Source organism: Populus nigra, chromosome 5 (assembly GCF_951802175.1).
Source record: "Populus nigra chromosome 5, ddPopNigr1.1, whole genome shotgun sequence".
Lineage (NCBI taxonomy): Eukaryota > Viridiplantae > Streptophyta > Magnoliopsida > Malpighiales > Salicaceae > Populus > Populus nigra.
The window spans coordinates 15140291-15210702 of NC_084856.1; the positions used below are offsets into that span (position 1 = coordinate 15140291).

General features: G+C 33.0%; 6 protein-coding genes and 2 non-coding genes across 9 annotated transcripts; 7 read left to right on the forward strand and 1 right to left on the reverse strand.

Annotated features, from left to right (window-relative positions):
• Window positions 1-7084: 7084 nt before the first annotated feature.
• On the forward strand, window positions 7085-11326 carry LOC133693129 (probable methyltransferase PMT27). Its single transcript, XM_062114262.1, has 8 exons — window positions 7085-8706; window positions 8784-8933; window positions 9333-9603; window positions 9728-9838; window positions 9912-10086; window positions 10185-10457; window positions 10575-10769; window positions 10878-11326. Exons 1-8 carry the CDS (start codon window positions 7249-7251, stop codon window positions 11092-11094), a joined length of 2850 nt encoding a protein of 949 aa, XP_061970246.1. The 5' UTR covers window positions 7085-7248; the 3' UTR covers window positions 11095-11326.
• A 5569-nt stretch (window positions 11327-16895) lies between these two features.
• LOC133693235 (agamous-like MADS-box protein TM6) lies at window positions 16896-18912 on the forward strand. Its single transcript, XM_062114414.1, has 7 exons — window positions 16896-17269; window positions 17403-17469; window positions 17542-17603; window positions 17773-17872; window positions 18202-18243; window positions 18328-18372; window positions 18488-18912. Exons 1-7 carry the CDS (start codon window positions 17082-17084, stop codon window positions 18671-18673), a joined length of 690 nt encoding a protein of 229 aa, XP_061970398.1. The 5' UTR covers window positions 16896-17081; the 3' UTR covers window positions 18674-18912.
• A 706-nt stretch (window positions 18913-19618) lies between these two features.
• LOC133693526 (uncharacterized) lies at window positions 19619-23948 on the forward strand. Its single transcript, XM_062114751.1, has 7 exons — window positions 19619-19941; window positions 20095-21804; window positions 21903-21957; window positions 22256-22404; window positions 22519-22605; window positions 23210-23338; window positions 23537-23948. Exons 1-7 carry the CDS (start codon window positions 19831-19833, stop codon window positions 23636-23638), a joined length of 2343 nt encoding a protein of 780 aa, XP_061970735.1. The 5' UTR covers window positions 19619-19830; the 3' UTR covers window positions 23639-23948.
• A 1974-nt stretch (window positions 23949-25922) lies between these two features.
• LOC133694005 (putative leucine-rich repeat receptor-like serine/threonine-protein kinase At2g24130) lies at window positions 25923-27531 on the forward strand. Its single transcript, XM_062115409.1, has one exon. It carries the CDS (start codon window positions 26190-26192, stop codon window positions 27468-27470), a length of 1281 nt encoding a protein of 426 aa, XP_061971393.1. The 5' UTR covers window positions 25923-26189; the 3' UTR covers window positions 27471-27531.
• Window positions 27532-29841: 2310 nt separating this feature from the next.
• TRNAF-GAA (transfer RNA phenylalanine (anticodon GAA)) lies at window positions 29842-29914 on the reverse strand. The gene has a single exon. It is a non-coding gene; the product is annotated as a tRNA-Phe (tRNA).
• A 122-nt stretch (window positions 29915-30036) lies between these two features.
• On the forward strand, window positions 30037-32975 carry LOC133693800 (probable leucine-rich repeat receptor-like protein kinase At1g35710). The gene is made up of 2 exons (XM_062115121.1): window positions 30037-30190; window positions 30793-32975. Exon 2 carries the CDS (start codon window positions 30947-30949, stop codon window positions 32870-32872), a length of 1926 nt encoding a protein of 641 aa, XP_061971105.1. The 5' UTR covers window positions 30037-30190; window positions 30793-30946; the 3' UTR covers window positions 32873-32975.
• A 762-nt stretch (window positions 32976-33737) lies between these two features.
• On the forward strand, window positions 33738-33808 carry TRNAG-GCC (transfer RNA glycine (anticodon GCC)). Its single transcript has one exon. It is a non-coding gene; the product is annotated as a tRNA-Gly (tRNA).
• A 19106-nt stretch (window positions 33809-52914) lies between these two features.
• On the forward strand, window positions 52915-54990 carry LOC133694086 (GATA transcription factor 5-like). Of its 2 annotated transcripts, none has more exons than XM_062115512.1 (3): window positions 52915-53029; window positions 53168-53495; window positions 53587-54486. In XM_062115512.1, exons 2-3 carry the CDS (start codon window positions 53184-53186, stop codon window positions 54271-54273), a joined length of 999 nt encoding a protein of 332 aa, XP_061971496.1. In that variant the 5' UTR covers window positions 52915-53029; window positions 53168-53183; the 3' UTR covers window positions 54274-54486. The 2 variants fall into 2 exon arrangements, 1 of the variants encoding a protein (XP_061971496.1); XR_009842233.1 differs by lacking the exon at window positions 52915-53029 and adding an exon at window positions 54514-54990 and having other exon boundaries at window positions 53047-53495; window positions 53587-54395.
• The last annotated feature ends 15422 nt before the right edge of the window (window positions 54991-70412 follow it).

Genomic DNA, 70412 nt, shown 5'->3' on the forward strand with positions numbered 1-70412 from the left:
CAGTCCAATGTCAGATTTGTTGGAAATTTGGTCATTCGGCTATCCAGTGCTATCACAGAGGCAATTTTTCTTATCAAGGCAGACCACCTTCTCCTAATCTCAGTGCAATGCATGCAAAATTTCCTTCTTCTGACTCTACTGCGCAATTTTGGGTTGCTGATACTAGAGCAACTACTCATATGACTTCTGATCTGACTCAACTCAATTCAGCAACTCCTTTATCAGGATCAGACACCATTGCTACTGCAGATGGTTCAGGTTTGAGTATTTCTAATGTTGGCTCTTCTATTCTGAATGTTCCCCAGTGCTCACTCCAATTACCACAAGTTTTGCATGTGCCTAAGCTGTCACAACACTTGCTATCAGTTCGTAGGTTATGTAAGGACAACAATTGCCGTTTTATTTGTGATGCCTTTGGTTTTTGCATTCAGGACAAGCTTGCAGGGAGGGTTCTTCTCCAGGGACTGTGTAAAGATGGTTTATACCCTATCCCTCTATCCATCCCACACTCTCGCCTATCACAGTCCTTCTCCATTTCACAGAATCAATTCTGCTATCTTGGTCATCAAGTAAATACAAGCCTCTGGCATAAGCGGTTTGGCCACCCTTCTAACAAAATCACTTCAGCTCTTTTACATCAGGCCAAGATTCCTTTTACTGCAGACCATTCTAAATCCATCTGTACTGCCTGTTTAGAAGGAAAATTTACCAAACTTCCTTTCTCTTATCCAGCACTCAAGTCTGCAACCCCTTTAGAAGTCATTCATAGTGATGTATGGGGTCCCTCTCCTATTGTTTCCATTGATGGTTTTCGTTACTATGTCAGCTTCATTGATGCATGTACTCGGTTCACTTGGATTTTTCCAATGAGAAATAAAGGAGAAGTTTATTCCATCTTCGTTTCATTTCATGCTTTCTTGATCACTCAGTTTTCTGCTAATCTTCGCATCTTTCAGAGTGATGGTGGTGGTGAGTACCTCAATCATTCTTTCAAGCAGTATCTCCTCACTAAAGGAATTGTTCATCACATTTCTTGTCCATACACCCCTGAACAGAATGGTCTTGCTGAAAGGAAGCATCGCCACATTCTAGAAACCGCAATCACTTTACTCCAAACTGCTCATCTTCCTTCTAAATTTTGGTTCCATGCGTGTGCTACTTCCATCTATTTGATTAATCAGCTGCCTTGTCCAATTCTTCAGCTCAAGTCTTCTTATCAGTTACTATATGGTTCTCTACCTATCCTCACTCATTTAAAGGTCTTTGGTTGTGCATGCTTTCCTCTTCTCAAACCTTATAACACTCACAAACTTCAGCCTAAAACTTCCACCTGCATTTTTTTGGGGTATGCAGGTCAATACAAGGGCTATGTCTGTTGTTCACTTCGAACTCATAAATGTTTTGTGACTCGTCATGTTATTTTTGATGAGTCTGTCTTTCCATACATCTCTGAGTCTTCAGCTTCAGCTTCTACTCCTTCTCTTTCATCTCTTCCTGTTCCACCTTCTATTTCATTGCACAATGAGGTCTTACCTGAGTCCTCTATTTTCTCATCCACAATGAGCCCTGCTGCCTCTTTGGACACATTGTCTTCCCCAATCATTTCTTCACCTCTGTCAGGATTGGATTCTGCTACACAGTTTTCTCCTCCTGCGGATCCTGATTTTCATCCTGAGAATCTTTGTGTCAGCTTACCTCTGTCTCCTATGAATATTCATCCAATGACAACTAGGTCCAAGAATGGTATCTCCAAAAAGAAAGCTTACTCCACTAGTGTTCAACCTGTTGACTTCTCTTCAGTTGAACCGAGCACATTTAAGATTGCCTCAAAACATGCTGTCTGGCAGTCTGCTATGCAAGAAGAAATTAATGCTCTCCATGCCCAAGGTACCTGGGATTTAGTTCCCCTGCCACATGCCAAGAACCTTGTAGGCTGTAAATGGGTTTATCATCTCAAGAAAAATGCAGATGGCTCTATTGCTAGGCATAAGGCACGCCTTGTTGCCAAGGGTTTCAGTCAGGAAGAGGGAGTTGATTATAATGAAACGTTTAGCCCTGTAGTTAAACCAACTACTGTTCGACTGGTGCTGGCCCTTGCAGCTCAGTTTCATTGGCCTTTAAGGCAACTTGATGTTAAAAATGCATTTTTGCATGGCATTCTTCAGGAGGAGGTGTATATGGCTCAGCCTCCAGGTTTTACAAGCAAGTTTCATCCTGACTTTGTTTGCAGACTCCGCAAGTCCTTATATGGGTTGAAACAGGCTCCTCGTGCCTGGAATGACAGGTTTACCAGTTTCTTACCTAGTTTGGGATTCCAGGCTTCTCTTGCTGATCCTTCTCTATTTGTTCAAAATTTCCCTCTTGGTACTGTGATATTACTGCTTTATGTCGATGATATTCTTCTCACAGGCAGTCATTCATCTCTTCTTACAGCAGTCATTGATGCCTTAACTCAGGAGTTTGATATGAAGGATTTAGGCCTGTTGACTTATTTCTTGGGACTGCAGGTTTCTTATTCTTCCTCTGGCTTGTTTGTCTCTCAGTCTAACTATATCAAGGAATTACTTGATCGGGTTGATTTAAAAAATTCAAAGCCATGTGCCACTCCTTGTCTTCCCTATCATCACCTGCTCAAGGATGATGGGAAGCCTTATTCTCGTCCACAACAGTATAGGAGTATTGTTGGAGCTCTGCAGTATCTAACCTTCACACGTCCTGACATTGCCTTTTCTGTCAATCAAGCTTGCCAATTCATGCATCATCCTATGGAGTCTCATGTTGTTGCAGTCAAACAAATCCTGAGATATCTCAAGGGTACTCTTGATTATGGCATACATCTTCAGCCTGGCACTCTTAATTTGCAAGCATACAGTGATGCTGATTGGGCTGGTGATCCCAATGATCGTCGTTCTGTTTCTGGTTTTGTTGTTTACTTAGGATCTAGTCCTATTTCATGGGCTTCTAAGAAGCAACATACAGTCTCACGCTCGTCTGCTGAGGCTGAATATCGAGCTCTTGCTATTGCTGTTGCTGAGTTGACATGGATCCGCCAACTCTTTTGTGATATGCATGTTCCATTACTTATTCCACCTTTAATTCATTGTGATAACATCTCTGCTCTTTCTCTAGCTTCCAATCCAGTCTTCCATTCTAGGATGAAGCATCTCTAGATTGATTATCACTTTGTTAGAGAACGTGTCATCAAAGGTGACTTGCTTGTTCAACATGTTTCTTCCACAGATCAGTTTGCTAACATCCTTACTAAGGGTCTTTCCTCTCCATTATTTCGTCACCATTGCTCCAATCTTATGCTTGGTTCCTCCAAGCATACGATTGCGGGGGAATGTAAAGATATCAACGTCCAAGATGATGCCACATGTCAAGAGATTATGTAATGAAGTGGTTAATATTCTGTTAGACAGTTAAATCTGTTAGGCAGTTAGAAACAGTTAGCAATCAGTTAGAAACAGTTAGTAAAACAGTCAGACAAACTGTTAGTCACTGAAGAAAGAAGGTAGCTTACGTATATACTCTATAGATTAGCTATAAATACAGCTCAAATGATATAATAAAGGCAAGGAAAATACAGTGATTAAAATTCTTCTTTTGTCAACTACTCTGCTCTCTCTGCATTCTTCATTTCTCTTCTTAAACTTTCTTTCAATTCTGCCATCTTTACAATATATATATATATATATATATATATATATATATATATATATATATATATCTTAAACTAAAGTTCACGATGTGAGACCTCATATGTGTTTTATTTTTTCACAAAACTTTTAATTGCATAAGGAATCCATGTGTTATAGCTGTAGAATACACTTTTAATTGTATCCGTTTTATCATCGGATATAGAAAATAGATAGATAGTGAAGAAGTTTTTATTTTATTTTATTTTTCTTCTATGGTATCAATTTTCTTAAGCTATGCAGTTAACCAGAATAATTCCAGTGAAAAGCTCACTTTAATAGGTTTATTCACAATACCTTGGAAGTTAGGACATATTTTGTTTTAGGAACCACTATACATATATCTCCATAACAAGTCATCTCTCTTCTTCTTCTTTTTTTGAAAAAATTACACCTAGCATTCAATAGCTTGATTAAAATTACCTAGTTTTTTAAAATTATAATTTACATTCTTAGTTAATATAAATTATCAAATTGGATAAAAAGACTATCAATTTTTTCTTTCCTTATGTTGTTGGAATCTCACCCTTTTCTGGAAGAGTAATTAGTTATATATATATTTTTAAAAGCACAAAAAAAAACCCCAAATTGAAGCTTAGAAAGACACCTTAATTTTTTCAATTATCTCTTTGATTCTCTATAAATCTACCTCTTATCTAGCATTTCTAGAGAAAATCATAAAAGCTGTCAAATACTCATCAAAACCAGGAGTGTCTCTTTACTCATACTTCATATGTGTATGTGTTCCTCCAACAAAGTCATCAATATCCTCCACATCAATCACTTTCTCATTCCTTACCATTGCTCTTCATGATCCCTCCGATGGTCCATTTGTACCGGCACCATCTTTCTAGTATGGATTGGGATTTCGGGTTGAAGCTAGACATTTCTATTCTTACCACTTTGATCAATTAAATAATCCGATAAAAGAAGCAATCAATAATGCCTTATATTGGCAAAAAAAAAAACCCTGGAAAGGGTCCTAGAATGAATTGATAACATCTCAAACCTAAAAAATTTTCTTCATGATTCTGTTAGTGGATAAAGACTCTTTAATTAAGTCATTGCCTTCCTATTTTATTTTAAGACTGTTTACATGTTATTCATCAGGTTCAAAACTCTATTTGCCCTATTATATGAGAAAAAAAGAAATTTGAAAAAATAAAATTGTCAATTCCGACTAGGAAATCAAATTCATAGAACCCCAAGCATTTTTTATGTGGATCGCCAACTCCACACCAAAATTGCATAGCGTAGGGATAAAATATAGTGTAGATCTGAAATGGGTTATGGATTTATAGTTGAAGATGGTAGTTGGTGAGGGATCAAGGGGAAAGGAAGGTGGAAGCTGAATTTTTTTTTAATCAATGGAAAAATTTTAATATGTAATATAAGAGCTTCTTAGACATTAAATGACAAAAATGATAATATTGATTTTTTTTAGTGCTCTATGTTAAAAATGCAAATGGTTACTGTTGCACGAAAGTTTAGGATGCAAATGCAAACTGTAATATCTCAAAACTCGATATACAAATATAATTTCTACCAAAAAGTGTAATTTTCTTTTTTTTTTTGCACTCCTTTAGTCCTCTCATGGAATTCACTCCTAGATTTGTGAATAAACCTTCAATAAATCAAGAGGTTATTAATCTTTTATTTGTTTACTAAAAAATAGTTTTTTTTTAGAAAATAATTTTTATAAAAACAAAATTCCTAGAAAATAAATTTTTTGTTGATGTTTGGTGAAATCATGAAAAATAATTTATGAGAAAATGAATTACTTTTTATTTTTTAATAAAAAATGAGCTTTTACAAGGAAAACATTATACAAGGAAGCTTGAGCTTATATTACAAAAAAAAAGTCATTTAAAAAAACATTATACACGTAGACACGAATCTTTATTCACCTTAATAATGTAATTACATGTTTACCCTTTTAACAAAAAAAAATGTGAATTGTTCTTGGGATAATTTGGTCATTTTAATAGGAGTCATTATGCAAAGGGATAATCTTTTGGCCTTTCACGCATAGTAAAAATAATATATTATCCTTCAAAGAAAATTTAGTTAGTATATTTATTGGGGTCAATTTGATCATTTTACATTTTTTAGAAACAGTGTAATGACTTTCATATCCTTAAAAACAAAAAAAATAAAACTTGCAACTAGGGGTATTTGCGTATTTCCAGGCTATTTTTTTTTTGTAATTAACATGTTGGATCAGGGTGATTTGATCTTTCTATTAATTAAAAAAAGTTGTTGGCGTGTGTGAAACATGTGCCAACGAGTAAGTGACATTTGTGTGTCTTTTGAGCAGCGCGTGTGGCGTCGTTCCATATTCAAATATCGCCTTTCAGGACGGTATTAAAAGCGGCTCATCGTGGTCTTTGTAGTGGTGCCACACGTGTTGGCAACAAAGTAGTGGTTGAGTTCTAATGAATTTTTTTTTCCCTCCTCCCTCTTTTTTCTCTTTTAGCCTTGCTAAAAGTAAATGTGTCATTTTAGTTTCTTTTTGTATCAAATTTAATCAATATTATTTTGATTGCTATTTTTAGTATTTGTTATTGATTTTTTCTTCAATTTTATCCCTTATTATTTAGTTTCATTTAATTTTTATATTAAATTTGGCTCTCTTTCTTTTGATTTTTTTTGTTTTTATCTCTTTTCTAATTGAATTTATTTTTTAATTTCATCCCTTAGCATTTGATTTCAAATTATTTTTATATCAAATTTAGTTACCATTCTTTTTATTATTATTTCTTTTGTTTTAGAGCTTTTTTTATTGTTTTTTTTTAAATTTTATTCCCTAGCATTTTATTGATTTATAATTTTGCTTCGTTAATTCTTAAAGTTTGCCTTCTACAACATTAATTATGTGCTCATGGATTCCGAAGGTTAACATGAGTTAACTTTGATCTTTTTATTATCCTTTTTTATAAAAAAAATTCATTTTCATCTTTCAATATTTAATTTAGTAGAAATTAATTTTTATGCTTTTTTTTTCTCACTTTCCTTCTTATAAAGTTATCTCTGTGCTCATGGTCATGGTCACAAAGCTACCAGGTTAACTTGAGTTAACATGGATTTGTCTTGTTGATTTTTTTAATTATTTTTTTTTCTGGTTTTACTTTTAAACATTGAGTTATTTCATAATTGAATCTCATAGTTTTATTCGGTTTATTTTTAATAGAGTTATTACGATCAAGTCGTAGATTTGATATCCTAATCTAACCAGGCTTGGATTATTGTTTTATTTATTTATTGTTATTGCAACTTTTTTTGTTATTATTATCAAGATATCCCTCTAAAAATGCTACCCAAGCATCATGATATTGGGCTCATGATTCTCAGCTCTTGTTTTGCTACTTTCTCCGCACTACAACAAATTCCCTTCTCCGACTCTCTTGGATCTTAGATGTATTCTACCTTAGAATGTTTCTTCACAAGCATAGCTGAAACCTCTCCTTCGCATTAATATCTCACATTCCATTCTAAACAATTGTATTTCTTCCACATTCTCATACTAACATAGTTCAAAACCTAAAAAGAAATGGCTAGGCCACGCAGCAGCAAGCGTAATTCCTCCTCAAGTTCTTACACATCAACAATAACCACCATAGCCTTCATAGCATTATGTGTTATAGGTGTTTGGATGCTAAATTCCAATTCAAAGGTTACTCCACAAACCACCAATCACGCCACCAAATCCACCACCACCAACATTGCCGCAGACGTGGATGTTTCTTCCTCCACTGAGGTAGAAAACACTGAATCCAGTAACAAAAAGGATACGCCTATTTATGAAGACAATCCAGGAGATCTTCCTGATGATGCTATCAAATCCGATGAGCCTAAAAGCAATAATGACAATGACAATAAAGAAGAAAGTAAGGACGGAAAACAAATAGATGATGGTGATAGTAAGGCTGATCAAGAGAGCTCATCACAGGATTTAAAGGGAGAAGGATCTGGCGAGGAGCAGCAGCAACAGGAAGAAAGACAAAATCAGATATCTGAAGAAAGGTCAGACACTCAAAACCAAACAGCTGATCAAACCACCCAAGAAAGTTCTCAATCTGAAGGTAGCCAGGAAACAAACGCCAATCTAGAACAAGAAACAAACGCTAATCAAGAACAAGAGCAAATTACAGCACCTGAAACTGATGATAGTAATTCAGAAGCTTCTACAAATCAGAATGAAGGACAAGATCAGAAGCAGCAACAACTACAACAACAAGATGTTGCAAACAGTAGTAAGGATTTACAGGATTCTCAGAACCCAGAATCAAAAAAAGACCAACAACAACAAGAGAGTACTGGACTCAACGAAAACGATCAAGAATCTAATCAAAATGAGAAATCATATGAAGACCAACAACAACGACAACAACAAGAGAATAGTGGACTCAATGAAAGCACTCAAGACTCTAATCAAAATGAGAAATCATATGAAGAGCAACAGCAAGAGCAAAGACAAGAAGATGCTGGAGTTCAGAATTCTTCTCAAGAATCCCAGAATGAGGTATCTGAAGAAGATAAAAAAAAGAGAATGCAGCAACAACAACAACAACAACAAACATCACATCATCAAGAAGCCGAAAAGGAATCTCAGGTTGATAGCAACACAAACCAAGAAACCAAGCAGGACTCAAGCTCTGGCGAGTCAGCATTTCCAGGCAGCGAGAACCCAGGAATACCAAAAGAATCAAAGGAGTCAAAGAAGTCATGGTCAACTCAAGCAGCAGAGTCAGAGAATCAAAAGGAGAGAAGGAAGGAGGAATCGGACGGTAATGATAGTATGTATGGGTACACATGGCAGCTCTGTAATGTCACTGCAGGTCCTGATTATATACCTTGTTTGGATAACGAAAAGGCCTTAAGACAATTACATACAACCGGGCACTTTGAGCATAGAGAGAGACATTGTCCTGAGGTTGGACCCACTTGTTTGGTCCCACTTTCTGAAGGGTACAAAAGACCCATAACATGGCCTCAAAGTAGAGACAAGGTATATAATCGAAGCTTTATGGTTAGATTAGGATGATTTTGTGGTCTTGTAACTTTGTTTAGTGTTTGGTATTGTAGATATGGTATCACAATGTACCTCATACAAAATTGGCAGAGGTCAAGGGTCATCAAAACTGGATTAAGGTTACTGGGGAGTTCTTGACCTTCCCTGGTGGTGGAACTCAGTTCATACATGGAGCTCTTCACTACATTGATTTTGTTCAACAGGTAAACTAATCCCATAATTCAAATTCTTTACATGATGCATTGTGTTAGTGGGGTCCTTAAGGAATATTTCTATGCCGTTTGAATTCTATTAGAGGTGGTAGGGTGGATATTTACCAAGAGTAATGCTGAAGTAATTATTGCTTTTATTGGCAGAGTGTCCAAGGTTCACTAAATATTAGAAAGTAAGGCTTGGTCTCGATGCAATAAAATACCATACAGCTATGATCAATAAATAAAACTAATAAATGTCATCATTGAAGCGATGCGAGCATTCAGGCTCATACATTATTTAGCTATGCTCTTGAAGAAAATATCCTCGTCAAGTGGGGATACTTGCCATCCATATTGCCCCGTTTCCGTTGCATGAATTCTCATTTTTATCCAATGTTGGTGGTGCAGGCAGTGCCTAAAATTAAATGGGGAAAACACACTCGTGTGATACTGGATGTTGGGTGTGGAGTTGCAAGCTTTGGTGGTTATATTTTTGAAAGGGATGTTCTTACAATGTCATTTGCACCCAAGGATGAACATGAAGCTCAAGTTCAATTTGCCCTTGAAAGAGGAATACCTGCCATATCTGCTGTCATGGGTTCTCAGCGTCTCCCATTCCCTAGTAGGGTTTTCGATCTCATCCACTGTGCACGTTGTAGAGTCCCTTGGCACGCAGAAGGTCACAACTCATTTACATCTCCAGTTTGAGTACCATATAAATTATGATTCCAGTTGAACAAACAGCATGAAGAGCATATTTCTTGTAATCTGCCTTTGCTAAAGAGGTTTGTGTACTTGTTCAGGTGGCAAGCTGCTTTTGGAATTGAATCGCGTTCTCCGACCCGGAGGTTACTTTGTGTGGTCAGCAACTCCTGTTTACCAAAAGCTTCCAGAAGATGTGGAGATATGGCAAGGTTGGATACCGAGAACTGATCTTTTCAACAATTTATAAACTTACCTCAACCTGACCTCTTGTTATTTTTCTAGCTATGTCTGCATTGACGGCATCTATGTGTTGGGAGCTTGTGACTATCCAGAACGACAAACTTAACGGTATTGGTGCTGCCATCTACCGCAAACCTACCACAAATAATTGCTATGATCAAAGAAAGAAAAACAGTCCCCCAATGTGTAAAAGTGACGACGACGCAAATGCTGCCTGGTCAGTTTTCTCTCAACCACTCCAGATGGCTCTAACAATTGGAAATGGCTTCGCAATAGCTAACTGAAATTATGGTCATTCTGGTATTGCATTTTCAGGTATGTACCTCTGCAGGCATGCATGCACCGGGTGCCTGTTTCTAAAACTGAGAGGGGGGCTAAATGGCCAGAGGACTGGCCTCAAAGACTACAAACACCTCCTTATTGGCTAAACAGCTCCCAGATGGGGATCTATGGTAAGCCAGCTCCTCAAGATTTTGCTACAGATTATGAGCATTGGAAGCATGTGGTGAGCAACTCATACATGAAGGCATTGGGTATCAGCTGGTCCAATGTGAGAAATGTAATGGACATGAGAGCTGTTTATGGAGGGTAACGATATTTATTTTCCATTGTTGTTGCTAATCTCACTTGCGAGATGGAATCGTCCGATTAAAAAGCATACTTTTCACATGGTATTGATGCAAAATACATGCTTTATGCCTCCAGGTTTGCAGCAGCTCTCAAGGACCTGAAGATCTGGGTGTTCAATGTCGTGAACACAGACTCCCCAGATACTCTTCCGATAATATATGAGCGAGGTCTTTTTGGGATATACCATGATTGGTGTGAATCCTTCAGCTCATACCCTCGAACTTACGACCTTCTACATGCTGATCATCTCTTCTCAAAGCTGAAAAAGAGGTAAATCTACATGAGATCTCATTGGATTAGTACCTTTCATTTTCCATGTACGATTCACTTTCTCCTTCCTGAGAGCTTGATGACCAAATAGTGTTGTGGTTTTTACAGGTGCCAACTTGCTCCTCTATTGGCAGAGGTTGATAGAATCGTGAGACCTGGAGGTAAATTGATTGTTCGAGATGAGTCAAGCGCAATCGGGGAAGTTGAGAACTTGTTGAAGTCTCTGCATTGGGAGGTTCATCTAACCTTCTCCAAAGACCAAGAAGGTTTACTCAGCGCACAAAAGGGCGACTGGCGACCACAGACATACGCAGCTCTCTCCTGATCAAGAAGAGAAACAGCATCTGGCTCATAATTAATCTTGTGCTGCCCCTTCTTAACAGTTTATTGACTTGCAAATGGCAGCTTACTGTAGAACTTTTCTTTCTTTAAAATGTAAAATCTTCTTTTGAAATACAGCTAGATTAATGTATTTGTTATTGTCAAGTAAACCTATCAGTACTATAATCAATGCATAGAATTAAAGTATCCCGAGGGGAGAAATTTGGCATCAGAAAGTTTGTCGCTCATAACTCACTAACTTGTCTGCATCCATAAATCTGGGATCTCACCTGTTCGCTAACCCTAAAAGCTCTCCTTCACCACTTAGCAGATCATTGTGATACTCATGGAGCTTAACAGATAAATTGACACAGACTACCAGGGATTGCGTGTGCGTAATAGGGACCTATGACTAATAGAGTTCACTGTGATCCAGCCAACACCATGATAACACAGTTTTGTCATCCAATTTTTAATCGCTATATTGTTTTAGTAGGAATCTATTATTGATTCAAAATGAAAACTGCCACTAAACCTTCTCCAGTTCCAGTGCACTCTCCCTCGTACATATAGGAAAAATCCCGTGGATAGGAAGAACTCTTGCGATGCAAAGCCAATGTATCCATCACAGAATTGCCACAGAATCATTCAACATCAGCAACTGAAATTAATGAGCTGCATTCATAATGCTAATAAGAACTCATGGGAACTCCAATTTGGTAAATAACTCGCATGATGCTTGCAGAAACACATCAATATGGGGCGATGTACACCAACTTCTTAGGAAGACATTCTCTTCATATTTTTATTCGTGTATAAAATATGATTCGTATGAACCACAAAATGATCTTATGATCCCAAGTCTTCCATAATCCCCCCTTCCCCCCCCCCCCCCCCCCCCCCAACTCTTCGTCGGTGCATTAACAACTGGAGTGAATTGGAGACATGCATAAAAGTAATGAACAAGTCTCCAAACTTTCAGACTTAATCTTGCTTGATCGTTCCAACTTTCCCTTTGCTTAGCACTCAAGACTTGACCCAGTACGTAGATGGGCCATGCCTACCTGCATGTCCTTAATCAAAAAGATACATCTTGGTTCGGAAGAACAAGTCTAATTTTTTTTTTTTTCTAAGAAGTAGTTCGACGTGTCATCTATACAAATGACTAGTCATCTATTATTATATTTTAAAAAAAATAGATGATATATTAATTTTTTTTAATTAAGTGACAAGTCATCTGCAGTGGGCAACTTGTAATTTACTGTTATGTTTTTTTATCACCTTCGATTTTTGTACCTCAAAAACTCAATTTTAATTTTTTTTTCTTAAACACATTGTAAAATTCTCCATAAATCACTTACCAACCCCAAAATAACTCAAAATCACTTCAAAAAATAAAAATGAACTGAATCAAAAAATCTAAATTGAACTTGATTTACCTTATCATGCATTTTATAGAAAAAAAAAACTATTACCATCAAAACCCCCATCTAATAGAACTTATTGACACAAGAAACGACGAATTTCATTATTGAAAAGTTATTATTTGTTAACTTTATTTTTTTTTTTATTGTTTTCAGACAACCTGCTCTTCTCTGAAACTTAAAAATTGAAATATAAAAAAAATAAATTTTTAGATCAAAATTAAATATGTAAAAACTATAGGGATTGCAGAGTAAGAGAAAGGAAAGTAGGGGACTAAATAAAACTATTTCTAGTGAATTTGAGATTGGCAATGAGATTTCTTCTTATTTTATACCTTATTCATCTTTAATTGATTTTTTTCTTTAATAAATTATAATAAATTAATCATTAATTTGGACATGGAATGCTGTAATTGGAAAAAAAAAGTTTGAGGATAAATTTTTTAAAAAAACAATTGGGTTATTGTAGACTGTTATGTTAAAGTATTTTACCTAAAGTATATTAAAAAAATATATATTAGTGTTTTTTATGATGATGGATTTATAAAATTATCATAATTAAATCTGATATCAGAGGTATTTTTCAAAGACAAAATCAATATCATGATACATTATTAGATACCAATTTTTTTTACTCATCGATAAAATAGAAAGAAAAGTTTCATGACAAAAAGTCTCATCGGTAATGAAAAATAGATTGTCACAACTAAGATTCATTTACAGTGACATAATATTTTATTATTATTATTATTATTATTATTAATGTGGATATTTAGGCCAACTTGTATGCATCTCAATTAATTTCACGGGCCCTGAAGTTAATGACCATATAAGCTTTCAGTGATTCTAAGATTTGTGAGATTCAAACTGGTGATTTTTAAGGAATAAATTTAGAAGTGACGAAATATTTTTACCATTATAGAATTTGGCTGTTTAGTGACAAAAATGGTTCGTCTCTAAATATCAAATGCATTGGTGACAATAAGTATTTCGTCCTTTATGGAGATTTGCTTAGTGACTCACCCAAAAAACGTTGCTGAACATTTTTTTTCTATGACAATATAGCATTTGCATCTCTAAAATCTCACAAAGCAATTATTGATAAACATTATATCACTATTAATAATCTCATTTTGCATCATCAATGAAATTTGAACATTTTATAGCATATATATATATATATATATTATGTTACTTATATTTATTTAATATGTCCTATCTCTATATACCATTAAAGGTGTGATGTCAATTTGTTTTTTTCCCTTAAAAGTTCCACAAATCACCACAGCGGGTGCCCTAGAAAGCCATGATTTTCTTCTTCTTTTCTTATTTAGTTCGATCCCTAATTCCTCAACCTGAATTAGGTCTTGAGTTTTCTTCTCCCCCTTAATTCACCATTCCTCTAATCTCTATCAATTCCCCCCTCCCCACTAATTCTATCAGTATTTCAGTCTTTCAATTTTGCAGCTAGGTAAGTTTCTTATCCACTGGTTAAAAAACATCGTTGTAGTCTTTTTTTAAAAAAAGTTTTATCTTATTTAATCTAATCTGATTTTTTTTCTTCAGGTTTTGGGTTCTTGGCCTTGATATAAGTTGTTAGTCGCTTACCTAGCTGGAGACCTTTTTATTTTGCTTAATTTTTTATTTGATTTAATCTATTAGAGGGTGTTTGTTTTCAGGTAGCTGGTGTGTTTTGGAGAAACCATAAGAAATTATTGTTTGGTTAAACTTTCAACCACACTTTTAAAATGTGCGGCCCAATTATATTTGTGATTTGTGATTCAATGGCAAGTTCATAAGAAGCAACTCACACATGCTTTTGAATTTGATTTGAAAACAGAGTTGTCTCAAAAGACAAATCCATACACAGAAGGAAAAAAAAATCAATCCAAGGAAAAAAGGCCACAATAGCTGGGAATCCATCCATCAGATCTACTTGCCTTCAATCTTCTTCGATCTTCGACTTTTTTAATACAGATTATTGTTTGTATTATTTGTTAATTTTGCTATTTTAAAAATAAAAGAGAAATTTATGTTTTATTTGGTCATTTTATGTCCAATAGCAATTACAATCAATATTTTAACTAAACATATTATAACATGTTTTTGGTCAAAAAACAATTTAAACCATAATTTTAACATACAAATTAATATATAAATTAGTTGTTTTTTTAGTAATTTAACATGCAACTAACTACTTCAACCGTAATTTTAAAGAAACACTTATTATTTACTTTTTTTTAGAAATATTTTTAACTATAATTTTAACTAAATAATTATTTAAATCAAATATATCACAATAAAAAATGATTTTAAAACCTTTTTTTTTCAAACTACAAATACAAAAACAAACAAACTTTTCTCAATTATGTGGAAAATGAGAATTCCTTCACTGAAGTCATGAAAATTTATTAAGAATCGACAACACGTTTGGAGGATCGTATGTGGGTCTAAGTGACTATTTAGTGCACATCTCTTTCATAATTGGTTACGGAGCCGATGATGTGGCCGTATTCGAGTAGATATGATAAGTGTTTAAATAGCAAGATGAGTATGATGATAATGTGATTCATTTTCATAGTTGTAGTTCCATGGTAAAAATGAATAGCTTGTTGGACTTTTGGACAGAACAGCAGTATAGATGACTTATAGAGAAGTAAAGAAGGAGTAGAGGATAGGCTTCAGCTCTAATGAATTTGGCAACATGATGTAAATTGTATTTTTAAAAATTTTATTTTTTTAAATAACTTTTTTATTTTTAAATAGTTTTGATGTACTAATGTTAAGAATGATTTTTAAAAATAAAAAAATTTTATTTTAATGTATTTTTAAACAAAAAGCACTTCAAACTGTCACCTCTACCACAATTTCAAACAAGTAAAGAACGGTAATTTCCAGCGTTTTAAAAGTAATTTTTTAAAAATTAATTTTATTTTTTTCTTAAAATTAATTTTTTATATTTTCAAATCGTTATTTTGATGTAATAATGCTAAAAATAATTTTAAAACAATAAAAAATATAATTTTAATACATTTCCAAACAAAAAATATTTTAAAAACAACCGCTGTTGTACTTACAAATATCCTAAAAATACCAGCCCAATCCTCCACTAGCCTGGAATGTGTTATGGGACATAAATAATGATCCTCCTATGCTTAATTACATCTTATTGTAAATTTTTTGTTGTTCTTAGAACATACCACAATAACCAGTTTGCTATTATCTTTTAATTATCCTATGCTATGAATATCATTTTAATTTGTTTTTACAACATTTGCATCGATCTTATATTATTGCTCGCGCCGGGTCCTCAATTAACTAAATGCTACTTAGGGAATTTTTACTCTTTTTTTTCAACTGTACAAATTACTTCAGTATATTAGTACTCATGAAACCCTGAGCATGCCTGCCCTTCATTGCCTTCATAACGTTTTAAAATTACAATATAGTTTGATAACCAATATGCAATGCAAATATTAATATAAGGTCCATACAAATATTGAATTTTATTATAAGTATGATATACAATTAAATTTAAATAACAAAAAAGTAAATTGAAGATTTATTTTAAAAGATTCATTGTTTAATTAAGAAACAACAACAACAATATATTTATATATAATCAGATTTGGATTCATGGATACATTTTCCTTGCCTCCAAACTCATTATTTACCAAGGTCAAATGCCTCTCATTTCTGTTTACATTAATGGCTTGTTTGAGATTATCTTGTTTTTTAAAATAATTTTTATTTAGAAATATATTAAAATAATTTTTTTATTTTTTAAAATTTATTTTTTATTCTCAAAACACAACAAAAAATTTCAAATTTTTTTTAAAAGCTTAAAATTAGAATATATCGCATATTTTTTATGGTGTAGATAATTTTGTCAAATATATTAATAAAAAAAAGATGATTTTTGTCTAATCGATTCTTAAATTAATTTGGCCTAAATAAATTTTATGTATTTTTAGAGCTGGTTTGAAAGAGTTATAAGTTTTTTAAAAAACTATTTTTTTATAAAAAAATATTAAAATAATTTTTATTTTATTTTTTAAATTTTATTTTTAAAATTAACACATTAAAACAATATAAAAAAACATTAAAAAATTAATTTAAAACTAAAAAAAAATTAAAAAGTTTCTAAAAACATAAATATACCACTGGCAAACAAGTGCTTCATAAACAAGACCAAACCAACACGGGCGAGCTTTGCACCAAATTATGAAGGATTATCAATATCAACCAAGCGTCCTTAACACAGTTATGGAAGAGGAGGTTTAAGGAAAGGTCTTATCAGTAAATTGCTTTCATGTCCTGTCAAGGTTGATGAACTTCCCAGTATTTCAAACTACCCTCAGAAACCACAGACATTCTAAGTTACGCAACAATCAACTTTCCATCTCCCTTTCCTTGTTTAGAAACTTCACTTAATCACTTCTCTTCCTTTTTCATCTTCTTCTCTTTCCCTTCAAGAAGCCACTGTGCAAGACACCCTTGTTGTCTCTCTCTCCCTCAACATTTTATTTACTGCTACAGCTTTCAGAAAAAAAAGTAAAGGAAAACTATGGGTCGTGGAAAGATTGAGATAAAAAAGATTGAAAACCCCACTAACAGGCAAGTCACCTACTCAAAAAGAAGAAATGGTATTTTCAAGAAAGCCCAGGAACTCACTGTTCTTTGTGATGCTAAGGTCTCTCTTATCATGTTCTCCAACACTAACAAATTCCATGAGTACATCAGCCCCTCCACAACGTACGTGTACATTATATGCTTCTCTCAAAGTATTTCTTCTCTTTTTTTTCTTGTCTCTCTCTGTCTTCGTTGATGCAGCTATATGAAACCTTAATAATGGAACTGTACGTGTTGGTTTTATTATTATGACCAGGACAAAGAAGATCTACGATCAATATCAGAAGGCTTTAGGCATAGATCTGTGGAGCGCTCAATACGAGGTTAACATCTCTTTCTGCCTTTCTTCTAATGTTTGATCTATATTCAAAGCATTTTGTTTGTGAGGTTTGCAGAAAATGCAAGAGCAATTGCGGAAGCTGAAAGATATCAATCATAAGCTGAAAAAAGAAATCAGGTAACTTTGAAAAAGAAAGAACCTTGATGATCCATACATGTACGTGCGAATGTATGTATGTTTGTATATGGTTGTGGTTGTGGTTGTGGTTGTGGTTTTAGTTTATTCCTTTTTAATTAGGGGAATATTTGTGAAGTGGAGCTGCTAATTAAGGTGTTGGTTTTAACAGGCAGAGGATAGGAGAGGACCTTAATGAATTGAGCATTGATCATCTGCGCGTTCTTGAGCAAAATATGACTGAAGCCTTGAATGGTGTCCGTGGCAGGAAGGTATGTCAGATGCTGGATTTGATTTGGGGCTTTTTCCTAATTCCTAAAAGTGATTTGGGCTTCTTGTTAATTTTGTGGACATTTATTAATAAAAAATATTAATTGATTATGATCTTAACACTTGTTTGCTCAAAGGAAAATTTAATTATTGTTTTAAGGAAAATTTATACACCTTCGAACTTAATTACGCTTCTTTATTTTTGCGTTATGGGCTTTCATGAACTGGATGCATGCATATATGCCCTTGCACTCATTTCATATTTTAGGAACATGCCTTGTCAAATTAACAGTTTATACTAACAATTTCAACATTCTTTGATTGTTTACAGTACCATGTTATCAAAACACAAACCGAAACCTATAAAAAGAAGGTTAGTGATATATAAAATGCGTTTTCAATTTCATGAACGCGGATTTTAGAAGAACAAATCACCCTTGTTATATATAAATTGCAGGTAAGGAGTTTGGAGGAGAGACATGGAAACCTCTGGATGGAATATGTAAGAATCTAAACTTTCATGTCTTGTTTTCATTAACTTTTCAACTTAGAATAAACAGATGGATTAAACCAGAGAATTTCTTCTTTTTTTGTATGGTTTTCTTTTGGAATTCAAGGAAGCAAAAATGGAGGATCCACGATATGGATTAGTGGACAGTGAAGGAGATTATGAATCTGCTGCTGCTCTTGTAAATGGGGCTTCCAACCTCTATGCATTCCGCCTGCACCAGGGGCACCACCACCACCATCCTAATCTTCACCTTGCTGGTGGGTTTGGACCCCATGACCTCCGTCTTCCTTGAGTGGTCCTAGTCTTCAGACATCTAATCTAAGTGCTCTCGTGATAATTAGAGATGCTATCTGATATTGAATAATGAAGAACGTAGTGAGGTGGACTGATTATAGTCCACCGCAGATATAATCAAACTATATTTATGCTTATATAGATTGTAATTTGGTGCATCAGGATAATGTGTTGGTAAACTTGTTAGACTGTGATTTGAGCAGCTGAGTGCAAATAGTCATTTGGAGAATCTGGGAATTTTGTGCACTGTTACTGGAGATGGCAGAAAAAACTCTTTTTATTTTGTGTGATTATTTGTTTTTTTATTTTAAAAGTATTTTTTAAAAAATTTAAATTTTATTTTATTTTTTGTTTTAAATTAATTTTGTTTTAGTATTTTTGAATTAGTTTGATGTATTGGTGTAAGAATAATTTTTAAAAAATAAAAAAATATATTTTAACAACTTATGTTATATTTTTAAACCCTGAAGATATTATAATTATCGTATAAGATTGTTAAATATTTTAATATATTTTATACTCTTAAAAAGTATTTTCTTGTCAAGTGATTCTGTTTATCACTAACATAAAACAAAATGAAAATTCAATAATATTTTATACAAGTATTTTTCACCACACTTAATTTCCACCGTAAAAGATTATATAGTTATAAGTAAATCATGGAAATTTTGAATTTTAAAAAATAGTTTGTTCTATTTTCTTAAATAAAAAGAAGATAATTCTAGTAAATAGTAAAAAAAAATATAGAGAAAATAAAATACATATCTCACCATAAAAATATTTATATATATAATTTTTTATTTTAATGGTATTTATTTTTTAAAATAAATATTTAATATTTAATAAAATATCACTGATTATAATTTTTTTTTAAAATCTCACTGTCATATGCGTCGTTTAAACGAACGATTGTTTCGCAAAGCCGTAAGTTGGTATCCTAACGGATATGCACAGAAACGTTACCCGCGTTTTTTAATTTCACTCCTCACTCTCACTAGGCACTACACCAGAATCCCTATCAGAAATAGAAACCATGAAATAAAAAAAGAAAATCCACTCCAAATTCCAATTCCCATAAAAATCAGAATTCAAATCCTTCAATTCCACTCTCCGAAAAAGTCAAATCTCTTCCAACACGTTGAACACTACATATTTATGGCAGCAATTTCTGCTACTGCCACTACTAGTGTTACTACCACCACTTCAATTCCTCCTCCTCCTCCGTGGATCCCCGAAGACGACCTCTTGTTGAAAAACGCTATCGAGGTAAATTCAATTCCTCTTTTCTCTCAATCACATTCCACAATTCTCATTTTCTCTGAACTTAGATTTCATTTTCCCATTTCTCAAATTCACACCAAACCCTAGCTATCAAAATCGTTTATATATTTGATTGTTTTTTTGTTTTGTTGATTAAAGGCAGGTGCTTCGTTGGAAGCGCTGGCGAAAGGGGCGGTGAGATTTTCGAGGAAATTTAGTGTGCGTGAATTGAGTGATCGCTGGCATTCTTTACTGTATGATGATGATGTTTCGGCTGAAGCGTCTGGTCGAATGGTAGAGTTACAGCTTTCTAATTTGTCCTTTTCCAAAGTAAATACTATTACTAGTAGCAGTAATAATAATAAATTTGGTGTTGTTGTGAAAGAGAGTGATTCTGTGAAGAGAAAATTTGAATGTGTTCGGCAATTGTATTATGCAACGAGGAAGAAATTGCGGAAGCGTGGTGTTGGAGGGTGTGGTGATTTTTGTTTTCTTGATTCGCTGGATGGTGGTTCGTTTGAAGGGGGTGTTGGATTTGGTGGGAATGGCGGGTTTGGAGAGGATGATCGAGTGCGTTTTGGATTTGTTGGGGGAAATGAAGGTGGGGAAGGAGAGGTGTGTTTTGAGAGAGAAAATGTGCAAAAGGATGTGCAGGATGTTGAAGATGGATTCGTTGAGTTTCGAGATTCTGAGAGAAGTGAGGAACCTGGGCCATGTGGTGTGCCAGAAAGTGATGCTTTGATTCATGCAGGGCGAATTGAGTCTTTGGCACCAAGGGTGCCGTTATGGAAAGGGATGGGGGATGTTTCTGCACCTAAAATGCCAGCTAGTGTGAATGGTAAAGGTCAAAGTGAAGGGGATTTGATTGTAAATCATGATGATGTAAATGGGTATAAAATGAGTTTGGTGGGAGTTGAGGTTGATCACTCCAGAGTAGAGTTGCGTGATGAAGCTGTATTTGATGTACGTGATAGGTCAACTGCAATTTCAGAATCTGATTTTCCAGATATTTCAGAATCGCTCTTGAACTTTCCAAATGACAATGAGCCACTTTTTATCGATTTTAACGGGAAAGATGCTATAGATAAAGCTTGTTATGATAGCATTACCACTTCACTTTTGGTGAGTTCTCCTAATGATGTTCAGGGTGATGTGCCTGATGTTAAAGATCCAGTGATGTTACCTGCAGATACAAGCCTCCGAATACCTGACGGTGCATGCCCTGCAGAGTTAGAGGTTATTGCAGAGGAATCGCATTCTGTTGGTGGTAAGCAGGATATTCATTTTGTGTCAGAAATGAACGCACCACCATCTACATCAGCACCAAAAGTTTTGTCCGCTGAAGAAAATGATGGAGAGATGGAGTGCACGTTGAATATGGAAGACTTTGAAATCCCATGCAATGATGATGTTTTCATAGGTAAAACAATTGCTTCTCCCATAATGGAACAAATTTCTAACCTGACTCACAACCTGCCTTCCTCGAGCCTTGATAAAAAGGATTGCAAACGAGAGATAATCTTGCTGAAGAAAGAAGGAATTCCTGCTCAATGTCTTACTTCTCCGCAGATGGTAGGGTGCAGTATGTTGCCAGTAACCAGTCCAAGACACCAACCTGTTTGCAGTGGTGCCAAATGCGAGTCTCTTGCTTTAATTTCTAGACCAGTAATCACAGCCCATGTAGAACCAAGCGAGGGCAGAGTAGCCTTGGGAACTCCTACTCCTTCTACAGTGGGACTGCCAAAGTCTGGGTCATTACATGAAAAATTAAGTTTGCCTATAAAAGTTAATTCAGTACCCTCAACATCAAATCAGGAAGAATCCGGGAGTGATGATGATGTTCCCTGCTTTTCAGACATTGAAGCCATGGTAAATTAGATTCTGTTAATTGATGGCCTTCTAAGAATTCTGTTTAAATACATTTCCTAAATTTCTCTTATACATATTTTTTTTTTGTCTCCTTTCAGATACTTGAAATGGATCTATGCCCGGATGATTCAGATTCATTTTTTAATCACGAAGGTCAGGCACCAACATTTGCTTGTTGTGCACCAATTTTTGCTTCTTGTGTTACTTGATTGTGCAAACTCTACTGACCAAAGAATCACACGCTTAGTTATAAATACTTGCACACTAACCTCAGTAACTTTTTAAATTGCTGTGGTGATTGCTAATTAATTGAATGTGGTGAATAACATCAGTTTAGGATTAAACGAGAAAGACATTTTGATTCTTTAGTTGGACAATTGAGATAACTCTGCTATTGTAACTGTTTTTTGAAGTAACTTTGAGCTGATTTCTGTTAAATTGAACTTTCTAGTCTCAAGATATCAGAATGAAGATGCAATGAGGGCAATTATAAGGTTGGAACAGTGTGCTCAGTCTTCTATGCAACGAGCCATTGCATCTCGAGGAGCACTTGCTGTCTTGTATGGGCGCCATTTGAAGCATTATATCAAGGACACTGAAGTATGTTAAATCAATGTTGACCTTTCCTTTTTCTACATCACATGTCTGGGTCTGATCATTTATTTGCTTGTAGGATAACTCTCTTGTTCTTATGAACCTCCTGCTTATGTGTAGGTTATGCTTGGCAGAGCGACAGAGGATATGGATGTTGATATTGATTTGGGTAGAGAAGGGCCTGCCAACAAAATATCAAGACGGCAGGTGAGATTTCTCTGAGTTTTCTTTGATTCTATTCTTTACTGATTTGGATTTACAGCTGGTTACCAGACCTTGAGTTTATGCTGTTCTTTTTTACTTGAGGGAACTCTCTTTAATTTACAGATAACAACTTGTAGGAGTCATAAATTTTTTATGTAGATATCATGGTCTGCGAGGCTGCATATCTGAACATCACTAAATAAAACTCAAGGGAACATGGAACTGAAGAGGACATAAGGAAGAGGTGAAAAGAGTAGAAAAAAAGGAATACAAAAATTCATCTGGGAAAAAAAATCTGTGGGGAATTGAATTTGTGTTATCTCACAATCTTTGAGTTTGGCAAAGGATCCTGGTCATTGTTTTCCTCACCCGATGAGCAATTTATAATTCAAAGATGATAAATATTTGGACATAATTCAGATGTTATTAGATAATCTCTATAACTCTGTCTCTAGCTGACATTTTTATAAAACTTGAAGTAGATAATTTTTTTCTTTTGATAAATATTCACTGCTTATATTTGTTTTCATCTGAAGCCTTTTTAGCTTCTTAAGATCCCATGCTCTGATTTTCATGCAAGTATAACTGATTATCTCTCATTTATCAGGCACTCATAAAGATGAAAGGAGATGGTTCTTTCTTTTTGAAGAATCTTGGTAAGAGTCCAATGTTTTTGAATGGCAAAGAACTTGCTTCTGGACAGAGTATGGGACTGAGATCAAGTAGTTTGATTGAGGTATGCAGCTTCTGCACTCCCCATGTATTCAAGTCTGATAAGTTCGAAACTATTTTGAGTGGTTTTACTGTCTTATTCTCATTTATATGTTCCGTTGAATTTACCTTGTTCTTGCATCCTGAAGCTATTGTATTTCTTGCTTGGATTTGTTATTCGTGTGCAAGATAACTAATAACATTGAAATTGTTGAATCTTCAGATTAGGGAAATGGCATTTGTCTTTGAAGTGAATAGCAAATCGGTGAAGCGGCATCTGGTGAGTGTCATCAAAAACCACAAAGAAAACAATTTTCAAATCTAAATGGTCAGATAAAGGGGTAAACCACCGAGAAACTGATTTCAAGTTTGAATGGTCAGAAGGGGTTCCATGACCTGAGAAAAGTCACCACCAGGTTCCTTCATTTTTCGATCTTGAGCTTCTTAGGGCATAAAAAAAAGTTTAACTGTAGTGCATCCCTTGTTGCTAGCATTTGTATTATCCAACCATATAATGTTTAGACAATGTCCTGCAGTAGAGATAATTTACAGATAACCATGTTATGTATATGAATAGTTGTGGATACCAAAATTAGAAAGTAAAATGGCTGGATGAAAGTGCCAATTCTCGTCAACTTTAGCCTTGCAATGCGGGGGCAGTTAGTGCTGATGCTAATGGTTCTCCTTGCTGTTACTATTTTAATCTGCGTATATGTGCACTGTATATGTCTTGTGATCGTATTTTATGGCACTCCACTAAAAAAGAATCATGACTTGGGGTGGGGGTTGCGGATTGCTTTTGAATTTTGGTTTCAGACATGGTTTTGATTGGTAGCCATCATCAGTCCGATTACAAGGAGTTTTGATTGCATGAAGGAAACATGGATAAGCACTGACGTGATTACAAGAGGTCTCCATTTACTCGAAGCTGTACTTTTTACCTCAGTTTGGTGAAATTTGACTTTCACCAGATGGGAAACTGGCATCACCAGACTGACGTACAAAACTAAGGCACACTAGGAAGCAACCCTAATGCCATAATTCACTTGCTCTGCACTAGATGGTCACCCGCACGGTAGATTCCCACTTGGAAGATCTAGAGCTGTGGCCTCTGACTGTCAACTTGTCCTCTTTGACCCACCGATCGCTTGTGTTAAAACCATTTTTGGGTTCCTTCCAACCAGTACAGATCACTAGGATAATGTTATGTTACTGTCTTACCTCTTTGGATGCAAGCAGAAGCGTGAAAATTTATGAAATTTATCTTGAGAGTTGTTTGCAATTCACGTTAGCCAGCACTAAATGCGACTCAATGACCCATTTTATTTATAATGTGAAAGGATCCCCCACCAGCAGCTACTTATTTGATTGTAGTACACTAGTACACTCAAACTTTGCCTTAACTTAGTTATTCTCTTGGAACCAAGCATTGGTCATTATCTGCTTAGTAGTCACGTGGGGAAAACAGGGACTCACCTCACGAACGCATGACATGGAAATTAATCGAGATTCCAGTCTATCTTACAAGAGGTAGCAGCTTGCTTCCAGGCTTAAACAAGGGGAAAACATGTTGGAAATTGAAAACCAAAATCAAGATAGTAATAAGATTGTTCAGCAATGAAGGGTTCTTTGAACTTGGTGGTGGCTTTGAATGTGTAAAATTTCAATCATATAAAACTCACCAGCATTGGGGCCCAGATTCCCATTCCATCCACCACCATTGAGAGTTCTTGCAACAACTGCATCGTATATCATTTGGTTCCACCACCACCACGCAATTTGTCGTGATTGAGAACTGATTTTTGGTTCTAATACTAATCTAGATCAGGCAGCCTTTGCCACCCTGTTATTCCCTTAATTCAATTCAAAGCAAATAATATGGGACCAAGATTTTTTGTTTATGTTTAAGGGAAACCCAAGTGCTTAAAATCAATTTGGAAGTTAATCAAGAATATCATATTATCAATATCATAACCCACCAAACATTAATCCATGCTGCCTCTGCTATCAACAGCAACAAGGTCGCCCATGTGACATGGGAATTAAAAAGTGAAGCAGAAGGGCGTTGGAACCGTGTATCTTTAAATTTTTTTAAAAAAAAAAAACTAATAATTTTAGATTATTTTGATATTTTAATAGTAAAAATAATTTTTTAAAAATTAAAAAATATATATTTTTAACCAAACCAACCCTTCCTACTATTTTATCGACACCTAATTCTGTACTGTACAGCATCTATCTACTCAACTCATGAAAAACTTTTCATGCACATGAATTTAACTCAAATTTAGAAAAGAGAATCCAGGTAAAAAAAAGCAAAAATACTGATCCTATCACCCTACTTCAAATGACTTCAACAATTTTACAAGCATCTTCTTAATTTACCGTTTTCTTCCCTTTGTTCCCTCATTTTTATTTACTGCGTTATCTTGAAGAAGTCATGGATGATGATGATGATGATGATGATGTGATGTCAAGAACCAACAGAGCTCAAGCTGGGACAAGTCAATTTAGGAGAAGACACGTCATTACATGAACGAACAGGAGTGTCCTTCATAGCTTCCAACACTCATTCACATACGATAATATAACCATCTTCTACAAAGGAAACAATTAAAAAGGGCTCTGACAAGCACCCCGTGAAGTCACTAACAAAAAGAAGATAACTCATCCCAAAGGTGGCAAGAGAGTCCCTCTCTCTCACAAGCAGTTTCTTTCTTGCCTTCTCTCTGTCCTGATTCTGTCACTGAACGGCCTCGATTAACTCTCATACATCCCCCCCCCCCTCCCCGCCCCCACAGTTATCTCCTTATCTGGCTATCTTCAAGTTTCAAATTTTCAGTTCACACATCCACTTGTAGCGAAAAAACCAACAAATGGGCACCCTCAGTTTTTCTTTATTTTCTCTGGTTCTGCTGATCTCAGTCACTAGGCTGTTGGAGGAAGTAGAGTCGAAGACATATTGGGGCGATTTAGAGGTTTTGAAGGAGGTTAAGACCGCGGTGGACCCAAACTCGGTGAGTCCAGGCTCTTGCTTGAGCGCATGGGACTTCACTGTTGATCCATGTGATAATTTATTCAGTGAGAAATTCACTTGTGGGTTCAGGTGTGACATTGTAGTGTCTGGTTCAAGCAGAGTCACTGAGCTCAGCCTTGACCAGGCGGGTTACTCGGGTACTCTCTCTTCCATTACTTGGAACCTCCCTTATTTGCAAACACTCGACCTTTCAAATAATTACTTCTATGGCCAAATTCCTGAGTCGTTATCCAACTTGACTCAACTGAGGCGACTCGGTCTGTCGAGAAACTTGTTCTATGGTGAGATACCCAACTCGATTGGCTCACTATGTAGCCTGGAAGAGCTGTATTTGGACAACAACAACCTTCAAGGCAATATTCCTGCAAGTTTCAGTGGTCTTGCTAGTTTAAAAAGGCTCGAGATTCAATCAAACAAGCTAATTGGTGAGTTTCCCGAGTTGGGTCCACTTAAAAATCTCAAGTATTTTGATGCAAGTGACAATGCCATATCAGGTGATGTCCCATTAGCATTACCAGCATCTTTAGTTCAACTGTCAATGAGAAACAATGGCTTACGAGGCAAATTAGACCCTCAAAGCTTTAGAAGCTTGGCTTTTTTACAAGTACTTGATTTGAGCCACAATAACCTCAGTGACTCAGTCCCTTTACCTCTCTTCACTCACCCTTCACTTCAACAACTCACCCTCTCATTCAATTTCTTCACGTCCGTACAATCCCCCCAATTCCCATTAACCACAACTCTCCAAAGTGCACTGGTAGCCATTGATTTAAGCAATAATGAACTCAGAGGTTTTTTGCCTTCTTTCATGGCTTCAATGCCAAAGCTCTCAGCTTTATCCCTTGAAAACAACAAATTTTCAGGAATGATACCGACCCAATTTGCAATAAAAACGGTTTTACCCGGATCCGAATTGTCTCCATTCGATAGGCTTTTTTTAGGAGGGAATTACTTATATGGACCTATACCGGGTCCTTTAATGGAGCTCCAACCAGGTTTTGCTGATGTAAGATTGAATGATAATTGTTTGTACCGTTGTCCAGTTAGTTTCTTTTTTTGTCGAGGTGGTGATCAAAAGTCACAAATCGAATGTAAGAGTTTTAGCCCTTTGATCCCATGAATGCAATGCAATGTAACTATGTTAGTTTTTTGTTGATAATAATAATTATTTGATTTGGGTCTTTGGATTGTTGGTAGTTGTTAGTTAATGTATGTATGATTTGCTTGGTGTTCATGCTGATAGCGTGGTAATGATGAAATGGATTTTTTATTTTTATTTTTGACAAGAGGGAGAATCCGGTGCCACAATTATTATTTTTAGTATTTTTGTACTCCAACACATTAAAATAAAATAAAATAATAAAAAATATGTTTAAAAAATCAACACAATTTAAAAAAATCCCAAATGATATTAACAATTCATGAATCACAAATATTATTTGTCACTCTTTTAAATTACAAATTTGATAAACACAAAAGAGTTGGAGAGAGAGAATCTAGAGTTGCATCGAAACTTTGATGATAACATTATTAATACCATTAGAAATATCTTGATGAGACGAATCCAACGACACTAAGAAAGATCATCAACGATAATTGGAGTGGGTTACACGAGCAGCCCATAAGCAAGTGAGCCTTGACATTTTTGGATAACTCATGTGACCTACTTTGTTTACCATTTTGTGATCTTCTTTGGTGTCGTTAAATTTATCTCATCGAAATTTTTTCAATGGTACATGTAATGTCATCAACGGAGCTTCGATGTATCTTTGAATAACCTTCTTAGTTTTGTTTTTCTTTTATATCTCTTTATTGTAATTTGCAAAGAGAGAGGAGAGAGAGAAATGTTTTAAAAAATAAAATGATCTCGGAGTTATATTGAAACTTCAATAATGACTCTACATGTATCTTTTGAAAGATTTTGAGGAGACAAATTCAACAACAAATGGTGAATGAAATGAGTCACATGAATCTGTCAAATGTATCAAAGTTCACTTGCCTTTAGGCCACTCGTGTGACCCACTCCGATCACCGTTAATGATCTTTTTTGTGTTTGATGGATTCGTCTCGTTAAGATCTTTTTAACAGTACTGGTGATGTCGTCATCGAAGTTTCCGTATGACTTCAAGATTTTTTTTCTTTTTTTCTCTCTCCCCTCTCTCCTTATTAAATGTTGTGTTTATCAAATATGCAATTTAAAAGAGTATTCTATAAACTTTGTTATTTTTCTATATATTTTTTGCATGGTGTTATGTTATTATATCTTTTTACTACTAAAAAAACACCTTTTTTGGGTACCCTTTCCTTGACAGATTTATGGGACTTAGGGCATACACGCATAAAGTTTTGTTTGGGCATGTAAGTCCACTTGCATTTTTTGAATGCTCTATTTGACATTGTGATTTCAACCAAGCTTTTTAAATATAATTTTTATGCTTCTCTTTTATCACACTCTTATTTGGAAAGCTTGGTTTTCATCACAACATTTTATTGGAAATGAAAGAAAAAATAGCGTTAAATTATCTCAAATAAAATAAATAATAATCAAAATAATAGAGATCAAATCTAAAAAATTAAAAAAAATGAAAGGTGAAGAAATTAAAATAATAATAATTAACATTTCATAAATTATTTCAAATAAAACAAGTAAAAATCAAAAGAATGAGGACCAAATTTGATAGATAAAAAATTTCAATAAAAAAATGATAAGGAAAAAGCAAATAGCAATTATAAAAATAACGACCAAAATTAATATAAAAATTAAATTTTAAGAGATGAAATTGAAAAATAAATGTTCAAAACAAATTATATATAGCAATCAAAAGTTTGAAGATCAAATTTGATATAATCAGCAAATAATGACATTTCTAATTTTTTCACAACTTTTGGAAAGTGTTTCCCGCCTAAATTTTGCAGGAAAACACTTTCCTGAAAACCAAGCCAAATTTTCCTTTGACTGGAAAGTGTTTTCCGTTGACCAACTTTTCTAATGGCAAACAAACACATGAAAGTTTGGAAAGTGGTTTCCCGAAAACCACTTTCCGGAAAACAAACACAGCCAAAAAAGAAAACACTTTCCTAGAAACCAAACCAAATTTTTCTTTGACTGGAAAATATTTTCCGTTGACCGAAAAGTGTTTCCGTTAACCAGAAAGTGTTTTCCGTTGACCAACTTTCCTAATAGCAAACAAACACAAGAAAGTTTAGAAAATAATTTTCGAAAAATGAATTCCAAGAAACAAACATTGCTTTAAAGGAATCTCACCCCTTTTCTTCTTTTACTTTTTCAATCTGCATTCATTAATAAAACAAAAGGGTAAAAAAACTAACAAACTTTGGTTTTTCCCCTTTCGGCCTTCGTACCTTAAGGATCGAGTGAGTAATGGACCAATGGTTGTTGGCTTCAAAGAGTTTTATCGCCCATCGGGCTATTAAGAGCCTATTTCCTTGAATTACAAAAAAACAAAAACAAAAACAAAAAAGATGAAAATTGCGGTGAGCGTGGATCGAACACGCGACCTTCAGATCTTCAGTCTGACGCTCTCCCAACTGAGCTATCCCCGCAAGATGTGAAGGGGTTCAATTAAGTTAAATAAATACTTTGACGATGAAGCTTCTAACACTGGACCAGTAAATTAATCTCTCCCAACTCCACAAGGATTTATCATCATGGAAACGAATATTCATCCACAAGATGGTTCTTAGCCTATTCCATCTTAAACTTCAGCCCCCATGTTTACCGTTTCGGTCATGGACCGTCCTGGTCTCTTCCCACCTTCTGCAAATCTGGAATTCGCTAATGAAAATCACTCAAGACTCGTGAAAATCATCTTATCCATGGTATGAACATTCTTTAGCTTCTTTTCTAAGGATTATATATGGAAACATACGTCCTTAAATCATGGGTTATGCATAAACAATTTGGTAATTATGCTGTTAGGTCTTCTGCAAGTAATCTGATTGTATGACTTTATGCTATATAGCTATATATATATATATATATATATATATATATATATATATATATATAAACATTGTGTTTTGAGCCATGTTATAGGACATCATGAAAAGTTCAAGTGCTTTTGATATACAGCCAAATTGAACAGGCTTGATAATAAGACAAACACAGATTCACGTGCCTAATAGTTGATCTAAAAGAAAGCCTGTCTTTTGAGCCTAGAAAATCACTCAAAATGAGTGGTCTTTTTTGAAATTGGCTAGCTGGAAGCTTGACAAATGAAAGAAAGCTCTTAACAGTCGACAATAGAAACTGAGGCACAATTATTTTATTTACTGGTTAAGAACTGGAAGTGCTGTGTGCCATTTGTTTGGATGAATCACCATAGCATTCATGTATCTTAGTTACTACAGCACACTGACAGGATGCTACTAAAATAGCATAATCTTGACTTTGAGGCCTAATTAACTCAGCCCAATCACAGGAGAATGGCTGTTTTCAACTCTGCACAACCTTGCACTTCCCTCTTTAAGTAAATTGACCACAAGGGCATTACAGAACTACTGACCACCTCTTCTCCTCACTACTAAAATAGCAAGAGATCCTCGATCCTCACAGCTACAGATTCAAAACTGTCAATGGAGATTTCATGGCACACCAAAACCTTCTCACTTCTGCTCCTTTTCATCTTTTCTACATTAGCCCCTTCCAAGGCATGCCACCCAGTTGATAAAGAAGCATTACTTGATTTCAAACACAAAATCACAGATGACCCGTCAAAACTGTTGCTTTCTTGGACAGTTTCCTCTGATTGCTGCACTTCTTGGGAAGGAGTGGCCTGTGATGCCTCAGGCAGAGTGGTCAATGTGTCTCGTCCTGGTCTTGTTTCAGACAATAATGACTTCATCGAAGACACATACATGTCAGGAACTCTGTCTCCTTCTTTGGGAAACTTGTCCAGTCTTCAACTTCTAGACCTGAGTAATCTCAAGGACTTGAAGGGACCAATACCACAAGAACTTGGCAAGTTGTCGAAGCTTACACATCTCTTTCTTGATACAAACAAGCTCACTGGATCAATACCAATTACATTAAGGTACTTCTCTCAGCTGAAAAAGATATATCTTAGTGACAATTTTTTATCTGGTATTGTTCCTCCATCTGTTATGAAATCCTGGACTTCTGTCTCGGAACTTGGTTTATCAGGAAATGCTTTGTCAGGGCCTATTCCTCCTACAATTGGTAAGTTGGTTATGGTAACTAAGCTTGATCTACATGAAAACAACTTTACTGGTAGCATTCCCACAAGCATTGGAAATCTTAAGAATCTCAAATATCTTGATCTATCTGAGAATCAGATAGCTGGAAGCATCCCGCACTCCATTGGTGGACTTGCTGCTTTGGAACTGCTCTATGTCAATCAAAATCACCTCACAGGAAGGATACCATCTTCGATATCTGGACTTAGTTCTATGATATTCTGTCGTTTATCAGAAAACAAGTTATCAGGCAGCTTACCACCATCAATTGGCCTGCTCTCGAAGATTCAAAGACTAATCCTTGAGAACAACAAGCTCACTGGAAAACTACCTGCAACTGTGGGTCGTTTAACAACTCTTACTGATATATTTTTCTCTAACAACTATTTTACAGGAAAGATCCCTTCAAGTTTTGTAAATTTGCTTAACCTTCAAACACTTGATTTATCAAGAAACCGGCTCTCCGGCCAGCTTCCTCCTCAGCTAGCTAAGTTGAAGAGCTTACAGGCCTTAGATCTTTCATATAATCCCTTGGGATTAGTTAGAATACCAGACTGGTTCCAGGAATTAAGAGTTTTCCATCTTATGTTGGCAAAGACTGGGATTGAAGGGGAGCTTCCTCACTGGCTATCTTCGTCATCAATATCACAACTTGACTTGTCAAGCAATGCATTAACAGGAAAGCTACCGCGGTGGATTGGTAACATGACCCGTCTTTCATTTCTCAACTTATCAAATAATGGCTTTCACTCGTCCATCCCAGTTGAATTCAAGAACCTTTCACTTCTGATGGATCTTGATATTCATTCCAACAAGTTCAGTGGCCGCTTAAATGTAATATTCTCTAAAGAAGCCCAAGACCCGCTAGGTCATTTTAATTCCATTGATCTTTCCATCAATATGTTCACTGGTCCAGTTGATGATGACATAGGAGAGAGACCAGCAATGGCTTCTATTCGTTCATTGATTCTATCAGACAACACATTTAGAGGACCACTACCAAAGTCAGTTGGGAAACTGAGAGAATTGCAGGTCTTGAAGCTAGTGAATACTGGGTTGTCTGGGACGATACCAGTGGAGCTTGGTGATGCCAAAGAATTGTCCACAATTTTACTTTCAAAAAATAAGCTGACTGGTGCTATTCCAGAGATTGTGCTAAATTTGAAGGAGCTAAAACAATTTGATGTGTCTAGCAACAAACTAAGAGGCAGGATTCCTCCTCACAAAGCCATTATCCCTGCATCTGCATTCAAGAATAATCCTGGTTTGTGTGGACCTCCACTTCCACCTTGCAAACGCATCTAGTATAGTCTCAAGATTTTCTTTTTCTTCTTTCATTTTTTACTCTGTTGTGGTGTTTAAACTTTTTTCAAGTTCCATATTAATTGGAAAATTTTGTATTTATTTATGAAGTCTCTTACCTTGATCTCCTCCTACTTTACATTTCCTTTTAAAGCAAAAGCTAAATGACCATATCCTCTTATAAATTGAATGAGACAACATTGAGTGTTAATAGAATACGAATTATTTTTATTTTTTTTATCTTCCAAACCTTTCTTGAAAATAGCCTTTCAGTCATATGATTGTCAAATGCTAGTTGCTGGCTCCACTCTCCTCATCTCTTACGAACCATTTGGTTCATTTCCAATGTAGCCACAGAAATTCTAACTTGATATTTTGCGGATTGGAGTCCACAGACTAGGTTTTTTCCCCGACAAAAAAGAAGAACAGTAACAAAAAAGAATAGAAATTGATTCAGGCATATGCAACATGGTCCACGCTAATCTAGGGTGAAGAGTGGAGACACGTGACTACATTAAAGCCATCGTAGGATTTTTCTTCTCCCTCCCACGTCCACATTCTATGATGTGGCCCAGCACCCACCATATGAGAACTGAAAACTTATGTCAGGTTCCCCACGATTTGTAGGGTATAATAAGAAGTAAACCTGTTTTTCCCAAGACACCATAACCATTGCATTTTTTCAAATACCTTCCTTTATTCCACTTTCTTACGAGAGGAAGCACATGCATGTCTGTTATTCACTCTAATTTTCATCATCCTGTTTTAAATCAGCTGCATTAACCACTAAACACACACCACATAAACTTGAAAGGTGGGAAAACATATTATACTATTTATATTATTATGTGAGACGTTCTAGCATCAGGCACCAGTGGTCTAGTGGTAGAATAGTACCCTGCCACGGTACAGACCCGGGTTCGATTCCCGGCTGGTGCAAATATTGGTTTTTTTTTTTTTGGGATAGCCCAAACTATTACAAACATAAATGGGCCGGAAACTATCAGAGTTTTGTAACTTTTGTTTCAATTTAATTTTTTTGATTAATTATGATAAATCCAAATGTCTTAGATTAATGAGATTGATCAAGATGAGCCTCAATTATCTTGAACAATTAGACAACATGATTATTTCTTTGGGCCAATTATATACTCATTATATCAACATGAGAAAATCAAGAGGGGAAAAATCAGAACTCTTGAGTTTCTTGAGTGCTTAAGTGGGATTTCTTCAATACATCTATTTTATTATCTAATGGAAGTACACAACGTAGGAGTTCAAGTTGGGATCCATCTATTTGAAGGACCGATAGAAGTCATGATAAATATATATTTTAATTGGTTATTCACATTCAATAATAATATAATATTATTATGTTTAAATTATTTTGAATGAATTAATTAATCATTATTTTAAAACAACCATCACACACAATCAGTACAAAATACTATTGATATTCATCAATTTGATACTTTCAAGTTATTTCAGCATCAATATCATTGTAATCCCATCCAATTCTATGATAAATAGTTTTTTTTTTCATTTATGTATATGATATACCTAAATTAACATTTAACAACAAACTATTTCCGTCATTGTATGTGATACTACTATTCACACCGGGAACAATAGTGCAATTATAATGACTTAACATAAATATGTTATAAGATATTATGTATAAAAAAACAAATCGAATTATCGTCAATTGAATGTAATTTTAATTAAATTATATTACCTCAATCCTAATTGGCAAAATTTATAGTAAATTCAATCAAATTTTCAAAAATTAACACAAAAGCATAGTTGAACAAAATTAAACATAATTCATGACACCAAATATAATTAATATTTTCATGCTCAATTGTATTAAATCAAACCTAAATTAGTAAAAAATTAAAATAATTCAAATAAAATACCAAATTAATCAACTTATCAACAATTCAATGCAACGTGTAATTCATCATAATTATACTTTATTCATGCTCTATTGCATAGTTAAATACATTATTAGTTGATTCCAACAATTCACACAAAATCTATAATTTGACAAGTTATCCAAAATTAAATATAACATATAATTAATTCATAATTAACTTGATTTATTTTCTTGTTCATCAATATCAAATAAAACCTAATTGATGGTATTCGTAACTAATTTATCATTAATTCAACAAACATTAAATTTATCGTAAACACTGACTTCAACCTAAACAATCATTTCATTTCAAATAAACCGAACATAAATTCATAGCAATGAAGTATGTTTATCTTACTTGTAGAACTAGAAAAATAGTTGGTGCGGCAATGACAACAGCGGCAACAATAATGGATTTTGAACAAAAAAATATCTAATGATGCTTAGAGGCTAAAATAGATTCGATTTTTGAGTGTTTTAAGAAGGAAAACAAGTGCTTGGTGGTTGCTTTAGAGAGATATAGGTTGAGGGCGTCGATTTGGAGAAAGAAGGAGTTGTTGTGTCTTTAATCTTTTTTAAGGAATTAAAAGATTAGTGAATGAAGGATTTAGGATATTAGGTCACATCTCCAATTAAAAAATTGAAAAATTAGTAAATGATGGATTTTTAAACACTCTTGATTTTACTAATTTTGGAATTTGTATAGATTGCTTATTAATTTATTTTCCTTTCATGCAATCTATATATGTTTTAAAATTAGTATAATTAAGAGTATTTAAAGCTTATCATTCACTAATATTTTAATTATTTCAATTGATATGTGACCTAATCTTTTATGCCATAACTTAGAGGAATTCTCATAAATTTTGCTCTTTTTAGTACCAAAATCAATACGCATTGGTAAATAGTTGAGCTTAAAAGTAGGATATAGATCAATTCTATATAAATCATCAATTAATGTTTCACCGCCAATAGAAACTTTATTTTCAAAATACTAAAAATATTCTCATAAAAAAATAAATCCATAACCAACATTAGAGAGTCTAGAAACTAAAATTTAATTTCTAGAAATAATGCAACATAAAAGACATTTTTCAAATCTAAAATATGTTTAGATTTTAAAACAGATCTAAAAATTTACACAACTTTAACTTTAGAGAGCATCTGGTTTCTTGAATAAATACCTCCTTTATTTCCAGCCTGCATAGTATTAATAATATGAATTGTAAAACTAGAATCAATCTATCATGTATTACTAATGAAAAAAGATTCATAACATGCTAAAAAGATAAGTTTACCTTTTTTTATGGGTCATTTATGATACTTAAAACAATCTTTCTTAACATATCCCCATTTCTTGCAGAAGAAATATTTGTTATTATTAACATGTTTTATTGGTATATTTCTATGTTTCTTTACTCTAAGGGTTATTTTACTCTTTTTTACATTTTTCTTAACATAAGAAACCAAATGAGCACTTTCAGGTTTTTGAAGTTTCAACCTCCATTCTTCTTAAACACACATGGTCAATAATTCATTAACCAACAATTTTTTCTTTTATGTGTTATACAAAATATTAAACGGATCATAATCCACATAGAAAGAGTTTAAAATAAAATGAATCAAGAATGACTCATAAATCCCAACCTCTAAGGACTTCAATTGAGTTGTAGCGTCCTTGATTTCCATAATGTGTCCACGCACATTTTTAGAATAGCCAAATAAAATATATGAAAATCTCTTCATTAAGATGTTGGTTAATGCCTTAATAGAATGAACAAATTGTTCATGTACGGCCTTCAGAAAAACTTTTGCCTTAGAGCATTGAGGGATATAACCCCTAATATTTTTATTTATACAAGACTTTATAAGCATTAAACTTAAGAGATTAAATCATTCTCACCGCTCATAATCAGTCTTCTCTTAAGTATTACTTGATTCTTAATTGAGGATAGGTAGTTCATCCATGCAAAATAGATATTTTCCTTTCAATTTGCAAAATTATAACCACATAACAATAGAATACTAGACACAATAATAAAAGCAGTAGAAAAGGTTGCAATAACCAAGAAAAGACTTTAATGCTCTGAACCATATACTTTATTTAAATTAATCAATGCCAACTTAGTAGTAAATTCTAACCTTCTAGTGGGTAGAGGTCGCATCATGCATAAAACTTACTAATTATTTAACAATAAAACTAATAAATAAAATACCAAGAGTAAAACTTACTTACTTTTGAGGGCCTAGAATTAAATTTGTTTTTAATGTCTATTTATTATTTTATTTCAGTTAAATCATAAAAATAATCTCCATACAAGCGTCATTACATTGATAAAATAATTGCAATTAAATTATATACATCATAAGCAAATTAATTTAGTAAACCTCAATACAATCATTAAAAAAAAAACCTTAAGATGTTGTAGCTACTTCCAAGTTAATCATCACAACTTCATCATAGCTTGCTTAATTATTAACTAAAAACTTTTAAGTTGATAGAACTTAATAATGATGTAAACATATCATGATTTTTCTTTAGTAATTTTCTACAAATAAATATATTAATAAAACCCAAACAACTTGAATATAAATTATCAACTAAAAACCCAATTACTATTGTTGTTACCTATTTTTTAAGCCATACGTGCTAAAGAAGACCTTTTTTTACTAACCAGATTGCTGCCCGTTTCTGTTCTGTAAAACGATTTTATCTCACCTTGAATCCGTCGTGAAAGTTGTAGTCCTATACACATAGATGAATTTTGGTTTTTGAATCGCTTGATTTCGATATCAGAAGCTTAAGATATTCATGTTTGAATATCTACTGAGAAAGTGAAAATCCTGCCGTAAAAATTTTGCGCAAAAAGGTTTTTTGCCCCCCAAGTTTGCAGGACTGGATTGAAAAAACTGAAATAAGGGAGTTAATTGCAGATAAAGATTGGAAGAGCTTGGCTGGGTTTTGGGAAGAAATAGAAAAAACAAGGATATGATTAGAAAATGACAGAAATTCTGTCACGATGGATTGCATTTCTGCTGCCTTTCTAAACGACACCGTCTCTGTCTCTTTTTTTTCTTTTTTTCTTTTTTTTTTCACTTCTTTAGCTAAACGGTGCCGCATGAGAACAACCCCATCCTGAAAATACAATTAGCATGGTATTGTACCCCGTCTGCATTCCCTTCCCTCCTCTGCAACCGTTTCCTACTAGTTTTTGAAATCTCCCGTCCTTGTATCCCCTGCAACCTGGCGTGTGCAAGACAGCACACCTCTTCACGCCATGTCCTTAGCTGCCAGTCAAGATTTCACAAGGGAAACCGTTGCACCTGACTGAGCCAGCTGTGAAAGAAGATGCAAAGAGGAGCCTCATCATCATCTAAGGGCTAGGATTGTTTCCCTAAGACATACGGTGGAGATGAGAGAATGTGAGGGTGGTCTTCAGTTCTTGCATATATAACAGACTGCTTTGTAAAAAAGGAGGGGAGGAGAGGAAGAAAAAAAAACAAAGAGAAAAAGAGAAAAGGGGAGGGAAACAGAGAGAGTTTAAATACAAAGAGAAAAAAGAGAAAACAGAGGGAGTTTAAATACAAAGAGAAAAAAGAGAAAACAGAGGGAGGAGAGGGAGACGGAGAAGGAAACACAGACAGAAAAAAAGAGAGGGGGGAGAAGAGAAAAGAGAGGAGACAGGGAGAGTTTAAACACAAAGGAAAAAAAGAAAAGAACAGGGAGAGCTAGCACAGAAAGAAACAAAGAGAACGAGAGGGAACATCATCTCCAGTCTATCCTACATTGTCAAAAAGAGTTCATCAAACCTACGGGTTTTCTAGAAACTCTTAACGGCAAAAAGAGGAAGGCTTTCTTTAAGTTTCAAAGGCAGAAAAGCAGCGGTTTTCACCCCTGTCTGCACCTCATTCGAACCAGCAGCATCCGCAGGTATGGTTTCTAGTCTTTTTCTTCTTTGCTATATTTAAGCTTGGCATTTTGTTGTGTGGTTCTTTCCTAAAACCTGTTTTTATGGTTTTTGTTCTAGATGTTGTGTTATGATTGTGCTTGCCCACTATCATTGCGGCTTTATAGTTTGGATTACTTGTATCGTTGCAGCTGCGTTTTTCTCTTGATCTTACGTTAAGGCTGTATGCTTTTTTTTGCTGGTTTATTACTATGAGGGACCGTGAGTTTATGGCCCAGCAGCATCCTCAGATATAGCTGCCAGTTTCTGCTGTAGTGAAACTTGGTGTCTTTTGCTTGTTTATTTTCCAAAATCTGTTCCCCACTTTGCTCTAAACGTCCAATTTTTTTCTTGGCTTGGACAGAAGGTTTTGTGCTTGCCCACTGATACTTCCATGATCTTTAGTTAGGTTACTGTTTACATTAAAGCTGCATGCTCCTTTCTTAGTTTATTTCTGTGAGAGACCGTGAGCATTTATGGTCTTCATTGCCTCTTCCTCCCTCTGGTCAAGTGTCTCCTTGCCGGGGAATGTAGCATAGGAATGGTGGTGGTTTTAGAAGCGTAGTTTTTATGTGGGGAGGAGGAAGAGAAAACAAAGAGAGTAAGGGAAATGCAGAGGGTGAACATGGAGAAGGAAAAAACGCAATAGAGAAGACAGAGGGAGGAAATAACAAAAGAGAGAAGAGCTCGACTGCAATCTATCCTACCTTACCAAAAAGGAGTTTAACAAGCTCTAAAGAGTTCTTTTTTTGAAAAAAACTCCAAACGACAAGAATAGGAAGGTTTCCTTTGGGGGTCAAAGGTAAAGTAAGGAGAAGATAGCTCGGCGGCTTGCGCCCCATTTTCTTGGTTCTGCGAGCAAATGCTGCAGAATGTCGCAGGGGGAGCAGTTTTGTTTCTAAACAAAGCTTTGGGCAGAGAAGGAAGTATATAACGTAAGGGAAGTTTTGGGGAGGAGAAAATAAAAGGGCATGAGGGAGGTTTCCTTTTCAGGCGGGGTTTTGTTTTTCTTTACAGACTCTCAGATCACGTTTTTTTAACAAGATAGCTGGCCATTGGTTTCTAATGCATAGAATAAAAGTACTAGGCCCCGCAAGTTTCTTGCCTTTCATGAGCACGACAGCGTTCAAGATTTAGGATAACAGAGGATGGGTTGTGGGGCACCGAAACTAGCATAAGATGTTGAGTTCAAAATGTTACTTTTGTAGTTTGGAGTTCTGCTACTAATCTTTGTGGAATTTTGGAGTTCAAAATGTTACTACCACTACACCTAAATGCAAAATGTTACTTTTTAGGATAACAACGATTAATCATTGTTTTTTTGAGTTCAAACCCCATGTGACAACTTGTTCTTATGATATTTTGCTAACTTCGGCTGTGATGTTTGTATTTAATTGTTGTGATGAATAGTGTTTTTTAATCAAAATATAAAAATGTTTTTGGCGTGTTGCATACGGCTAATACCCTAACATATTTTTAAATTACTTTTTTTTTTCAGAAAAGCAAATATTCGAGGTTTAAAAAAAAATGTGTTTTAGCATGGATTTCTTAAACACAAAAAATTATTTTCTTGCATCTTGGATTTTACAACATGTTTGTAAATTCCAAAGGGTATTGGCCAATATTCCAAAAATATAAAAATCTTATTTTTGAGAATTCATCTTTATTCACTATTAATGTTTGGATAAAGAAATCCTAAAAGGGGGTTGATATCCAAAATATTATTAGGAATAATTTGTTATTATTCACTACAAATGTTTGGATAAATAAACCTCAAAGGGGTTAATATTCAAAATGTTATTGGGAATAATTCACCATTGCTCAATGTTAATATCCGGATAAAGAAACCCAAAGTGGTAAATATCAAAAAATATTTTTTTCTAGGAATAACAAGTCATTATCCCTTAATAATATAAGGGCAAATAAACCTATGAAAGGTAAATGTTCAAAATATTGTTAATAGGAATACAACTTGTTTATTTTTAACAGAAGGGCATATTTATGCCTAAAATATTATTTAGAATAATTTAATTGTGCATATTTAAAAGAAGCCTCAATTATAATTGGGGACATTTCAAAATTTTGATTCCACAATTTATGAATCATGGAAATATGAAATACTAAGGCAAAAATGGGCTTTTAAAGCACCTTGAATTTCTTTAGATTTCTAACTTAGTTTTTTTTGTTTCTCTTCCCTACGATTTACGAGTCGCGAAACACTTGAAATACTAAGGGAAAAATGAGCTCTTAAGCTCATTGAATCTCCTCAAATTTCTATCTCAGATGTCTCTAAATTCATAAATTCTAAATTTATTTCAAATCAAGCATAGACTTCAAGAGATTTGCACCGTTTCTCCTTGGCACTCTATAGACATATCTAAAGGTATGATCTGTATTGGCCAAGGGTTCTTTCCTATAGACTTTGAACTCAAGTTCGTTCATCATAGTAGACTTATCCTAGGAAACTGATGGGATTAGAGAACATCAACACCATAGCAATTATAGGCAAACCAAACACCAAGCAGCTTACCTTAGGTAGGGCGTACTAGGGGTGCTAAAACCTTCCCTTTATGCAACCAGTCCCTTGCCTTAGAATCTCTGAAAGACCAGTTAGGTTTCCTAGTAACCATAATATTAGGTGGCGACTTCTTTTTTTCACCAAACAAAGACCCCGACATCAATCCCTGCTACTAGGAAGGGTCGCCTCGACGTCGAGCTCTCGAGAGGGTACGACAACTATATATCTATACAACTAAACAAAATACCAAGAGTAAAGCATTTTCTTGCAGACGACATTGATAAGATGCGATTAACATAAGACCACCACATATTACAATGATAAATAGTAGTGAGGGCTTTCATAGAAAAACCTTATTTACCAATTCTTCTCCATGTCGGACTAATTATTCTAAAATATTTTATTAAGGGTATATTTGAAAGTGTGGTTGTGGTTGCTTTTTGAAGTTCTTTTTATTTAGAAATATATCAAAATATTTTTTTTAATTATTTTTAAAATCAGCATATTAAAATAATTTTTTATATACTCTTCAGCATATGGATAGTGCTTCCTTCATCTCTCTTGTTATTGTTATGCTTAAATTTATTTAACCTCCTAAACCATAAATATTCACAGTGCACCAAATTTCCATCAGCGGTAAATCATTGGGACCGGAGCTAACACTCCAAAATTCCCACCAGAGGTATCGGACAAATACCGATCCTAAAGCCTTATCCTTGTTCTAAATATTTCCTAACCTTGAAACCAAAAAAACCCCTTAACAAAGAGCCACAACAATATTGGCCTTAGACAACAATGATGTAGCTTTTAATTTCTCCCAACAAAGGATTCCAATCTTGTTTGGAGAAAATATAGATTATGGAGCATTTTAAGGATGAAAATATTAACTCCCAAGATTTATAGGACTTGACAATAGCTAGTCTAGATGAGCAAGCAACATGGATAGTTCTAAACAAGGAGTACAAGGAAAAGAAAATGAAAGATGCAAAAGCATTGGCATTCATTCAACAAAGAGTTAATAAAGGCATTCTTCCAAGAATGCAAGTGCATATACTTCAAAAAAATGAATGGAAATACTGCAAAAACAATTCAGAGTCTGTGATAAGAAAATCTCCATCATGCTGCAAACTTATGACGAGGTTTCGATAGCTATGTAATTAAGACACCGAACAGGTGCAAGAATTCCTTACAAGATTATTTTCAGTTATTAATCAAAACAGAGGCTACGGAGATGCCATTGAAGACAAGAAAATCGTTGAAAAAGTCTTGAGAAGCTTGGCAATCAAGTTTGAGCGTGTTTTTCTCCATCATTAAAGAGTCAAAAGATTTATCAATGCTCGCTTCAGATGACCTAATGGGAATTCTCAAAGCCCGTGAAAAAAGATCAAGTAGATTTGCTACTCAAAACATAGATCAAGCCTTTGATTCGAAGGTTAATGTCGGAAAACAAAAAACCCAAAGCTGGAGCAAGATGGAGGAGGCAGCATAAGAAATCAAAGAGTAAGAACAACTTTCTAGCAGAGGAACTTCAACAAAAATTTACAATTCCGAAGTTGTAAGAGAAAAGGGAATGCAGCAATGGAGTGATGGTTTAGATGCAAAAAATCCCAACCATTCACAGAGATTTCTGGTATAAAGATGATGCAAATGATAAAAGGAACTACGTACGCTGCTGAAAGTCAAGAAGGAGGCCAGGTATTTTACTTCTGTATGAGTGCACTATTGTCAGCTTATCATGATGTTTGGTAGGTTGACAGCGCTTGTAGCAACATATGACTAGCTAGAAACAAAAATGTCCTCGTGAAACTAGACAATATATCATCAAAATATATGGTCACAACTTGAAAGCATCTGGGTGTCAAAGGAAAAGCCGGGATTGCATTTCAAACAAAAAGGGGTAACACTTCTAATTCATCAACGATGTTGTTTTCGTCCCAAAATTGAAACTTTCAAAAAAAAAAAAAACCCTAATTTTTTTTGTTCAATTATTTAGAATTTTGGAAAGCAGTCATCAAACCCATGACCTCTTCAACTGGGCCTCTTCAATCACTTAGAATAGGAGTAGATAAATGGGTGTGCCATCGCCGGAAAGAATCTTGTACATCAACCATCTTTTCACCATTCACTTTCCAATATTGGACCAAAGATCCAACGTCGGCTTGGTTAACCAGTAAAGCAACTGATGAACCAAGACATCCTCTCCCATGAATCAAAAAACTTTCCCATATGGGTCACCCTTCTTGAGCTCCAAAATCAGTCGGTGTGGATTGAGGAATGAAAGCTTGAAGACACACAGAATCCGGCTTTTCCAAAGAATTACAAGTAATAGGCTACAAAGTGCCTACGTGGAAAGAAAAAAATATAAAATGATTAATGTCTTTCTTGATCTTTTCTCTGCCTATAGGCTTTAAAGTGCCACCCTAATATAAATACTTGTAAGTTGCAACGCAGCCGATAAAAAAAAAAACAGGAATAAAGATGCAGAAAACAAACATAATTTATATGCAGAAAGATTGAAGCACAGTTATTTAATTTATCTTCCCGTAAACAAAATAAGGTAATTTAATATTAATAATTTAAATTTAAAATATATTTTTATTTTTATTTGAGATATTTATTAAGAATTTGATGAGATTATTTTATAATTTTATAATTTTTGCTTTTTTTTTCAAATTTGTTAGTTCTAACAATTGTTTTTTGAATTCTTGTTATAGTGATTTTTTTTCTAATTAATTAGATATATTTTATTGGTTTGTTTTGATTATGCATGTATTTTTTTATGTTTTATTTTTAGCAGAGCCACCAAAATTATCAATTTTTTCTCATGATACATATTTTGATTTTAGGTTAAACCATGAGCAAAATAAAAAGAATTGATTTTTTAAAAAAAAAATATTGATAACTCACAGCCTAGTAAACCAACTCCAAGTAATGTTGAAGTTATGGTTGAGCAGCCTCAATGTGCTTCAGTTTACAAAAAACTTGCACTGATTAGTGAGCAGCCTCTTACTAGAATCGACATTGCTCATTTAATTAGAGATCCAAGCAATCGTCCTCAAATTTGAAAATACTCGGTTAATCAACAAGATGAAATTCGAATGGCATACATTAATTTGGGGCCATATCAACCTTTAATGTCTGAATATCTGCTGACTGGTAAAAAACATCCTCGTCGATTTCAGTCTCATTGGTTCAAAAGTTATCTGTGGCTTGAATATTCAGAGAAAAATACTGCATTTTGTTTCCCTTGCTATTTATTTCCAAGTAAACCATCTGGAAAGCCAGGATCAGACATATTTACTGTTAAAGGATTTAATTGTTGGAAGAAAGTTAATAATGGGAAACAGTGTGCTTTTTTTACTCATATGAAAAAATATCCAAATTCAGCTCATAGATTTACTACCAAGTACTTGGAAAATTTGAAAAACCAGTCATGTCATATTGATAAGGTAGTTAAGAGGCAAACTACTCAAGAAATTCAGAATAATCGATTGCGTATTAAAGCTTCAATAGATATTATTCGTTGGCTCACATTTCAAGCATGTGCTTTTAGAGGGCATGATGAATGTCCAGAATAAAAAAAACCGAGGTAATTTTCTTGAAATGATGGAACTTTTAGCGTCATATAATGAACAAGTAAGTGCTCTTATTTTGGGTAATGCTCCACAAAATGCTAAATACACCTCAAATCAAATTCAAAAAGAAATTTTACATGTCTTTGCTAGAAATGTTCAGTCTTCAATTCGTCATGAGATTGGTGATGCAAGATTTTGTTAAATTGTTGATAAAGCTCGAGATGAATCTAGAAGAGAGCAAATGGCCCTTGTTATTAGATTTGTTGATAGAAATGGATTTATACAAGAATGATTTTTGGATATAGTTCATGTCAAAGATACTATTGTTGAACTCTTAAGGAAGAGATTTCATGTGTTTTATCTCATCACAATCTCGATGTTCAAAATATTAGGGGTCAAGGGTATGATGGTGCTAGTAATATGCGTGGAGAGTGGAATGGTTTGCAAGCTTTATTCATTAATAATTGCCCTTATGCATATTATGTACATTGCTTAGCTCATCAATTACAATTAGCTCTTATTGCTGCAGCTAGAGAAATATCTAATGTTCACACTTTCTTTCAGAATTTTATTTTTATTATTAACATTGTTAGTGCTTCTTGTAAACGTAATGATGAATTACGGGCTTTCCAAGCAACTACAATTGAACATTTAGTTGATATTGGTGAGATTGAAACGGGTAAAAGAGTTAATCAAGTAGGTGGTTTGCAACGACCTGTAGATAGTAGATGAAGTTCGCACTTCAAATCAATTTGCAGTTTGATAAAAATATATGGGGCAACTTGCTTGGTTCTTGAAAACATTGCTTTAGATGGATCTACTTATTCTCAACGTGGTGATGCAACTTTTTCATTTAAGTTGCTAATGTCATTTGATTTTGCATTCATCTTACATATAATGTAGGATGTTATGGGAATTACTGATATGCTTTGTCAAGCCCTACAACAAAAATCTCAAGACATTTTAAATGCTATGCATTTGGTGACTACCACAAAGACTTTAATTCAGAAGTTAAGAGATGATGGTTGGAAAACTCTTTTCGAAGAAGTGACATCATTTTGTAAGCATCAAAACATTGAAGTTCCTGATATGGATGCTTGTTTTTCTAGTGTGGGAAGATCTCACCGTAAACAAAAATTAGTAACAGTTGAACATCACTACCGAGTTTATATATTTACAGCTATCATTGATCAACAATTGCAAGAGCTAAATAATAGATTCAATGAGCATGCGATCGAGCTTCTTAAGTTGAGCATAGCTTTAGATCCCCTAGAAATAGCTATAAATTATTCAATGTTGAAGATATATGCTTACTTGTTGACAAGTTCTATCCTCAAAATTTTTCTGACCAAGAAAAAATTCATTTAAGACTTCAGTTGCAGTATTATGAGCTTGATGTACCCAATCATCCAAAGTTAAAGAGCATGTCATCGATTGCTGATTTATGTCAAGGATTGGTTGAAACAGAAAAATCAACAATTTATCCACTAGTTGACAGGTTGATTCGACTTATTTTGACTCTTCCTGTTTTGACAGCAACTATTGAACGAGCTTTCCCAGCGATAAAGATTGTTAAAACAAGACTTCGTAATCGGATGGAGAATGATTTTCTTGCAAATTATTTGATTTTCTAGATAGAAAAAGAAATTGTTGAAAGATTCATAATTGATATGATAATAGATGATTTCTATTCTATGAAAGAACGACGAGCACAATTAAAATAAAGATGTAAGAATCATTCTTTCTTATTTTTTACTTTATTTCAAAGTCTATCAAACATAAATAATGTTTCGCTTTAGCTAATGTTTCTTATATACTTTGTATGTTTATATTTGATAGGTATAAAGACCAACAACATTAAAGTGATGGATACATCATGAAGATGAAATTAACTTCATTACTTTGACTCAATTTGGTATTGCTCCAAACCTTTTTACCTTATACAAAGATTATTATATGTTTGTAATAAGTTATTTGAATAAAACTAAATCATGCAGGTTTTTTTTTACGACTCATGTACAATAAATTAAAACAAATATTATATTTTATTATATTATTTTTGGCTATCTCTAACAAATAATCCCAACTCCGTTTCTGAAAATCAGATTGCCCTAATGCAACTACTACCAACAACAAGAAAACCAGAGGATTGTTTGCATTGCCCTGGGACTTTCCTTGATTTTTCCTTTTGATATATATGCTCTAGCATTTTTAATCTCTTACAGAAGGATTGGGAAGTGGATAAATGGTGATGGGATTGAAGCCAAAGGTAAGATTTGATTCTTCAATGTTCCCTCTTTCCCTGACAGGTTGTTTCTACTGGATGTTTGGGTGGATTTTGGCTAAGAAAGAGCATGCAAAAAGAGAAAAATTTCAAGGACCAAAAACAAAAATGGCTAAGAACAATGGGATGAATAGTTTAATGTATTGCTACAGTGAAAACACATCTTTTTTAGTTTATTGCCAGTCGTATTTGCCCACACGATACTGTCAAGCCATTTTAAAACAAAACATTTTATTACCGTAATTAAAATAAATATTTATAAAATATAATGATTTAAATTATGAGAAAAAAATGCATTTATCTTGTAAAAAAAAAAATTCTTATATATGTATTTTTTTATTTTGGTGGCACAATGAATTTATTACTAACAACATGTTTATTTGAATAACAATTTAAACCAATTAAAGTAAATATCCGTCAAAATTTAACTGATCTAAATTAAGTAGGAAAAATACATTTTTTTATCTAAAATTTTATTTTTTATTATTCATTTATTTTTTTTTAATTTTGGCGTGAATATGTTTTTTTTATTAAAAGCACAATTATTCAAATAAAAATTTGTAATGATCTATAAAGCAGTTCTAGAACAAGAAATGAGAAAATAATATTTCGATTATTTTTATGTGATTAAACAAGAATAATTAATCATATGACATATTATAAAAAATCGATAATAAAAAAATAATAAAACATATATTCTATTTTTATTGACTATTTATATGCTTTTTTTACATATGCATATTAGTTTCAAATATGATCATAAAAAAATTAATATTATAATAAAAATATCAAATATTATTTTAAAAGTATTGAACAGTTAAATTAGTTTTTATAAATATCATTGTAATCAATTATCTAAATATAAAAAAACATGAGATCCTAGGGAGTCAAGTTTAAGCGCATCTTGGCTTGCAATGCAAGGGTGCCTAGATTAGAAATGCAGGCCTCTTACTTGAGCTTTAGAGCTTAAGGAGTTTTTTCATAGATAGTAAATGATGTATTGTTTGCCTTCAATAATTTCAATCACCCAACTTGGCTCCGGTGACTTGAAAATTAGTGCCCATGATTTTAGAGCCCTAAAAATAAAATTCCACACTGTTTTTCACTTCAAAACATGAAAAAAAACATATATGATGGATCTGTAAAACTCAATTTCCAATAACAAAATATATTTAATTAATTTAAAAACTCAAAATTAAATTAAATCAAGTTAATTTTTTAAATTATGTAGGAGGTTTCTTGAAGTGACCCGGCTAACTTGGTGGGTCTAAAGACAATCTGAACAACCAGAAAAAAATATAATTTAACTTTTTAAAAAAAACATCATGATAATATTTTAAAAAAATATTAAGACGATGACATTTAGATTGGTCAGGGTTTTGCGTTTTAACTTGTCAAATTCTTGATCAAGTCATAGACTCCACTAAGTTTAATAACTTTGTATTTTTTTAACTACTTATTATTTAATTATTTGACAAAAAAAATCACAAAATCGAGTGTCTGCTCAGCATTAGAAAGTTCATTTAAAATCATGACAACCCTATATAAAGTAAATCAAAATAAATTATGAAATTCAAATCTTAGTCAATCAAAGATAACTCTCTAAACCTGTAATCCAAGTCATGGACTCCACTCAGTTTAACAAGTTTATTTTTTCTGCAACTATTTTATATTTAATTGTACAATAAAAAATAGATGTTAGTAAAATTTAGCATCAATCAAATGCGGTGATTTTAAAACAAATGCCAATAAAAAACCAAATTAAAAAAAAAATCCAAGCATACAAGCTTGGAAGACCCAACGCATATATGCCTTTACAACAAAGTCTAAACATGCAGGTTTGCTAGCTTAGGCCCGCGGTTTAGGCCTTTTAATATTTTTTTAAGTGGGGAAATAACAAGTTTTTTTTTTAAAAAAAATAAACATAGATAATATTGTCATTTATCAGTTTAGAATTCGACCATCAAAGTGATGGACGAATAACGATGGGATTTTTTTATCTAAATTTATATTTAGTTAATTTTAACCTAAAAAACCTACTAAAAACATGAGAACATGGGAAAACCAACATGGAAAAAGCCAATAAAATAATCGAAAAATATAACATCAAATTGATAAAATATTTCTCTCTCCAACCCAATCCAAACACAAAAAGCTGCAATTAAAAAAAATTGTGTTACTTGAATCTGAATCGCTACATTGAAAAAGCCTAATTGTGTTGTTTATATTGTTAATGGGCATTACGGCTATCATATATAGGTCTGCAAAAGCATAGAAGAAATACTCCCGGAAACCACCTCATGACACCATCGATCCCTTGGTGGAATGATATGCAAAACAAACGTACTCTCTGAAGACTTTACCATAAAGTCTTAATTAATAGCAATTGAAATTTCAAATCTTGATCACGAGACTCTGCACTTTCTTACTGCTCAGCTCTATTTACCTAATAAAAGACTTTTGTTCTCCAGGAAACTTCGTGAAGCATTTCCTCTTGTTTTTGTATGTTGTTCGCAGCAGTGGTTAGATTGAGTGTCTGTTAGAATTGTACTCTCGAGAAATTAAGTGACAATTTCCTTTCCTCCTTGGAAATTTCACTTCGATTCCGTACTCTATGTTTGTTTCTTCTGCCGTTTCACTTGAAACCGAGTACAGATTCCCTTTGACGATACCCTGCCTGGCAATTTTCTTTTTTCATTAAAAAAAATACTATATATTATTGTAAGCGCATCCTCTCTTTTTCCTGCTCCTCGAGAAACCAAAATAAATAGCAAAACGCTGTTGGCAATATTTTCAAGCAGTCAGAGATTGTTTATTTTTATATTTTAAAAGGATTTTTTAAAAAAAAGTTTTTAAATTTTTTAATGTAAATAATAACTAGTACTTCAAAAATAATAGCTATTATAATCTCAAACGAGCTCTTAAATAATATTTAATTATAATCCCAAGACTAAAGAGACATAAATAATGGGTGGGACAGAGAAGATAAAACAGAAAATGATATTAAGATAGAATTGTATATACAAGATAAAGTGATTGTCTATATATCATATTTGATTATTGTGCATAAAAAAAATAAAATATGAAAAAATCTATTTTACTCTTAATATATATTATTACCAAACTTACATATTTAAAAAATTTAATATGAAATTTTACTTTAGTTTATATCGAGTGTTGAAATTGATAATATTATAATAATCATAGTTATAAAACTAGAATTGACTTGATAGGTTAATCTGGAGTTTGAATTGGTCCGAGTTTAAAAAAAATAAAGGAAGAATTGACTCGATTTAGCCTAATCAAAAACCCATGTCAACTCATGATAAAACACGGGTAAAAAATTAGTTGATTTTTTAGTAAAAAAAATTAAAAAATTTGGATCAGCCGAGTTGACCCTGCTGACCATGACATAAACCTTACATTAGATTGATTTTCTAATTAAGTTTTAAAATCATGATAATAATTATTTTTATTTATATATTGACTCTTCTATCCATGACCTGGGTCTTGTCACGGTTAATTCTCGAATTAAATTTTAAAATTATGATAATAACAATTTTTATTTTTACACTAACCCTGGTTAACTTGAATTAACCTATTTGATTCGTGATGCAGACCTTACCTCGAATCAACACCCAAATTAAAATTTTAAAATTATAATAATTTTTATTTTTATTTCATACTAATCTCAAGTCACTTTATAAAATAAATTATTTTAATATATTTTTAAATAAAAAATATTTTTAAAAATAATGCCTACTGTAACATTACCGACGAGAAGGAAAGGAGGGGGTAATGGAGGTAACGGATTCAAATTTCAAAGTTCAAAATTTAGAACGCTCAAGAATAAATTTCTCCTTAAAAACACAGCGGACTAATGGCACGTCACTTGGCAGAATTTAATCCAATAGTAATATACCACGTTATCAAGCCACATGGGGTTCTCGAAAGTGACGTGGTGCCGGCTTTCTTTGTTTACCAATTACTAGGCAATGCCAGCCCAATTTTAGAAATTAGAGATGGATATTTAACTTTTATGTACTCAACTACGAGTAATTAACTAGTTTTGAGTATGGATTTGAGGTGTCACTGATGTTTCTGTGAATATAATTTTTTTAAATAACAAGCGTAAATTTATAATATATAAGCTAATTTATTTAAAACTTAGTTTGGCTAAAAAAAACTTTAAAATAATATTATTTGAGATTTTTTTTTATTTTAAACTTGATATAAAAAAATATTCAGGTGGTCATGAGAAACTATTTTATAGCATTACGAAACTTTGCCTGATAGGTTAATTTTAAAACTTTTTGACGTGTTTTCTTTGCTTGGGTTAAGCTTTAAACTATACACTTGTGTATTGTTTTAATGTGATTCATATGACTTGGGTGATTTCTTGATAAATTAAATGTTAATTATCCTTCGAATGTTGCATAAACACAGGTTCACGTAAAGTTTGCAACTAACAAGACAATCACAGCATAACGTGCTGGAAAATACAGGTTCATGTGCACATTACAGATACACACACGCTTTGGAAACGTCTACGATCAACGGAGCACCACTCCCTGAATTTTGTTTCATGCATGCATTTTACCTTTCTTGTTTACCTTAGCCAAAAATCAAAGGGCAAGCTACAATATGCTCTGTATCTCCTGCGAGGTTTCAATTTGGTCCCTCTCCCACTAATTCACAAAGTTATGCCCATCTCTTCCTATAGTTGGACCTTGATTTGCACTTTGAAACTGTTCATAAAACTTATGCGAATCAATTCTATTTCTAGCCCTGTAATCATGTAAGTACGAGCTCTGGACATCGCTGTTTAATGATGAAAATGGATTGTGTATATGTGAGACAATGAAGTTGTTGCTGGGAAAATTAAAAGAATTAAGATGTAGAAATGGTAAGAAAATCACACACATAGTTCACATCCTGGCAATAAAAGGGAAGAGGCTTCACACTCTGAGGATAGTTCCTGTGTAATTTGTAAGAGAGGGGCCTAATTGAAATTTACACAAGAAATAGAGGGCGTGATTGTAGTCCGCCCTCAAGCAAAATAGAAAACAACAAGCGGGGAAGCAAAAGAAATGGAGGGAAGCGGGAACTCAAAATCGAAGGAGGCGTTATGAATAATTGACAAGGGTGTTTTTGAAAATGCGGTTTAAGTGTTCTGGAAAATTTAATTTTTTTTAATTAATATTTTGAATTGTTTTGATATATTTATATAAAAAATTAATTTATTATTTTAATATATATCTAAATAAAAAAACACTTTAAAAAATATCTTTTCCAACACTTCCAAACATTAAACGACATGAAAAAATCTAACCAAAAACAAGAAGAGTAAAAAGAAAGAAAAGAAAAAACATAAGGTGGCGGTTTCCTAGGTCGTCTGTTTGATGGGCCGGACAACATCATCTAGACCAATAAAGTAACAGAAGGATGTTATTTTTAAACTGCAAACGCATAAAATAAATAAATTTTATTCAGATAATTAAATAAATAGATAGATATAAAAAAACAGTAAAAATAGGTGTATATGCACACACGTGAAAACAGAGATATAAAAAAAACATTTAAAAAGAAGAAGAAAGAAACTGGCACTTATTATTAGGCTGTTTGAAAGTGTTTAAAGTGTTTTTTTTTAATGAATAATAATAATAATATATAGATATTTTTTTAAAAAAAAAATATTTTTAATATCAGAAAATAATTTAAAATTATAAAAAATTTAATTTAAAATTTAAAATATATATATTTTAAAAATACAACGCAATGCCAAATAAGATCTTCATCTGTCATTCATTGCTTTAACCAAACTCACCATCTTTCCTTTTTTTTTGTTCTTTCAATTCTTCTCTCCAAAATCCACAGCTCCCTCTCTCATTTCTCTCCTTCTCTTATCTTCTTCTTTTCAGGTATACCCTTTAACACGTGTCAAGTATAAATAAACCCCCTTTATGTCTCCTTTCCTCTCCTCTGTCCTGTTTTTGCTATCAAGTTTTTAAATTTCTGGGTTTTGTTTTGTGTGTCTTCTTTCTTTCTTTTTTTTTTAGGTTCAAGAAACAAGAAATGGAACGTGTTGAAGGCGCTTTGAAGACCAGTTTTAGAAAAGAAATGGCCGTGAAATTGAGCCCACAAGTGCTAGATGATTTTTGGCCAGTTAATGTTACGAACGGCATGTCCTCCGATGATTTTTCTGTTGACGAACTCTTAGACTTTTCTAATGAAAACGGCTTCATTGAAGATGAAGAAAAACCTTGTGTTGTCTCTGTTTCTCATAAACAAGAAACCCTCAAAGAAGACAAAAATAACGACAGGAGTCCTTATTTTGCTGTCAAAGAAGACTTTGTTTCTGGTCCTACAAGTGAACTTTGTGTGCCGGTCAGTGTCCTCCTCTCTTCATTTTCTCTTTCTTCGAATAATTAATTTATTGGTAGTTTTCTCCTCTAAAAAGGTGCCATTTTTTTTCCAGACGGATGATTTAGCAAGTCTTGAATGGTTGTCACATTTTGTGGAGGATTCCAACTCGGAATATGCTGCACCGTTTCCGGCAATTGTTTCGCCGCCGGAGCCGGAAAAGGAGAATTTTGCTGAACAGGAGAAGTCGGTCCTAACAGAGCCTTGTTTCAAGACCCCGGTTCCGGCCAAGGCTAGAAGCAAGAGAACAAGAACTGGTGTCAGAGTCTGGCCACTTGGGTCTCCTACTTTAACAGAATCATCTACAAGTTCTTCCTCTTCAACATCCTCTTCAAGCCCTTCAAGTCCTTGGTTAATTCACACCAAACCCCTTTTGAATGCTGAACCGCTTTGGTTTGAGAAACCGGTAGTTAAGAGGATGAAGAAAAAACCATCTTTTCAGGCGGCGGCAAGCGGTGGTGGTGGTTCCCACTCGTCAAGGAGGTGTAGCCATTGTGGGATTCAAAAGACGCCACAATGGAGAGCCGGTCCAAATGGTTCCAAAACCCTTTGTAATGCTTGTGGGGTTCGATACAAGTCCGGTCGGTTACTGCCCGAGTACAGACCGGCTTGCAGCCCAACTTTTTCGAAGGAGTTGCACTCGAATCATCATCGCAAGGTGCTTGAAATGCGAAGGAAAAAGGAGATTTTGGGCCAGACCGAACCAGGTCTGGTTCAACCCGTGGCTCCGAGTTGTGGATAGTCTAGAGAAAGACCGGGTATCTGGGGAAGAGAGGATAGGGTATTGAACCGGGAGAATTGAACCCGGTTTCTAATTAGGTTCGGTTTTACTAGTGCACATTTTTTCTTCTCAGGGTGGTTGAGGTAGGTTTACTAGGTTGTATTTGTAACTGAATTAGCGAGGATTTTAATCTTAATAGCTAATACTGTGCTCTATGTTTTTAATTTCTCACAATTTACTTTTCACTTTTTATTTTTTCAGTTCACCTAATGATGGGAGTTCTATGTATATATATTTTTTATTCATTCGTTTAAGGTCACGCCGGATATTTTCCGTCTGCAAGGAAGATAGTCTTCATGAGGGAGGGGGGTGGAAAGTGGAAACCGTTCACTTAAATATTTTTCTTCTGATGGCCGGTGGAAAGCAAGAACAGCATGAAGCAAGATGGTGGTGTCCCATGTCCAGTGAATAGGGAAAATGTAAAATATATGTATATATATATATAGCGTGAGATATACGCAGTTAGTGAAATCCTTGTCCTTGAGAAGGGGAATCTGCGGGTTCAGATATATTCTTGAGAGAGTAAGTATTATTTGTCAGCTTTGATGCATATTTTTTCTTTCCCATGTACTTTATATATGCATTTTGATGCTGCTGTTATGGACCACACCTTGTTTGTAAAAATGGGGCATTTGGCCCAAGGCATAAAGGCTGAGGTCGGGCATTTAAAGTTTTAAATTAGCCCTCTCGCTGCTTCCCTCCGTTGCTCCTTGAATCTTTTCAAAGGTGATGATGGCAACTGTTTCCCTCCATTGCTCCTTGAATCTTTTCAAAGGTGATGATAATCTTGTTTTCTTGCACCTAAATTTCTTTTGAGGTGTCCCTTTTAAAAGTCCGAACCACTTAGCCAGATATTACTAATTAACTGAATGATTGATGGGCATTTTCCCCACACGTGTCATGGGGTAACACTGGCTTGGCTTGTTCTTACAAGGACCAGTTTGCAGCTCCTGTTCTTCTGCTTCCTTTCAGCAGTAAAAGCACTTGATCTCTTCCTAAACCATGCCGGTCTTTGATTTAGACATGATTTGGACGTTCACACATCTTATGTGATTTCAACAACAAGACTTGTATATTCTAAGGTGAGCACATTAATAGCCTTTTCTAATGTGTTTTCTTTCTAAAATGTATTGTAATAATATATTTTTTATTTTTTAAAAATATAAAAAGATTAATTTAAAGTAAAAAATGAAAAATCTTGAGATTTTTCAAGAAATAACGGGTATTGCAATCTTCGAGTGGCTGGAAAGTTTAATTAATACCATATTGTTTGAATTATTGATGTACTTCAACTAGAAAAAAGGCCAGCCGTGGAGGCTTGATTTGAGCATGGGGCTATGGCATCGCTACTTTCATTCCACCATCACAAATCTAGCTAGGTAGTATTCAAGCATTTATTTCACCGCTGCCGATTTAGCTTACCTTACCCACCACCATATGAAAGTTCGTTGCCATGAATTAATTATCTTCACCGTCCACTTTTTTACTTTTGGCTCCGATTCCTTTTGTGATCAGCCTCATAATAGCAAAATTGAACTCTCTGCTCCTGACATGTCTGAGGTTTCCATATAAAAAGAGAGAATTGCCAGATGCTAAACACATTTGATGTCCAAATATCTTTTCGGAATCTAAGCTCATAATGGTTGAATTTCTTTCTTTTCGTTGGAGTTCTCAAATTGCAGTCCTTAGACTTCTCTACAGGGCGGGCTGCTCTTCCTCCTCCAGTCAAGTGAAAGTCATATTTTCTTAAGGCCAATTGATATCAGATACCATAAGACTCAATTAACTTATATAGCATTGTTGACACACGCAGTGATTGGAAAGTCTAATGGTCCCATTGTTAATTTAGGAGCTAAAATATCTGGAATTGTTCCTGTTAGAGTGTTAAGAGGCTGCTTTGATTAAAAAATTTCTTTGGGATTTTTGGCTTCAAAATCATGCATGGATGCTTTTGGACTGACTTCCACACATGGAGGCTAATTTTCTCAATTGTTAAGATTTTTCATGTTTTTAAGAGTTTGAATAGAGTAAAAAAGATGTAGTTTAATAAAATTCTTATAACATTTGATCCGACTGTTTCGTTGAGCTGGATTTTTCAAAGAAAATTTTAAATGTTTTATATTTTATAGGTATAAAATTTTATAGCCAACGAAAACTGGTAAAACTTAACACCCAAGTTATCAAGTATCGAAATCAAACTAACACGAGGTTAAATTAAATGAATAATTCCTATATAAAGAAGTAACAAGCGGGCAGAAAGTTCCAAATGCACCTACCTCACTTGATATATATTGTTGCGTGGCAATTACTTGATGACTATATTTCCCAGCAGTTCCACCTACTCTTAGCGTCTGTAATTGTAGTGGAGTTCAAGAGTAATGGACTTCGAGGTGCAAGACCCTCGAGAGAGGGCTGTCTCTGCAGACCGAGCATGTGCCCACGTACTAAATATGAATTGTTTTCGGTCTTCACAAAAAGAAAAGAAAAGGGCATCGCTGATGATGCCGATGAATGATAAGTTATCCATTTTTTCTTTTCTTTTCTTTTCCTTTATTGAGTACAAATTTATGGGCCGGCTTTTGCATGTTTGAGTGATGTGGCTGGCAATTATTATCTCGTGCACGCTCCACTTGGAAAATCCAAAGACAAAGTTTTCAAAACTTTCCACCCCATGAAAAATGTCATGATGTTTATAGATTTTGATGTAAAATTTTTTATTATTTAATTTGACGAATGTTTTATACGCGTTTCTAAACATGTTTTTCTACAATGGTTCAAAATTTCAGGTGAATTCGTCATTTGAATAGGTCTTTATATCTTGTTTATTTTTTCTTTGATTTTAGTTAAAGTTAAATAATTAAAAATACTTTTGGGATATATATTATTAAATATACTTTTATTTTTATTTTTATTTTTATTTTATTTTCGAATAAGATTGTAACATTCTTTTTATAATACTAGCAAACTCTTTTTTTTTACAACCTTTCATGATATATTTCTTTTTTAAATTTATTTGGTGAATTTCTTGCATATGTCTAATTTTTTAATTGTGTAATTAAATAAAAAAAATATATTCTAAAAGAACAAAGTTATTAATTCCAACTAACTCCATAAACCAAACTGTGAGTTTGTCTTGTTAATTCTAGTTGACCTGAGTCAATGGAAAATATTGTTGTCTCATTATTAAAAAAAATTCAAATGATGTTGTCTTGAATTTTTTTAAAGTCAAATCGGGTTTCAATGAAATCCACCAGGTCGCGTTTGAACTTGACAGATTGACCAGATCATATCAGTTAACTCTCATCTGATTTAATTTGAAACCCCAGTCACATAAGGGGTCATGTCGAGGGTCTCTATATTGACTTTTTAGGTCATCGTAGATTCAATAACATTATAAAAGACTTCTTTGTTGGAATGTGTGGGTGATGTATTATTCTTATATTTCTTAACATATTTGTGTTAAGATTATAATAATATTATTATTTTTTAATTAAAACTTACTTTTACAATTATGATAAGATGTTGAATAATAAAATAAATATTCTAGTGAAAAAAATACCAAACAAAAATGGAGTGTGTTAATAAGATAGAAAGGTTTTAGTTAGAGAAAAACCATTTCTTTTAAAGAAATTTAAATTATTATTTTTCTTACAAAAAAAATTATTTTCATATAATTACAATATTTTTTTGAAAGGCTTCTATCATCACTGGATTAGATAGCTTAATATGTATTTATTTAATTAGTGTTAACTATTCTATTTACTTGGCTATGTAATTTTGAGATTGTTTATTAGTGTCACAGAAATAACCATTGGCAATGTAATTTTGTGTTCGGCTATTTTTTCTATGACAATAATATATTAGGCCAATTTAAGGTAGGTGTATATATATATATATGCACTAACAAATAGCTAGAATTGAGAGAAGTCGAGGTTCTGAAAAAAAAATTATTCAGGGCTTTGCCTACATTGTTTAAAATGAAGTAGTTTTTCCTGAGGTCATGCCAAACCTTTATAGTCACTTCCTTAATTACTGACTAACTAATGAAGGCCTGGGCCAACTTTTGTATGACAATAAAAATAAATAAAAAATTTCTTTTATTTTATCTTTTGTTGTTGACTTGAAAACACCATATAACAAGCATTTTTTTAAAACAAGCAAAAATCATGAAATTGTTTGGTGATGTTGTCGAAAAAGACAACACAATATGGTTAGACAAGAAAACTTGTGCAATGTTTTTAGGATATAAGTAACCAGAACTTTGGGAAAGTATATAGTGATGAATTGATACGATCACGATGTTGAAGGAAAGTATATAGTGATGAATTGATACGATCACGATGTTGAAGGAAATTCACAAATATTCATAAAAAAAATAAGTAAAAGAGAGCAACAAGCTCTCAAGCAGCATGTTGGCCACGAATAACACTAAAAAATCAAGCTCGATAAGAATCTTCTAGTATTTACTCACATAAGCTTATCGTCTATTTTATATTATTAGCCTACTTTCCACCCACCAAATTTAGAAAGAAAGTCAATTGTAGACAGCACAAAATATCATTTATATATGATAACCTAGGCATAGTATTTGAGTTAAGAGATATATCTAAAGAGGAATACCAAAATTTAGGTGTGGTATTTAAATCTAATTAGCAATGCCCTCTTCCATATGGAATATGTATGATCACCCTTTTCAATTAGTTGGTGGGAGGATTAACTCTCACCCCAGTTTATCTTCTTGGATGACCACTATATCTCCATAGCCAATAACATCCTCTTTGGTTATCCCCTCTACCATGTCCTCCTCCTTAACCCCTACCTCTTCCTTGATCTACACCATGACCATCACCACTTCCACCCCCACCTCCTCCTCCATCACTACCGCCGCCACTACCTTTTTATCCAAACCCACTTTCATAACCTCATTCATAACCTCATTCATAACCTTTATCATTTCCTCCACTGCTACCACCATCACCACCTTCTCCTCCTCCACTACAATTACCACATCCTTAACCACCACGACTACTAGCCTTTTCTCATGTTTTTCTGTATGGCTTACCTTTTCTTTTCCATGACAAATACCATTACCATTTCCATCTCCTCCTCCTCATTCTTCACTCTTGCCCCCATTACCATCATTGTTGTTGTCACTTCCAACACCACCACCACCACCTTCACCTTCTCCTTCTCCTTCACCACTGTTTCCTCTTCTTCCATCATCACTACCACCAGTTCCTTCTATTTCACTATTGTGTTGGGTTTCTTGAAAAATATATATACAACAAAAATGATAAATTTAAAATTTATTTAGAGTTCCCATGATCCTGGTTTGGATGGTTTTCCAGATTAAAAAGCCTTTAGCTATAAACAACAAAATATTGATCATACTCTATTCATTAAAGGCAAGGAAGAAAGAATGAAAATATTGCTAATATATGTGGATTATATGGTAATAACATGAGATGATTCGAGTGAGATTAAGATATTGTAAGAATATTTGTTGAATATATGTGAAATAAAGGATTTAGGTAAATTAAAGTAAATCTTAGGAATTGAATTTTCACAGTTTGGAAAGGAATCTCATTTTCTTAATGAAAGTATATTTTAGATCTTTTAACAAAAACAAGAATACTCATTTGCAAACTAACTAAAACACTTATGGAGATGAGTCATAAATTGAGAGAATATCAAGATTAAGTTTCAATAAACAAGGGTATATACTAATAATTACTTGAGAGATTAATTTAGTTGCCATTTGCACGACCAAATATTAAATATGCAGTGAGGGTTGAAAGTTAGTTTATAGATGTACCTAATGAAGAACACATGAAGGTTATGTGTAGGATATTGAGATACTTAAAAAACACTCATGGTAAAGGTTTGTTATTTATCAAGATTAACGAGTTTGAAGTAGAAAGGTACTTTAATGTTGATTAGGAAAAAAATTAAACAAATAGAGTATCTATCTTTGGCTATTTTATAATTATTGAAGGGAACTTATCGACATGAATTAACAAGAAACAAAAGGTTATCACAAGATCTAGTATATAAGCAAAATTCTTAGGTAGCTCATGGTGTGTATGAATTATCATGTATAGAAAATATTTTAAGAACTTGGAGATCAAGTACAAAAAATCGATGGATTTGCATTGTGACAACAAAGCTGTAATTGAGATAGCATGTAATCTAGTCCGACAAGCTAGGTATAATTGATATCTATGCTTTCACTTGATGGATAAGTGTTGGAAGATGTACTCATCAAAGTTGTTTTAAGAAATACTTTAATAGCTTGATTGACAAGCTAGGTATAATTGATATCTATGCTTTCACTTGATGGATAAGTGTTGGAAGATGTACTCACCAAAGTTGTTTCAAGAAATACTTTAATAGCTTGATTGACAAGCTAGGTATAATTGATATCTATGCTTTCACTTAATGGATAAGTGTTGGAATTGGCTATATATCTTATAAATATCTTGTAATTACAAAGAGTTATTAATGTAGGTATTTTTTTCGGAAAATAAATATTTTCATTCATTATTTTTATATTTTTCTTTTTAGTTTAGATTTTTTCCCCAATATTATTAGGCTTTTTCAATTTTTCTGTTTGAAGGAAATAATTTTTTATTCAATATTAATATAGATTTCTAGTTTTTTTTATATATAAATAGTTGTTTTTTTTAGCAAGTGAGAGTTGGATGAATAAAAAATAATTATTTTGGGGTCTTTTTATAGTTATGATGTTTTTAGTTCTTGAAGATTTTGACTTGTAATAAACCCCAGTTGTTTTTTAGGATTTTGACTTATAACAAACCCTTTTATCCTTTCTTTCTAGTTGTATCAATTGTATTAGAGCCTAATAATTCTTGGTGATTATTTGTTGTGCACTGTAATTGAAAATCTTGGTGGTGAGACTCATGATGAGATGATCAACACAAAAGTATTAGAAACTCACAATGATGCGACTTGTACAAAAATGTTACGGAGTTATTATGAGATGACTCACACATAAAGATTCATTGGTTTTTCAACTAAGGATATTTTACTTGAAGAACATTATGCTAGACATTTCATGGTGGAAGACAGTTTTCAATTGAGGAGGTTCTATCTTATGAACAATTTAAACGCAAAAACGAGTTCTTTTTAACATAAGAAAACTGATACATGAGTTTTTTGGAACAATAAATATATATATTTAATTTTTTTTAATTTTTAATTTTTAATTTAGGAGTTTTATTTTTATTTTTCTATTAGCATTAATAGGTTTTTTATTTTTTGTTTTTAAATAAAGGATTATAACAGGCTTTTGGCAATTGAGACATTGATGAATAAAAAATTAAGTATTTTGGAGATCTCCTCATAATCATGATATTCTTTTTTTTTTTTAAGAGTTTTGACTTGTAAAAAATCTTAAGATCTTTAATGTTTTTGAATAACAACAAATCGAAGCTCTTTTATGTTTTTTAAAGGTTTTGACTTTAACAATTTTGCTCTCCATCAATTATTTCCTTTTCCATAACTATAAACAATTCTAGGAAATTGTAATCTTAATTATAAAATTTTTTTATCTTTAATTATTATTTTTTTGCCAAACAACATCAATATCTTTTATATAGACAGTATCCAATAAAAAAAAATATCACCAAAGAATTCCTTTGAAAACCCTATTATGACAAAAAGGAGAGTCCGAGGGAGCTGTATTGAAGTTTCACCATGGTGAGCAGTGTTTTGGGCCGGTTAAAGCTAAAACCAGGCCAGCATGAAATTTGTTCATGCTTAGCAGGCCATGAGAATATTTCATTGAGCTAAAAAGGTATGCCTCCTTTAATATCGAAGTTCAAATTTTAGAATAGAAGCAGAATTTCTTTAAGGATATTTCTTAATTCTAAATGATCTGATTTAAAATGGATAAAAAACATAGATTTTGTTCCATCATATAAAATAAATAATTCAAAAGAAACGGCACCGAATTTTAAAATGAAGACAAGAACCAAATCAGATGTTATTTACTGATGGGCACTGGGCAACTAAGAGTGCTTCGTTTCATGTCTCTACGAGGCCCAACTTTCGGTTCTAATCTGTCGTTGGTTTTATTTTAAGAAAAGACAAGAATATATAGACATAATTCACCCTCCTGGACTGTTTGAAGCCCTAAAGTTTTTTCCTCCTCCTCCTTGTGATCAATAAAGCCTCTGCAGTTTTCTCTCGTGCATCTCTCTCTCTCTCTCAATTAGTGGTTCGAGCTCGTATATTTAGGAAGAAAGAAAACAATAGGATGGAGAAAAATAAAACAGATGTAGGCAATTCTTGCTCTTTGCTACGTGCAAAATACAAATATTGAACTTCTAAAAATTTATTCGAAGATTTTGATTAGGAAAAGAAAACTTGATAACATAAAGATCTACCTACGAAAGAATGGTCGAACGATTATGTCTTCTAGACTCATGGTGATCATTAGCACAGAAATCAAAAGAGCATAACCGAATCATATATGTTATCCCTTCAAAATGAAAATCTTTCCAGACAATACTTGTGAGCATCGCATAGAAATGGAAAGTGATGATCAAATCCTGTCCTCATGCGGTACAAGTCCAACCCTTATGTTGTTGTTCTTTCAGTCCGCAGTTGCCTGAATGCGACTGTAGTTCATACTTGATCAAACTTCGACTTCCAAACTCTCTCGCTCGGCACATGGCATGTCCCTGACCATATCCCCTCGCTTCGTCTTATTGCTTAAATTCCCGGTTTGAAATGGATGAGAATTCATAGATTTGACCCCATCTCCGTTAATGGCCACAAATTCCTGATAGCTAGCTTGCAAGTTGCTATATCGAAGTCAAACATTGGACAACTAAAATCACCAGTTATATAGCATTGATTTTCGAACTTCTCACACTAACCATTCTTTCTTTATTTCTTTTTCTGTTTTTAAGTAATTATCAGTTTATGCATATCTCAATTAATTTTTTAATATTTTAAAATTAATAATTAAATAAATATTTAATAATTTTAAGATTTGTAATATTAAATTGATAATTTTTAAATAATAAATTTAAAATCTAATTAGTTGATCTAATAGAGCTCACTATTGACCATTTTTTTTTTTTAGTTTAACATGGGTGTCTGGGTCAGTTTACGCGCACCCCGACTAATCCCACGGGCCCTGAAGTTAACTGCCATATAAGCCTCCAGTGACCATCATATGAGCAATCACATGGTTCGAACCTGAAACCACAGAGAAAGCAAACCTCTTAATTCCAAGTTTTTACCACTAGAACACCACCTAAATAGTTCACTATTTACCATTCTTGATATACCTGAAGGTTAAGTGAGAAAGAGGAGTCTTAAGAAACTAAATTACATAAAAAGGACGTAGCAGTGAGAGCTTCCCGCTGTTAGAGGGCACAAGTTCGTTGCCCCCATAACTATCACAGACTTGCATTATTGAGAAAAGCAAATAGAGATTCAAATGGTCCAGTCTCTCAGCATCTAAGTAAACGGTTTAATTCATCAATGATGACGAGAGCATTATGCAGTGAAAAAGAGAGAAGAAGAAAGAATTTAATATATTCTGCCAAGATTTGAAAGATGAAATAATAAAAGACAGAGGCAAAAGATAGTATTACTACTTTTTTCTAATTAATTTTTTTTTATTTTATTCTTTAATTAGAAATTGAGATTCATAATTTTTTTTATTTGCTTTAAATATAATTATCTTGATCTCAAGACCCGAGTCGTAGGTTTGACAGGTAGACTCAGGTTGACTCGATTCATATTTTAGAATTTTTTAAATCAATATTTTTTTTTTCAATTTCACTCTCCAACAACTCAATCTTAATTTTATTTTATTGTTTTTTTTAATTTTATTCTTCAATATTATGTTACTAGAAAATTAGACTTCGTAATGTTTCTCAAATTTTTTTCTATAGAGTTATTATGATCTCATAAATTTAGTTTTGTTTTTCCTGATTTATACATTTAACATTGGATCTGTTGGAAATGGAGCATTGTATTTTTTATTTGATTTTTATGAGGTTATCATAGTCTAATAACACAAGTCATAGTTGACTTGGGTTTTTTTTAGTTGATTTTTTTTCGATATCATCATTCAATATTAGGTCAGTTGGAAATTAATCTTTTTTATTTTTTTTATCTATTTTCTATGGGGTTATCATAATTTTATGACTCGAGTCGTATTTTGGCAGGTTAACCCGAGTATTTTTTTTCTTTTTTAATTTAATATTTTATTTTTGAATTTTGTTCTTCATCATTGAATTGATTAGGAATTGACTTTCATAATTTATTTTAATTTGCATTCTATAGAGTTATCGCGGTCTCCTGACCTAGGTCACAAATTTAACATGTTAACCTGAGTTGATCTAATATGTCGTCATCTGAATATTTGAAAACACAATATCATTGAATATGTCATCGTATTAATTTTTAAGAAATATTTCGTTTATTATGCATCATATTTTTAGTTCAAGATTAATTTTTTTATATTATTAGAAAACATGTTAGTAATACTTGGATATTTTTTATATATTAAAAGAATAATCCAACCAATAGCATAATACGGACCAATTTCTAGTAGTTCTTGTTGGGTTTCTTGAAACACATATACACAATAAAAACTATAAATTTAAATTTTTCAGGAGTTCCAAGGATCTTATTAGACAGATCTAAGGTTGTTTAGGGTTTATACGAAGATTACTTGAAGATTAAATATTATTTTTGGCTTTGAATAATTGCTTCAAGTTTCCGGCCTCTAATAGTTATCAATATGAATTATGAGTAAGAAATCTCTTAAACTCTTTTAGGAGAGAGATATTAATATACATTTGAGTGCTAGCTTTTTTCTTTTGTATTATAGGTATTTTTCTATTATACTCTACTCATATAAAATAAAAGACATAGCTTTCTATTTATAAAGAAGTATAAAAACCCTATATGAAAAAATATCAATTTTTTCTCTGAATAATATCACATATATTATTTCAGGATAATTTTAGAAATTTTATAAACCTTGGTTGAAAATTAGGCAGAAAAGCAATCTAAGTGCTTATAGAATAGATTTAACAGAAGTACCAAATAAAGCATTAGAACGAACCATATACAAAAAATATATATATTCGAAGAATAAAAAAAATACAGAAATGTGAATAAAATATTAATGGCTGTGAGTTACCTGTAAATAAAATTATCAATATGTAACTAAATGAAATTCGAATTCATTCGAGTAAAAATTTTATATAGATAAATGTTTGGATCTAAGAATTTTATCCCGGGAACATGAAATTTACTATTTGGGATATAGAGGGAATTTGGTAAAAAGTTAGTGTATGTGTGTGTGTGTGTGTGTGTGTGTAAGTGTGTGCTCGGGCAAGAAGAAAAAGAGAGAGAAAAAAGAGAGGGGAAACTACCATTTACATGTGAGAGAGATAGAATTGTAAATGAAATATAAAATCGTAAGAGAAGATCTTGAGAGAACATTAACCAAGCTTAGTGAGCATTAATTGGAAGGAATAAAAATCAAGTAAAGGTGAGTAGAAAAGGAGAGAGGAAGTTCAGCCAAAATTAAAGAAGAGGAGGAGTTGGAAGCTTGATTTGGGAAGTGTTTAGAGTTTAATTACTTGCTTGGGAAGGCATTCTAAGAACTTTTGATCTGATTTTAGTGGCTTAAAGTCCTTAATTGATTGAATTTTTGAAATTGAAAAGTTAGGGTTCTTGAATAAATTTGGGGAAAATAAAAATTTATTGTAGTTTTTCATGGGAAATAATATGAAAATTAGAGTAAAGTGATTAAATTATTATAATTGAAGTAAACATTTTGGTAGAATTCCTTACAAAAGAAAACAAATTAACCTTAAATTAAGAGCATATGCTCGGATCTTTTAGCATTGATAAAATTGAATAGTCAGGGCTCTTACAAATTTATTTAATCACGTTCATACTTGATTCTTCTACGTCTAGAATTATAATTCCATGTATAAATTATATTGTAGTCCTCAATTTCTAAAACTTATTTACATTTAGGCCACACTTGATTAGTCATCCAATTTTAAATTTATGAGCAATGGTTCTTGTTTGTGTGTGTGATCCATTAGATTTCCTAATAAGTGGACCCAAATAATAATCACAATTCTAAATAAAATAGGATTAAATAAATTAAACATATAAATTTATTATTAATTCAACAATTGATTAATGTACATTTGAATATTAAGTATAATATTTAACAACTTGTCATGATCTTCTAAATATTAGAAAAGTTATAAGTGGTTTGACTTAACATTTTAGTGATTAGTTTCTCTATGTAATTATTATCCCTTCATCAACAATGTTTTGATTTAGACATTATAGCATGAAGTGTGTCTACTCTGTCAAATTATGTTTGTTCTCAACACCATAATCATTGATTATTTGAATAAGATTTGAAACTCTTTTCAAATCTCATTTCACCTTGCGTAAAGACTTACAATCAATACTATTTGAGAACATTTAAAACAGTTTCCCTTATTTACCTAGGATGATGAATAATCTTTTAATTACTTAAATACTTTCATGAAGTTTATGTTATACTCAATATCTGTCCATTTGTTACTCTTGAATAGGACATGTAGCATGATTAAAACATAACTTTTATCTCAAGTCTAAAAATCATTTACACAACTATCACGTGAGTCTTTTCATAGACATAAGTAATCTTTTTATATGAAATTCTCATGCGAGTCAGTTCAGTTTACATGTCATCTAACAAGCATAAAAATATTAGTTTTAGGTATCTCTTATACCCCAGCTTATGAGAACAACTGCTTCATTTCATAAAAAAAAAACATTATATGTACTAGTCTCAACAGCTCTAATTAATGTTCAGTTTTAATAGAGCATTGACCAAGAACATTTAAGAACAATGCTTTTATAATTTTCTATGTAAAGTATTTTTGACCCGAAAATTTTATCTTTACTCTAAATTTATTAATAAAATATTTGATGAATATTAAAGATAAATAAACTTTTATTAATAAATAAAATTTATTTATATGAATAAAATCAATATCATATGTAACCAACCAATTACTTACAAGGCATATATACAAACAGTTCCTAGATTGAATAAATACAGAGATGCAATTTTGTATTTTTATTTTTTTGACGAGGAGTGACATTTCAACCATTTGGATATCTACATTGAAAAGCTATTTTATTATCCCTTTTACATCTATAAATATTACCATGTCAACATGTTGAAATAAAGAATGTAAAAGGTTTGTCCTTATCAGAAAATGCCTTGTTATATTTTTTTTTAATCACTTTTACCTTGTTATGTTTTAACTTAGTCGTAGTCAAAATGCCTATCATCATCAGAAGAATGTTTAATATTTATGTTGCTTGTTGTTATATTTTAACTTAGTCCTGGTCAATGCGTCTCATTATCATAATAATGTTGTTAAATATGCATGCTTAGTCTTAGGTGAATAAATAAATTGAGATCGTGAGAGGTGGCTAAAATATCCTATCATATATAATCTTAATAATATTTTTATTTTAAATTTATTAATAAAATATTTGATGAATATTAAAAATAAATAATTTTTTATTAATAAATTAAATATATTAATAAAAAAAAAATTAATATCATGTGTAACCAACCGATTACTTATAAGGTATATATACTAACAATTTATAGATAGAATAAATGCAAGAATGCAATTTTGTATTTTTTTTTTATGAGGAGTGACACCGCAACTATTTGAATGTTTACGTTGAAAAGTTATTTTGTTATCCTGTTTACATCGATATATATAACTATATTGTCATGTTGAAGTAAAGAATGTAAAAGGTTTGTCATTATCAGAAAATGCCATAATATATTTTGTTAGCACTTTTACCTTGTTATATTTTAACCTAGTGGTAGTAAAAAAATGCCTATCATTATCAGAAAAATGTTAAATATTTATGCTACTTCTTGTTATATTTTAACTTATTACTAGTCAATGCGTCTCATTATCATAATAATGTTGTTAAATATTCATGCTTTGTCTTGGGTGAATAAATAATTTGAGATCGAGCGAGCGGTGACTAAAATATCCTATCTTAATAAAAAAAAATTTATGGGAGGGGAGGGGCGGGCGATAGGGGAGAGGCTTGACTGTTCTATTTTTTTATGGCAGTTTACTTCTGGTGCTGAGAGGGTTTGCTTGACTATTGGTATATCAGAACGTCACCTGTGTCTCTGAACAGAAGTTGCAAGAGACGTCACCATGTTTGAATACAAAAAAAAAAAAAATACTTTGATCTTAGCACATAAGGAGAACTAACATAATATACTTTAATTTTTCAGAAAACCAGAGTGAAAAAAAATAAATTTTCAAATGCAATATTTCTTGTTCAATTGTGTTGTTATTTTATGGCAGGTTGATATCAATTAACTGTCTTGTTATTCATGAGGTTAAAATGTTCATGTACTGTATTGATTTAGTAAGATCAACAAATCTATGTAAAAGAGGATAAGATTGACCCCTCCACCATATAAATTAGATAATTTTCAACCTATTTTTATGAATCAGAAGAACATGTGTCAATATTTAATTGGCTAACAATTTGATCAATTAATACTTTTATTAAATCAGGATATTAAAATGATCTAAAATTAGTAGAATATAATTTGAAATAAAAAAAATTAAAAAATTCTAATTTTTTTTAAATATTTTTAAAATATAAAAACAAGTTGTAAATCTTTCACTCAAATTTGATTGGTTTCAATCAACACAGACTAGAAGCATTTTCGGGATTGGATTGGTTTCAATCATTTGATCCTTCTGGTTTTCACCACAAGGCAATATCATGGTATCGTTCATCTCGTATGGTTTTGTCTCTTGCATCTTTCTAGATTAATTAACCTACCACCACCACCTTCCTCCGGCTTGAAAATGACTACCAACCATGATCCTTAACTACTATAATCAGAAGATGTGGAATTTAAGTTGTATAGTTTATCTCGTCAGGTTATAGATTTATATTTTAGAAATTATTAGTTTAAATTTTATTTCAGAATCATTAAAGAAAAAATTTATAAAATTACTTGAGCGTGTATTGTGCAAGTTGGTTTGAATATCTTTATTAATAAATAATAATAATAATAATAATAAAAGCTTTGGCCGTAATTTTCGTGATGAATCATGGGTTATAATTATTACGCTTTCAACTTCCCATCTGTCCATTCTGGAATGGAAATGACGTCCATCACAAAATTGCATCTCTTCTGATTGAAATACCTTTCAATTGCGGACTTTTCTTTTTAATTTTCTTTTCTTTTTTGGATAAATGGTATTTTCGAATCCGTTTATATACTAAAAATGGATTTTTTTCATCGATTTAATGCATTTACAAGAATTACTTCTTCTTAATTACGACTCTAGAATTTGAACTCTGTGTATCAAGACAGAAACATACTTTCTTGACCACCGACCATACTTTTTGAGATTGAAACTATGTTTTCAACTAGAAATGAACATTCAGAACTCGCCATACGCGATGGCAACTCTTAGATTGTGAAAGACAGGAGAGGGTGATTTGCAGTCCAAAAGGCAAAAATTGCAAACTTCTTGGGAAGAACAGAACAAATTAGTTGAAGACTTGAACTGCAACCATATTTTGATTATTGTCAACTTTACTTAATTACATGGTTGAGCGACGCTGCCATGCCATTAATACCGAAAAGAATCAACGAGAGCCAAACCCTACATTTGTGACATGATCTGGCAACGCCTAGCTTTTTCTGGTCCAATAACATTACAAATCACCTTCACTTGACAATGACGTGCGTTGAAGCTTTCAATATGGTGGCTTTCACTTTGATGCATAATTATTACTAAAAATCTAAAGTCCAGAATTTTTTACTGTTTAAGAAACACTGTTTTATACACTCACGTATAGTACCGTGGATACACTGTTGAATTTTTTATTTGAGTCCTTAAACTTTAGTTTTGGGTGATTTAATCCTAATTAATGCCAATTGTTTTTTATTCCTTAAGGAAGGATGGGATTGTAAAAAGAGGGATCAAAATGAAAAAGGCATCGATTATAGGTGGTGT

Bases quoted from the DNA above. Each gene is read 5' to 3' on its own strand.
- LOC133694005 (XM_062115409.1), top strand. From the start codon at position 26,190: ATGGGCACCCTCAGTTTTTCTTTATTTTCTCTGGTTCTGCTGATCTCA.
- LOC133693129 (XM_062114262.1), top strand. From the start codon at position 7,249: ATGGCTAGGCCACGCAGCAGCAAGCGTAATTCCTCCTCAAGTTCTTAC. The intron at 8,934-9,332 runs GTAAACTAATCC...TTGGTGGTGCAG, and splicing joins ACATTGATTTTGTTCAACAG to GCAGTGCCTAAAATTAAATG. The intron at 10,458-10,574 runs GTAACGATATTT...TTATGCCTCCAG, and splicing joins ATGAGAGCTGTTTATGGAGG to GTTTGCAGCAGCTCTCAAGG.
- LOC133694086 (XM_062115512.1), top strand. From the start codon at position 53,184: ATGGAACGTGTTGAAGGCGCTTTGAAGACCAGTTTTAGAAAAGAAATG. The intron at 53,496-53,586 runs GTCAGTGTCCTC...TTTTTTTTCCAG, and splicing joins CAAGTGAACTTTGTGTGCCG to ACGGATGATTTAGCAAGTCT.
- LOC133693526 (XM_062114751.1), top strand. From the start codon at position 19,831: ATGGCAGCAATTTCTGCTACTGCCACTACTAGTGTTACTACCACCACT. The intron at 21,805-21,902 runs GTAAATTAGATT...GTCTCCTTTCAG, and splicing joins TTTCAGACATTGAAGCCATG to ATACTTGAAATGGATCTATG. The intron at 21,958-22,255 runs GTCAGGCACCAA...TGAACTTTCTAG, and splicing joins TTCATTTTTTAATCACGAAG to TCTCAAGATATCAGAATGAA.
- LOC133693235 (XM_062114414.1), top strand. From the start codon at position 17,082: ATGGGTCGTGGAAAGATTGAGATAAAAAAGATTGAAAACCCCACTAAC. The intron at 18,244-18,327 runs GTTAGTGATATA...TATAAATTGCAG, and splicing joins CCGAAACCTATAAAAAGAAG to GTAAGGAGTTTGGAGGAGAG. The intron at 18,373-18,487 runs GTAAGAATCTAA...TTGGAATTCAAG, and splicing joins GAAACCTCTGGATGGAATAT to GAAGCAAAAATGGAGGATCC.
- LOC133693800 (XM_062115121.1), top strand. From the start codon at position 30,947: ATGGAGATTTCATGGCACACCAAAACCTTCTCACTTCTGCTCCTTTTC.